Source organism: Marmota flaviventris, chromosome 5 (genome assembly GCF_047511675.1).
Source record: "Marmota flaviventris isolate mMarFla1 chromosome 5, mMarFla1.hap1, whole genome shotgun sequence".
Lineage (NCBI taxonomy): Eukaryota > Metazoa > Chordata > Mammalia > Rodentia > Sciuridae > Marmota > Marmota flaviventris.
In genome coordinates this window covers 23,519,379-23,591,467 of record NC_092502.1, presented here as the reverse complement: position 1 = coordinate 23,591,467, position 72,089 = coordinate 23,519,379, and the positions used below count along the sequence as shown (strand labels likewise).

At 40.4% G+C, this 72,089-nt stretch overlaps 1 protein-coding gene across 2 annotated transcripts; it reads right to left on the bottom strand.

Moving 5' to 3' along the window:
- Positions 1-22,520: 22,520 nt before the first annotated feature.
- Timd4 (T cell immunoglobulin and mucin domain containing 4) lies at positions 22,521-56,961 on the bottom strand. Of its 2 annotated transcripts, XM_027938742.2 has the most exons (9): positions 56,885-56,961; positions 51,272-51,613; positions 47,768-48,025; positions 46,280-46,363; positions 45,660-45,755; positions 27,101-27,141; positions 25,485-25,569; positions 23,991-24,030; positions 22,521-23,078 (listed from the first exon to the last, which is right to left on the bottom strand). In XM_027938742.2, exons 1-9 carry the CDS (start codon positions 56,940-56,942, stop codon positions 22,991-22,993), a joined length of 1,092 nt encoding a protein of 363 aa, XP_027794543.2. In that variant the 5' UTR covers positions 56,943-56,961; the 3' UTR covers positions 22,521-22,990. The 2 variants fall into 2 exon arrangements, with proteins under 2 accessions (XP_027794543.2, XP_071467919.1); XM_071611818.1 differs by lacking the exon at positions 47,768-48,025.
- Positions 56,962-72,089: the final 15,128 nt, after the last annotated feature.

Here is a 72,089-nt window from a genome sequence, read left to right as displayed (position 1 = left end):
CATCTTCTTTGGAATCTGTCAGCCAGCTAAGTTGTCCACAATCCATATCGGCTGTAAGTCCAGCTGACAGTGCTTAACAGACTCCCAGGGGGAAAAGTCTCCTTAAACAGCAAATATCCTGGCTGGGGATGTAACTCAGTGGTCGAGTGTTTCCCTATCATGTACCAAAACCCTGGTTTTAATCCTCAGCAATGCAAAATGAAAACAAAACAACCATCTCACCCATATTTAATATTTAAATATAAATTATAATACTTGACATATTATCTTTTAGTCTCTGTTTAAATAGCCCCTTTATCAGGAAAACTAAGACCTCCATAGCACTCCATCCCATTCCACCTGATCTCTGGAAAGTTCCCTCAGTTTTTAGGATCACAGATGTGCCTTCTGGATACTTCCCCCCATTGGGAATTGGTTCTTTTTCACAAAATCCCAGAGCACCCCTCTTCTTCAGAGTAGTATCCAGGTTATTATTTCTTAATTAGGTATCATTATTCTCTCCGATATTGCTAAAAAGGATCTCTTTAGTGGGTTCCCTTTTTAAAAGCAGCATCTTGACTTGAAATAAGTATTCCATGCCAGGAGGAGAACAGGACTCAATCCTAGGTATTTTGCTGGTTGTCTTCTTCAAAAAGGAACCATAGATAGATAGATAGATAGATAGATAGATAGATAGATAGATAGAACCACATGGCAGGATGGTTTATTGAGATATTAACTCGTGTTTTGTTCTTCCTGTTTGTCTCACTATGCCCCCAAAGCCAGGGAGTGGAATCTGCATGGTCCCATTCCTTTGGAGATCTGTGCTGCAAAGTCAAAGGCACAAGTTATTCTCAGATCAGCGGTGTCTTAGCTTTTGTTTTCTAGAATCTTCTACTTCCTAGAAAATGTAGGGTGGGGTTAGGGTGATAGAAAGAGCAGAGAGAAGGGAGTGCCTCTGAAGCAAGAGTAAAAAGAGGATATGCCCCAAAATGGGAAAGAGATGGAGCTGATTCACAAGCTACCGGAGAACTTGGCCAATATGACACTTAAGAGATGTGACCAGTTCTTGGAGCAAAGAACAGCTTACTGGAACACCAGAGAGGTGGATTCCAGGTACTGGGTATAGTACCTGGATAAATACAACTGAGACATTTGTCTTCAATGAAATGCTCCCCACCTCAGGCCCAAGAGTAGAAGTTTCACTGGTGGATTGGTAATGGAGGAGTCTTTCCCCCATTATCTGGCCACCAGATATGTCTCCAAAACTTGGATATGCCCCCTGAGGAGGTGGGAGAGGACCTCTAAAACTGATTAAAAATTATTTTCTTACAGCCTCCTGGTTCGTAGGTTTAGAGCCTGATTTAGAAAAAAAAAGAAAAAGAAATACTTCCATTTTTTACACTTGCATTTATTATATAAAATTTACTTCCATTATAACTGTGTGAAACATTGTGAAAGGACTCAAAAGAAATATTTCTTACATCAGTGAAAGTGCTGTCTAATCTGGAGCCAATACTTTGATGTAATGAAAGGAATTGTAGCCCCATATAAAGCAATGGGACCCCGGTCGTGTCATTTTATCTTTCTGTCTTACTTCTCTCCTCTGATAAGTGGAGATAATAATGCCATGATTTCATAAAATTATGAGTAGAATTCCAGATTTTCATGCAGATGACCATATTAAAGTTTTAATAACCATAGGGTTTACAGAGTTGGTTTCAAATATGGGTTAAAAGTTAGGGCTCCAGGTGAAAGCACATTTTTAAACTCTGGCTTTCGGAAACCTAGTTACCATTCCAAAATTTCAGGATCTTCATTCACAAAAGGGGAGAATAAGAGTAGCTAGCTTTTTAGGTTTCTGTGAGAATTGGTTAATATAATTGATAAGACCTTCTTAGCAAAGCACTTGGTATATGCTAAGTGATAATTAATATTATACATTGAGGAAATTGAGGGAAAACATTTTGCAAAATTAAACACATCACAGAAATGTAAGGCATCATCATTATTAAGTACTTGGTATTTCAGTTGATTTGAAAAGAAATTTTCCTATTTTTAAGAATAAATTAAACATCTGGACCTAAAACATATGTAATTATACAACAAAAGGAGAGGAGACATTTAAATCCACAGATGGGGAATATTACTTATTTTAGCCTAAAAATAACCCAATGCTGTGATATAACTCAGATGGTGTTTCTATAAATATTCATGGAATGATTAGCTGATGGAGAGTTAAAGTACAGTACTCACAATTTCTTTTATGCATATATGTGTGGATGTGAATTTCTTTAAAGTTAGTTTTCCATCATTTTCCAGGCAGATGATACAAAGGTCTAATCAATAATTCATTCTGGCAAAGAAACTCATTAATCACTCAAGGATATGACGCAAATCCTGTCAGGAAGCCTTATTTAGGCAAATAAGACAACTTAATTTAGTACAAAGTGTATAGCAGAGCTTTGTGTACATGTGACTAAACATTATGGGTTTCTCCATCCTAGGCCTGGACTTGTATTACCTTCTACATCTCCTGTCCAGGAGGGATGGCCAGTCCTGTGTTCTTGGAATCTCTGAAGCTACTGAGTCCAGATGGCTCCAAAGAGAAACACGGCAAAGAAGAGCTTTTGGGGGAGTCAAGTATGTAGAGCTGGCTGTCCTCAAAGCCAGCCTTTCAGAAAATCTGGCTATCCCCTCCCCACCTATTCTGAAGCCTGGTCAATTTCTTCTAGGTGAATACTGCTGGGAATGGGGAATTCATTTCCCAAAGTGAATTCATTCATTTTGGTTACACTATTTTCCATTTCAAACAGCAAACCATCCAATCCAAAGTGGTTTAAGGAAAATGGGAATTGATTTCCTCATATCCATGGAGCATGAACCAAGTAAGATCATAATTTTAGTCTTGCCATGAGCATGACTCATCCAGTGTCACCAGGGTCTGACTTTTGTTCCCAGGTCTGAGCTCCATTTCCTGTCACATGGGCTCCCCTTGTGGTGGCACAAAGCAACTGCAACCTCCGGTTCTCTCCTTTGAGACTGACAGGAGAAGATCAGCATACTAGATAATTCAAACAAAAGTCCCAGGATTTTCTTCGTGGTTCTGATTTGCCCACCTGGAGCCCTGATGACCATTGCAGGGGTGAAGTGGGATTATTCAGCGCTCTGATAAGCCAGGCTCAGCTCTGATACCCTAGTTGGATAGGAATGAAAGTCAGCTCCAAGGGAACTATGAAGAATGAAAGAGCAGAAGGGAGGTATCAAGGAAATCAGTATGCATGGAAAGGAGAATAAATGAATGCTAGGCGAACAAACACCTAATTCCACTACAATATTTTCCACTCTAAGTTATTCTAGTAATTTGCATTTCTTTGGTTAGATGGAAACTCATTTCTGGAAAATTCCATTCCCAGACCTTGATGTGCCTTCTAGAATCACATTGAAAGCAACTACTACCTCTTCCCAATGACAGTCCTTCCACTCTTTGTATATAGATATCAATTCTCCCCTTTTCTACTTCCCAACAGGATAAATGGATCACACCCCAGGCAGTAGATCTTATGAATTAGAAATACATCATCACACACTACTAGGTAGACACCAGATTCTTATTGAGAAAACTAAATGCTGTCAGCTATCCATATATGTTGGTTCTGCATCAGCAGAGTCAAACAACAGCAGGTCAAAAATCTTAAAAACAAACTCTTGTGTTTGGCTGGGCATGGTGGTGCATGCTTGTGATCCCAGAGGCTTGGGAGGCTGAGGCAGGAGGATCGAGAGTTCAAAGCAACTTAGCAAGTTGCTAAACAACTCAGTGAGACCCTAAATAAAATACAAAAAAGGACTGGGGATAGGGGTCAGGGGTTAAACACTCCTGAGTTCAATTCCTAGTATCCCCCTCTAAAAAAAAAATTGTGTCTGTACTGAACATGCACAGACTTCCCAACCCTTGCTATTATTCTCTAGACAAAACAGTATTTCACAGCATTTACATTGTATTCAGTATTTTAAATAATGTAAAGATGATTTAAAGTGGCTGGGAGGATGTACATAGGTTATGTATATAAACTACACCATCTTATACAAAGGACTGGAGCATCCTCAAGTGTTCCTGGAATAAATTCCCCACTGATAATGTAAGATGAATATATAACTTTACATTTTGTTCTGCTTATCTTTGTTTCAAAGAAAATTGTTTTATTAATACATTTGATAAGAATTAGCATTGGCAAAGCTATTTAGGAAATAGACATTTTTAATCAGTTCTGGCAATGCTGCTTAGGAAATTTGGGCCATCCATCCTAACATTAGACACACAAAAAAACTGAACAATACATTTTTTTAAAATATCAAAGAACCATATAACTAATTTAAAAGTACCAATTCTAAAACTAAAGAATATGCTATAGGCCAGAGAGGTAAGTCTTAAACTCAAAGTTACTTTTTATCTTGAAAGTACTTTCGGACCTGGAAAGAATATCTGCGAAATTGAGCTGTGGTTTGCGTTGCCTCATGGAGTTAGAGGAAAGGAGATAAAGCCAAGGACTCATTAAAGTTAGAGGCTTTGATAAACTACTATCCAGTGTGAGAACAAAAAGGGCTATGCCTTCAGGGTAAGGGTGAACCCATGGTAACACTCTTCTCACATTGGTTTATAATCTGGCTGCAAGACATCTAAGTGATTCATGGAACTGCAAGTCTTGAACTTAAATTAAGGTGTGGCACAAAAAAAGTTTCTTAGCAAAAATAAATGCATTTCCACTCTTAGGTGTACCCCACCCCCAAGCTGGAAAAAGATCACATAATGCTTGGCCTCCAACTATTAATAAAAATAATTTTTCAAGTTACGTAGGCTCCATACAAGAAGATAAAACCAGGTACATGAGATATTAAGACATTTGGGTGGGTTGAGGTTATGGCTGAGTGGTACAGTGCTTGCCTAGCATATTTGAGGCACTGGGTTCGATTCTCAGCACCATGTATAAATAAATAAAATAAAGATATTTTGTCCATCTACAACTTATATATATAATATATATTATATTATATATATATATAATAATATATATATTATATATAATATAATATATATTATATATATAAGTTGTAGATGGACAAAATACCTATATATATATATTTTTAAATATATATATATATTTTTTTTAAATATATATATATATATATATATATATATATTTTTTTTTTTTTTTTTTAAGACACATGGGTAAGAACCAACTAGACTAAGGACAATAAATAGATCCAAACAGCCCTCAAATACTGGAATTATCAGACAAGCACATACTTTTTTGTTATTGTTTTTAAAGTATTTTCAAAGAAATAAATCTAAGCTTGAGTTAAAAGTTCATTTGATGAGAGAAAGAATAAATAGACTCTTTGACAGATGGTTCTAGGACAATTAGATTTCCACATGAAAAATAAAATAAAATAATGAAGCTATATCCATACCTCATACTTTACAGAACAATAAGCTAAAAAGGAACCAATAACTTAAATGTAGAATTAAGCCAAAACACTTTTAGAAGAAAACATAGGGGTAAATCTTCATAATCTTGGATTTAGTGATGGGTTTTTTGATGTGACACAAAAAACAATCAATATGAAAACAACTAAAATTAAAGACTTCTGTGCATCCAAGCACATTATCAAAAACATGAAAACACAACCTAGAGAGGGAAAAAATGTTTGCAAATCACCTATCTGACAAGGCATTAATATCTAGAATATACAAAGAGCTCCTGTAATTCAATAACAAGAAGATAAACAACCCAATTTAAGAATGTTTCAGTCAAATAAATTAAACAGAAACTTCTCAAAAAAATACAAATAGCTAAAAAAAATATGAAAAATATGTTCAATGTCATTAGCAATTAGGGAAATGCAAATCAAAACTGCACTGAGATTTCACCTCATACCAGTTAGAATGAAAGTCGTCAAGAATACAAATAATAAGTGCTAGGGAAAATGTGGAGAAAAAAGGTACACTTTTACACCGTGGGTGGGATTGTAAATTAGTACAACCACTATGGAAATCAACATGGAGGTTTTTCAAAAGACTAGGCATGAAACCACTGTATGACTCAGTCATATAACACTCCTCAGTATTGATTCTGAAGAACTAAAAGCATCATACTACAGTGATACATGTATACCCATGTTTATAGCAACACAATTCACAATGGCAAACTGTGGAACCAGCCTAGGTGCCCACCGATGGTTGAATGGATAAAGAAAATGTGGTATACATTTTATACCACAAAACTATACACAGTGAAGTTTTATTCAGCTATAAAGAAAAATGAAATTATGTAATTTGCAGGAAAATGGATGGAACTTGAGACCATTATGTTAAGCAAAATAAGTCAAACTTAGAAGGTCAAGGGTTGTATTTTTTCTTTCATATGCAGAAGTCAAAGAAGGAACAGGAAAAGAAGGGTGGGGGGCAGATCTCATGAAAATCAAAGGGAGAAATTGCACTGATATTGGCCGAATTATATTGTTATATTAATTATATTGTTATATTGTTATATTATATGCATGTATGAATATGTAATAACATTACAAATAACAAATCCCATCATTATGTACAGCTATAATGCACCAATTTTTTAAAATGCAAAAAAAAAATTGGGCCAGGGAATTGAATATATATTGCTCCAGAGGATATACATAAGTGGCCAATAAGCCAGCAAGATGCTCCACAACATTATGAAAAACAAAACCATGATATACCACTTCACACTTATTAGAATGGCTGTAATTATTTTTTAAAAGGAAAATAAGTGTTGGTATGTGAACAAATCAGAATACTCACACCTTAATGGTGGGATTGTAAAGTGGTTCAGCCACTATGGAAAACAGCATGTTGATTCCTCAGAAAGCCAAACATAAACTTCCCATTGGACTTAGCAGCTCTGCTCTTAAGTATGTAACCCTCCCCACAAAATTGAAAGCAGGGACTTAAACGGATATGTATATGTCAATGATCATTGCAGCATTACTCACAATAGCCAAAAGGTGGAGACAATCAAAGTATCTACTAACAGATGAATGGACAAAGTGCTGTACATACACACAATGGAATAGTATTTAGAAACATTATTATTTTTTAATATTTTTATTAGTTGTTGCTGGATCTTTATCTTATTTATTTATATATGGTGCAGAGAATCAAACCCAGTGCCTCATACATGCTCGGCAAACACTCTGCCACTGAGCCACAACACCAGCCCTATTTAGAAATATTATTAAAAAGAAATGAAATCTATACACTGATGAACCTTGAATACATGCTATCTGAAATAAATCCTGAACAAAAAGACAACTGTTGTATGATTCTGCTTATGTGAAATATCTAGAATAGGACAATTTGTAAGGACAGAAAGCAGAGTTGGTGTTTGTCAGGAGCTGTGAAGGAAGATAGGCGGGGACTAGGGAAATATTCCTTAATGGATACCGAGTTTCTGCTTGATGAGGTAAAAAGGTTTTGGAAATAATGATGAGTGTACAACATCGTGAGTGTGATTCATGTCACTGAATTGTACATTAAAATGGCAAATGTTATGAGAAAAAAAGGTTTTTAAAAGTGAGGCTTAAATATTTTGGCAGGGAACTGGTAACTATACACTGACTAGCAGATTTGGAAAAGAAAATACAAATTCAAGAGCTGATTAGAAAATTAGAAATTAATACTCTAACAAATTATAAAAAATATTTGATCTGGCTTAAAACTGAATTTTGAACCTAAAGATACATCAGAAGACACTATCCATAATGCTGCTGAGAGAGAGAGACAAGGCAGACAATGCAGAAGAGAGGCTAAAAAACAGGAGATCATGAGAAACTGGTTGCTTTAAAATTAGAGAACAGAAAGGAGAGAGAGAATGAGCCTAGGGAACATTCTGAAGAGCTAATAGCTGATAATTTTCCACAACGGATGAAAGGCATACATCTATAGATGAAAGAAGTCAAACGCAAACCTGAATAGGATAAATAAAATGAAATCCAGGCCTGAACACATTCCTAGTGAAACTGCAGAAAACCAAACCCAGGGCGAAAAAAACTCTTCAAACAGCCTGAGATAAAAAGACAGATTAACTTCAAAAGAACAATTGTTACACTGATGGTTGACTTCTCTCCAGAGATAATGGAAGCCAGAAGAGGGTGCTAAATTGTCTTCAATATGCTGAAAGAAAGTAACTGCCAACCAAGGATGCTAAACCCAGGGAAAATATCCTCTCTAGAAGGAAAGCCAAATAAAGTCTCCAAAAGATGTAAAAAAAAAAAAAAAAAATCTCTAGAGCTGACTGAAAATAGACCTGCACTAAGGAAATGCTAAAAACTGTATTTTAGGCAAAAGAAGAATAATACCAGATGGAAAGTCAGATATTCAGAAAGAAATAAAGAGCACAAAAAGTGGCAAAACTAAGTAAACAGTGATTGTCTAAAATAACAATAATATTATGTTAGATTAATTAATTTGCATATAGTTGGAATGCATAGCAATATATCAAGGGAAGATAAAATGGAATTATAACGTTTCTTGTTTTTTTTATTTATACCAGGGACTGAACCCAAGGGCTCTTCTACCACTGAGCCACATTCCCAGCCCTTTCTCTTTAAATCTTTTTTTTTTGAGACAGGGTCTCCCTAAGTTGCTTAGGGCCTTACTAAATTGCTGAGGCTGACTTTGAACTTGCAGTCCTCCTGCCTTAGCCTCCTGAGATGCTGGGATTACAGGCAGGCACCACCATGCCTGGCTAGAGTGTTTAAGGTCTTGGATAGTCTAAGAGAAGAATAATAGTATTGATCAACATTAGACTATGATGTGGTAAAGATAGTTATGCCTTGTATGGAAAACTCTCAAAGAGCAGAAAGATGTTATACCATTTTCAACTGAATAGAGAAAAACTTAGAAACAGAATTTTTAAAAGTCTAAAAGGAAGTCAAAAAGAACAGAACAAAAATAGGCAGCACAAAATGTCACAAAATAAGATCACAGAGTTCAACCTAAATTACGTCAGTAATTCACTTAAGTATAAATAAATTGTTCCAATTAAAAGGTAAAGATCATCAGTCTGGAGAAGAAAACGAATTATTGTTCACACACACGAAAGAAACAACAACAGGTAATGGGGGGGAGGGAAGGGGAGGGAGAAGGGGAATAGCAAGGATGGTGGAAGGAGATGGTCATCATTATACAAAATACATGTATGAAGATGTGAATGTGGTGTCAACATACCTTATATACAAACAGAGATATGACAAATTGTGGTATAAAGGTGTATTAAGAATTGTATGCAAAAAAAAATAAGAGAGCTCATGTATAATGGTATAATTTGGCGTGAACATACTTTATATAAAGAGTTACGAAAAATTATGCTGTGAATGGACATTTATGAATGTAATGCACTTCACTATTGTCATGTATGTAAGAAATAAAAAAACAATAATAGAACTCTTGATAGATTCAGTTTTGTGATTAAAATAAATTTAAACTAACAAATAAATAAATATGACAAACATTTTTGTAAAAAAAAATTGTATGTTGTAAAATTCTAGTGAAGCTAATCATTTTTAATCATAATTTTACTGTTTCGGTTACTTTTCAGTTATTATAGTTGAAATAAAATAGCTACTGGTGCTTTAAAAAAAGAAAGAAACAAACAAACAACAATAACAAAAACAGGCATTTCAGAATTTTGGAGTATAATTAATTGAAGTACACACTGGGAAAATACTTTGGATCAGAATATTGCACTAACCAATCTACCATGATTTACCCAAACATATGCTTCGAGTCAGCCTTCATTAGAGGAATATATCACCCAGTTGTGCTTCTTTTAATGTATAAAAATATACATATAAGAATTTCCATTGCAGTGTTGTTGGTAATAGCAAAGGAATGGTCTCAGCCTAACTAACAATAGGCTCAGTCTTAATAATCTATATAATGATAGGTTATTCAACAATAAAAAATGAATTAAGTAGATTTGGATGTGTTGGCCGTGAAAGATCTTCAAAATAAACAATAAAGTAGGAAAAAAATAAGGTGCAAAGCAATTTGTACAGTGTAATCCCTTTTGAATAATAGAAAAATTAATACATGCATTTTGCTTGTTTATGAATTAAACATTTACAAAAGAATAAATAGATACATAATCCAAACAGTCAAAGGTAGCTTTCCTTGGGAAAGAGAATTGCAGATGTCTGGAGGAAGGGAAAGACCTTAAATATTGAAACTGTGTGCACCTTTTGTATAATAAAAACAACTAACAAAAATGATTTAAGTAGCTGATGATGCAGCTATCTGGTGTGGGCTGATGGTCCCATGCAGTGATTCTGTGCTGGAGTTTCTGGAACAGAAGGCTAGACAACTTCTCCACAATGGCAGCTGTCCCCTGGAACTGCTGTCCTTCCCACGTTAGGTGTGATGTGTCAATATAAATTGCACCTAGTTTGATTCTGTCATTATCTAATAACTGGTAGTAATGTTGAATGAAGCTGGATCCAATTTGTTCCCAAACTGGCCTGTTTCCCATTCTGGAGCGTCACCCAACCGTCACTGAGACCTGAGGGGCTGGCACAATGGCAGCAGTGGCAGCAGAGGAGCAGGCTACCTCATCTAAACAAGTTTTGCAATTGAAAACTACCTCCTGTATGGCTGAAGCATTCCCTTGGCCTACCCACTTTCCCTTTTTGCCCATCACACACACACACACACACACACACACACACACACACACACACAGATTCGCCTTCTCATTCACAAAAGTTCTCTTCCTCCAGGCAATGACAGAAGCCTCTTGGACAGCATTCACATTCACACAGTATGTCAAAAATGTAAGTCAGGGAAACTTTAATCAACCACAACTGCATGAAATTTTGCAATTTAAAAATTACTCTGGTCTTAGAAAATTGTGATGCCTGTTTTTTTTTTCCCCCAAGGGGGTCAGACCCCCACCTTCTTTTCAAGTAATACCATTTTTAAGAGCTTCATTGCGTTATAAGTTGTATACTGTTAATTTACCTGTTTAAAGTGTAGAGTTTAATGGTTTTCAGTATATTTATAAAGTTATGCAACCATCACTACAATGTAATTTTAGAACATTTTCAAGACCCCCCCAAAGAAACCTATTAGTATACTCCTCACTTCCTGAACTCCCAACCCTACATAACCACTAATCTTTGTGTCCCCCTAGATCTGCCTATGCTAGACCTTTCATATAAATGAAATCATACACTGTGGTCTTTTGTTTCTGGTTTCTTCACTTAGCATAATGTTTTGAGGTCCATTCATATCATATTATGAATAAGAGCCTCATGTCTTTTTTTGTTGCTGAATAGAATTCTCTTGTACGGATATACCACATTTGTTTATAGGTTAATGGATGTTTGGGTCATTTCTGCTTTGGGGCTATTGTAAATAATGCTACTAGGAGCATTCAAGCACAAGCCTTTATGTGATCATATATCTTCAATTTTCTTAAATATATACCCAGGAGTTGGACTCCTGAGTCAAATAGTAACTATGTCTAACATTTTATAAACCACCAAACTATTACCCAAAGCAGCTGTGTCATTTTACATTCTCACCAACAAGGTTTGAGTGTTCCAATTGCTCCACATCCTTTTTCCTTTTTGATAGCAGCCACCTAGTGGGTGTGAAGTGGTTATACCCTTGTCATTTCCTTTATTCTACATGCCATTTTCTGCTGTTTAGGTCTCCATGAAAGTGTAAGCTTAAATAATTGCATGATATCTAATTCAACATGCCACAAATCCTCAAATAACCAAAATCCAGATGGAAACTGGAATATTTTTTTTCTATTCCTTTCCTCATCATTTAGTTGAGGTAGAAAATTCCAAAGTGAGCCGAGATATAGGAGATGACTTTAAAATAAAAATAAAAAGTAAGTTCCAGCATATACCTTAAGAGCAATGAGCATTCTGCACATGGTCTACATCCCATACATCTGGTGTTTTCAATCAAGACTCAAGTTCAAAATGATGCATTTACTGTCTTCCAAGATCCTTCATGACATCGGAAGCCCAGTGGGATGTCTGGTTCCAGCAGGATAAAGGAAAGACAAGAGAGAATGATCCTATAGTTTGGATGTGGAAAGTCACCCAAGGCCCATGTGTCAAAAGCTATTTCCCCAGCTTGGCTCCGTTGGGAGTTGGTAGCAGCTTTAAGAGGTAGGCCTAGTGGGAGGTCCTAAGTCCCTGAGGAATACTCTTCAAGAGAGCGTGAAGCCCTGATCTCTTCCTCTTTTGCATCTGACCATGAGGTGAACAGGCCTTCTCTACCACACACTTCCACCATGATGCCCTGTGCCATCACAAGTCCAAAGCTACGTTACCAATGGGTCATGGACCAAAACCTCCAAAACCGCGCACCAAAAAAACAAAACAAAAAAAAACTTTCCTCTTTACAAGCTGATTATCTCAATCATTGGTTACAGTAACAGCTGACTGATGAAGACAGCAAAGTAACAACCCCATAAAAAGAAGACCCACTTCTCCTATGCTAGGTGTACAGAGGTCATGAGAGCTTCAGTGTCACTTTGAGAGAATTTAGGACGTATTGCAGAAGATAGCCAGATTCAACTGCAGTCACTTAGGAACATTCAAAAAGTTTAGCTGCGGCTGGGCGCAGTGATGCATGCCTGTATTCTGAGTGGCTTGAGAGGCTGAGGCAGGAGGATCACAAGTTCAAAGGCAGCCTCAGCAAAAGCGAGGCTCTAAGCAACTCAGTGAGACCCTGTCTCTAAATAAAATACAAAATAGGGCTGGGGATGTGACTCAGTGGTCGAGTGCCCCTGAGTTCAATCTCTGGTATCCAAAAAAAAAGATGTTTAACTCTGAACCAGGAGCAGAATCCAAGAGTAAGAGCCAGGGATGGAGGGGGCAGTGTCCTGGGAAGGTAAAGCCTGCTGAGAATTCAGGAAACAGTGGCAAGACGGAAATGGTTAGGAATACGAATGGTTAATATGAGTGCTCTGTGTTTTCATACTCTGATCTTCTGATCTCTGTTTCAGCACTCTTCCCCTGAGCAAGGTATAAATATATGGGCTGCAGGAGACCTTCCTGTTTCACCAAATCAGCATCTTGTGGGTTCAGGCTCAGTATGAATTTTAACATGTTCCCAGATGATTCTTAGGCTCCCTAAAGTATGAGAACCACAGAGAAGGACATAAACGCTCAGCTCCTAAGATGAATCAGAGCCACCTCCCCACCCCACCCCCGCCTCCCCGTTTGGACTTTCCAGTTCTCCAAGTGCATTGGGTGCCTCCTCACTAGGAAATCATGCAAAATCAATAAACATGCATGTATATCTCCAAACCTGTTGGGCCTGGAGAGTGGCCAGCAGCAGTCCCTGCTCATCACAGAGCACCTACTCTGTACCACCTGGCTAACTGCTTTACCCACATTAGTCCATTTCATGTTCACTGATGAGGAGGATGCCATCCTTACTCCCAGTATACAGATCATAAAATTGAGACTAAGCTAACACAAGCAACTTTTCCCAGTCCACCCAGCTGGACAATGTTTAGGCTGGTTCATCTCCAAGACCTGTGCTCTGTCCATCAGCTGACATGTAACAAAATTTTTCAACAATAATTGTAGAGAGGATGGTGGAGTTTGCCGCATTAGTTGATGGACAGTCTTGGGTTAATGAAGAAACTTGATTCACCAGGGCAAACCCAGGGCATTAGGGTCAAGAACAATCTTGCTGTCTTTCCTGATCGTCTTATCCCCGGCCCAGAAGGTGCTGTGGGCTCCTGTAATCTCCTCCGGGCCTTTTTCATCTCAGTGAAGAAGGGTCTGAGATCGAGTCTGGGAAGAGATTAAAAACCAAAGCTCAGAGGAACCGATTATAATGATGCAGAGGCATCCTGAGTCAGGAGGGAAAAAAAATGATAGGATTTTGATGATGGAGCTGCTGAAGGGAGATAAGACACCAGCTCCGTCTCCAGGGGGAGGAGAGGAGCAAGGGAGAAATGGAACAAAGGAACCGTGATAAACAGGGTGGCAGAGAGATAAGGGCAGGATGAGGACAAGGCCAGAGAGGAGGGCAGCGAGCCCAGGGCTGACTGAAGGAGCCTGGGGCCCAAGCCGTTTCCTTTTTCTTTCCTTCTTTTCCTTCCTCCTCCTCCTCCTCCTCCCCCTCCTCCTGCTCTCCCCTCTGCTTCATTCTTCTTTTTAAGGTTCTCATGGTACACTTTAAAAAGATGGAGAAGGGCAAATCTGTAGTACAGCTTAAATATTCAATCCTGATCATTCAAATGCTTTACCTGAATATATAAATTAATTTGGAGATAAGTCTAAATGGCCCCCGTCTACATTTATACCCTTTGCTGCTGCTGGCCCATCTCCAGACTGGTCATATTCCTGCAGTCTAAGGATGAAGAAGAGCAAATCATCTTTTTACAGCAGACGGAGGAAACCTAAACCTCACAGGTGAGTAGTCCTTTCTACCTGCCCCATTTAGAGATCACTGGGGTGGTGTTATACACCTGGAGAGGTCAGAGCACCAGGTAAATTTCCATGCTTTGAAATTGCATATCCATGTGGCTTGGATGTGAGGGTCCCCCTGACACACCAAATTTTTTGTATTAGGCAATGCAGAATTGTTCAGAAGTGAAATTATTAGATTATGAAAGAAAACCTCATTGTTAGATTGATCCACTTGATGGATTAATAATTTGAAGGGACTACTAGGTGGTCACTAAGATGGGTATGGCTGGAGGAAGTAGGTTACTAGGGGCACAGGTGGGTCTATATCTGTCCATGGTCTGTCTCTCTCTCCACACCCACTTCCAGTTGCTATGACCTGAGCAGATCTTCTTGGTCAGGCCCTTCTGCCATGATGTTCTGCCTCACCCAGAGCAATGGAGTAAGCAGACCTTGAATTGAATCCTCTGGAATCATGAGCCCAAATAAGTTTTTCCTCATCTTAGCTGTTCTCTGGGTGGGGCATTTTGGTCATAGTGATGGAAAGCTGATTAACACGCTCAACTGATTAACGAAAGCTGATTAACAAATCTCAACTTTGGACCAGCCAATTTCTCTCTCTCAGCTTCCATTTCCTCATCAGTCAAACAGGAATAAAACTAGCAACCACTTCAGGGGGATGCTGTTACCATTAAATAGAATAATGCATTGAAAATGCTAAGGGAAATATCTGGCCTACTCCAAGTACGCACATAATATTAGTGATGCTCATTAGTCCTGTTATGAGATCTGAGCAAAAAGCTAGGTACCTGAGCATCCTATAATGATGATATTGATCTATTGGATTAAGGAGGACTCAGGACACTTGGTTCTCATTAATAATGGTGGGAACCTGAACATGGCTTTGCTTTTCTGTGCTTCCATTTATTCCCCCCTATAAAATAAAAATTTGCCCTTCCTCAAACACAGAGCACTCTGCATTTGAAATGTTTAGAAAATATGAAGGGGTGTAGAAATAAAAGGTAGGATTATTTTCAATTCTGCAGTATTGCACTTTGCTAAAGCCAACTACTCTCTGTCAAGCTTGTAACATTTCACTGTAGCTACAAATTCTTACCATAATTTGCCTTCCCTCCTAGGTCTGGAAATATCAGCTCTATTCCTCTGTTGAATTGTGATACTTTCATCAAAGGTACAGTTCCGGAGTTTCAAGGTGTGTACACAGAACAACGAGACATTTTTTCCTGTTCCTCTTTTGGTTTCAGGTACATCAGAAATGCTCCGACCATTTGGAATCATAAAATGCACAATAAAGATAAAAATGGCTTTGTAAACTGCCTGGGAACAGGGTGTGGGTTGTCATATCCATTACTAGCCTCCAGCACCCTGCGAGACCCTTTGGCATCTAGGAGAAACTAGCAAGCCTTTGTTGGATGAGTGAATATGGCAGAAATTGAGGTTGTGTGCCCAACAGCCTCCCATTTCCCCAAGCTAACTGATCCTAATATTTGTTTGAGTGATGATGTGTCCGGCCTGGCGGATGAACTGTGATTGGTGTAAATTAGCCCTGGCAATCTCAATCCCTTTGCCCGAGGCTGGGTCTGTGACCGGGTTCTGGACAATGAAACAGATGAAAAAATACTTAATAACTTTTATGAGCAATTTCTCTTTTTGGTAAAAAGTCATATTAGAGGAAAAGTCCCACTTATCACTTCCTTTTCTTCTGCAAGAAATGTTTTAGTGTGGAAGCATATCAGACTGTAGCAGCCCATCTTGGAATCCTGAGGGAAGAACCAAGAAAGTGGCAAAAACCTTACTAATAATTCATTCTGGAAGCTGCCGAACCAGCCCCGAAACAGCTCCAAGTCAGACTTCCAATAATATGAAATAGAGTCTTTAGTGATTAAGTCATTATTTTTAGTTTCTCTTACTTACAGCTGAATACAATTTTAATGAGGCAATGAATGCCTATCTGATTTCTGGCAGGGGTCTCCCACTGTATTCAGGTACAAGAGGACTGTCAGTTGCCTCTTTATCATGTTCCTTAGCCCTGGCAATCTCAATCCCTTTGCCCAAGGCTGTGTGTGTGACCGGGTTCTGGACAATGAAACAGATGAAAAAATACTTATTAACTTTTATGAGCAATTTCTCTTTTTGGTATGTTCTGTAACCAAGATTTCCACTTAACCAATCCCCTGTGTCTCTCTTATAATCATGGTGCATCACTTCATTATCCCTGTGCTGTCCTCTAAACAGATGGATACCACCATCCTAACCCTCAGACATTCCTTCCCTGTTTATCTTTTCTGTTTTCTCATTATCACATCCAAAGACCAAACATTACATCTTGGCTTTTAGTTACTTTGATGAGCCTCTTTCATAATAATTGGTCATTATCTTGGCTTCTCAGATTTTTTTCACCGATTTTATTGATCATTTCTTTGAGCGAAATCAGGTGAGAGCCCTAAAACCACATAAGCTTGTAACTTTAAGCCAAGCTCTATCCTGATTAATTAGCAGCATTGCTTTCTGGCACAGAGCTATCCTGCCCTTAGAACAGTGGTTTGTGAACACTGCTGCTTACAGTCATCTGAGATGCTTTACAAACTCCTAATGCCCAGGTTTCTCCCAAGCCAATCACATCAGGACCTCAGAGGAAAGCCAGGAATAGGTATGTTTTTAGGCGCTGGGTGATTCCAACATGACACCAGGTTTGAAAATCAATGCTTTAGACCAGAACTTCTAAAAATGAAATATGCATGTGAGTCACTTGCAGATCTTACAAGTTATATTGTAGATTTTCCCATCCAGGGGGTTTAGACTAAGGTCTGGGATTCTGATTTCTAGTAAACTCCTAGATGAAAATACCACTGATTTGAGCCCCATATTTTGAATGCCAACGGTCTAGAATCTAGATCTGGTAGTATTCTATTTTAACACCAGAGCTGAGCAAGCTAAATTCTACTTGGGATCAACTCAGAGTCACAGGAAAATTGGTTACTACCCCAATGTCATGTGCAGGGCCTGTCAGTAAAAGAACTGGGAAAGTGGTTGCCTTTGATCTCTAGCTATGGACTTAGATTGATCAACCATCACAGTTTGCCTGGGAGTAGGGGTGAGGGATTGTGTTTTCAACATGTGGAACTTTGTGTTTTAAAAGTGGCAAAGTCCCAGGCAAACTAGGACAAATGTGTCATGGTAGTCGGGAGCAAGGGAGCAGCCAAGCTCCCCTCTTCTGCATTCCATTTCCTCTTTTGGGGGAGCAGCAATGCACTACAGGTCAGCAGTAAGCTGGGAAAGATGGCTTGGCAGTTGTGGTTGTGGAATGCTGAGATTCCATGAGAAACTCATGGATCAGCAGCTGTCACTCTCAGGAGGGCAATAACCAGGCAGATGCAGTTGAACTTTGAAAAATCCAAGTATCAAGTTGATGACAGCCACTGAGGTAAGCCTGGAGAACACAGAGTAGGTCCCTATTGGAGCTCTGGTTTGCTGTGTGGCCTGAAGCCTGGCCTCAGTTTCTTCATCTGAAAAATAGGGGTTGAATTGAAGGATGCATGAAGATCTTTCCTGTTCCCCACCCCTGCTGCTCCATGTGCAACCTGGGTCATGCACATGACTGCAGGACACCATCTTTTCAGGTCAGGCACAGTGAAGCCACCTTCTGTTCTGTGAGCAGCCATTTAGGCACCGCCCCCCCCCCCCACTTTTTCAAAATAGCAGTAGCATTAATCTTATTCCTGAACACTTCCCCCCACTGTCCTTCGATGCTCAGACACTGAGAACTCACAGTACCTCTTTTTTTTTCTTAAGACTGTAACATGTTTACAAATCTAAATGAAACTCTATTTCTAGAGTCAGACTTGTGGTTTCCAGTGGCTTCCTCCTTCTGCTCCTGCCTCCATCCAGGGAGCCCACTTCTCAACTTTCTGTTTTCTTTAGAGAGACAAAGAGTCTCCCCAGCCGCCCATTGCTGAATTCCTGTTAACCTTTCATTAAGCCTGCTGACAGCTGGCTTCAGCTCTTCATGAGTTAGTTCAACACATTTCCATTCAATGTGTCCCTCTTGGCATCATTAAAGTTTCTGCCAGGTTCTCCACTCGCTGTTTCCTCTGCAAATGCAAATCAGATTCTGAGTCAATAATATGGGAAAAAGGGAAGACGGAGCCACAAAGAGGCTGGGATTGGAGAACCATTGAACCATTGATATTACACTCAGGTTGCCACGGATCTGAGCAAACTAAATCTACTTGGGTTCACTGCAGGTCAATGCTGCAGTGCCTTATGCAAGATGTCATAAATTACAGCCCTCTCTGAGAAGTTCAGGGTAATGGTCCAGAATGCAAGGTCCTTCAGGCCTGTTCCAATTCCAGAAATTGGACCTTGTGACCTTAGGCAAGCTCCTTCACCTGTCTGTGCTTCTGTTTTCTCAGCTCCAAAGCAGGAGGAATATATCTGCTTCATTGGACCTTCTTCTGGGATCCAGTGAGATAATGGCTTTGAAAAACTTAATAGAATACCCAGAATACAGAAAATGCTCATTAAAATTTGTGTATTACCTGTTTCGTTTAGCCTAGAAAGGCCAAGGTCAAGGCTGAAGAGTTAGGCTGCTTTGAATCTGCAAGGTTTGCTTCTGGACTTACCATAACCATCAGCTATAAGAGCCACACGCTGCCTCAAAGTCCTGCCTCGTGGAAACTGGGAAACAGTGTGATTCCATTGTAAGGCACTTCCCACTTGTGTTTGGTCTCCTTTAGACTTTAAGCTCCTTGTGGGAGGCAATTGTCCCTCCTGGATTCCCCCTCCCCAGCACACAATAGATACTAGGAACTTGTTTGGACACAGCTACCAATTCATCCCAAGTACATGAAGAGAACAAGAGGAGCAACTACACCAACAGCTTCCTCTGATCAAGGAATCTAAGCATGACATATTTTTAAATTGATTTTAAAAACCCACCTCTTTTTAAAAATTTGTTCTAATTAGAAAAACAAAAAATCCACCTCTTACACCTACTCCCAAACTGATTACCTTTATAACCCACAGCCATGTATTATTTGCCCAGGACATTGTTTTAACTAACTTGGAATTTTCGTGCCCTTAACTGGACACACAAACACTCCAATTGCCATAGGCCACAAGACCTCCCCTTGCCTTATTCAACTGTTATCAGCTACCTGGCCTGTGACCAGTTTGTCACTGTATCTCAAGGCATACCCTAAGCCTGCTTATTCTTTTATTTTTAATTCTAATTTGTCGTATATGACAGCAGAATGCATTACAATTCATATTGCACATATAGAGCACATTTTTTCATATCTCTGGTTGTATACAAAGTATTAGACATCATTTGTGTCTTCATAGATATACTTAGGGTAATGATGAGCATGGGAGGATTAGACGAACTCTAGATAGGGCAAAGGGGTGGCAGGCGAAGGAAGGGGTCAGGGGGTAAAAAAGGTGGTGGAATGAGATGGACATTATTACCCTAAGCCTGCTTATTCTATCTAGGGCTGAGGGCTGCAGATGGAAAGGGCTGGAAGCCAGGAGACAGGGATCTCAGATCTGCATTGAGGAAGGCAGTTGTGTGCGTACGTAGTGTGCAGAACAGATAGCAAAAGGAGTTTGGTGGTGGTGACAGTGAGAAAGCTACTGCAAGGGTCCAAGCAGCAGTAAAGTGACAGTTTCAGTGAGGGGAAGCAGCAGGACTTCCACCTGCTGATGCTGGACACTCCAAACCCTTTGTCAGGCTGGGCTCATGGTAGAGGCAGAATTTTTCCTTGAAATCTCAATCCACCTGTTAGGGATGATTATGGTATAAGAGTTTGCAAACTCCAAGATTCATCAGAATCACCAGGAGGGCTTGTTAAAACCCAGACCTCTGGGATCCACTCCCAGAGCCTCTGATTCAGTTGCTAGAGGGGAGGGTAAGAATTTGTATTTCTAACAAGTTCTGATGATGCTAAGGGTGCTGGTTTGAGTGCCTGGTGGTTTGAGAATCACCAGGCTAGAGCAGCAGTTCTTAGCCCTAGTTATATAGTAGAACTGCTTTGGGACATTAAAAAAAAAAAAAAAAAGATGCCTAGGTCACACCACAGACTAAAATAATGTTTTAAAGGGTAAGAGTCAGGAATTGGCATTAAAAAAGAAAGAGGAGTGGGGAGGGGGAGGGAGAGGGGGAGAGGGAGGGGGAGGAAAAGGGAGAGAGGAAGGGGAGGGGGAGAGGGAGGGGAGAGGAGGGGGAGGGAGAGGAGGGAGGAGGAGGAGGAGAAACCTCCCCAGTAGATTATAAAGTTCCACTAAGACTGAAAACTACTAGGCCAGTAGTTCAATATTAGTTAATAGTTCAATACTACAATTGCACATAGAAAAATTTCTTATTTTGAACCAGGAGTTTCAGAAAAATATTTGGGAAATGATTGAAGATGGCTTCTTGCAAAGAAGAAAAATAGTCGTTGAGCTTAAGCATTGTGTTTCTGAGGTATCTGCTATCTTCTTCTTCTAATCAGACCCAAGTTGGTAATGACACTGATGGTTATTCAGGAAGATGGATGGGGGCAGGAGCTAAATTAGGGTGGGCATATTGTTGGCTTACATAATATTGCAACCTGGCTACCTTGATCAAGTCATCTAAATCCCTCTCAATTTTCTAGATGGGGAAATTGAGATCCTGAACCCGACTTTAGACCCAACCCCACTCTATTTCTAAATAAATGTTTGAGTTCAGCACACCAGTCAGTGATCATTAGAATCTCAAGCTAATGTCAAAACTAATGGAGACAACAGAACCGAAGGAACCACGGATCCTCTGCTAGTTGCTTCTATTCCTTAGGTCACATCCGCCATTTTTTAAAATACCCAACCAAATGGGCCAGGCTGCTCTGGGCCCATTGTTCTTCTAATGTATATGTGAGAGGGGGATTTTTTTTTTTTTTTCAGTACCAGAGATTGAACTCAGGGTTACTTAACCACTGAGCCATGTCCCGGCACTTTTTTATATTTTATTTAGAGACTAGGTTGCTAGGGCCTCACTAACTTGCTGAGGCTGGCTCTGAACTTGGATCCTCCTGCCTCAGCCTCCTGAGCCACTGGGATCACAGGCATGTGCCACCGTGCCCGGCAAGCAAGGGATTTTTATTAATTGCTGAATGGATCAGTGTCCTATGAACTAAGAGGACAAGGAACCTATAGGCTGCACAGCTCAAATCATAAGACTGATATTTTTTTTCTTTCCTTAAGGTCATGTCAGTAGAGTAGAAATCCCAAAGATGTGACCTGGAGGGTGGTGTGCTCCTGCCATCAGCTGTTACCCCACCCATGCTGGGAAGCACGTCTGAACGCGCTCAGATCAGGTTTCCTGTCCCCACTGGCTAGCCAAGAGTTTCTCTGGTACACACTTTTACATCTATTCATTCAGCGACTGTTGAGTTTGATCTCTCTCCTAGGGTTTCTCATGCTGGTATCATTAAAGTTTTAAAATGAGTGTGTTCTTATTGAGGAGAAAATCGCCATGAATTTACTGAGAGCTATGTACTTGGATGGCCCTGCTGTCACCCTGGTGTCCAGGCACCGTCCCTGTCATTCACCATGCTTGGCTCTGAGGGACTCTGGCTGATTCCCACATTAAATTTCCCAATCAAGAGTTAAGAGGTAACACTACAGTCACCTTTAAAGATACTAGAATATGAAAAGAAAATTTTAAAAAAGTGCAGAAAACTGGGGAGTTTGTGGATTGAATCAAAATGATGGTGTGATTCAACATCTTTCCTGCATTATTAATAAGGCACGGATCCCAGGCTGCTCAGACGACACCTCAGTGGGGCCCGAAACTCAGAAAGCTGAGCAGAAAAAGGAGAGATACAACATGTAGAACACAAAACCAACGACAGTGGTGAAGGGGCCAGAAATCTCGTTCCAGAAGCAAGGCAGGATAGAGACGTGAAGTTCTCCTGCCACCCTCTGGAGAGGTTCCAGGTAGGAGAGATTGGACACGTTCTCTATCAGTGCAAGGAATTCATCAGGGACCCAGAAGCAGATGCCATCGGAGACAGATTTTGTTTCAATTTTTTTTTTTAGAGAGAGAGAGAGAGAATTTTAATATTTATTTTTTAGTTTTCGGCAGACACAACTCTTTGTTGTATGTGGTGCTGAGGATCGAACCTGGGCCGCACGCATGCCAGGTGAGCGAGCTACCGCTTGAGCCACATCCCCAGCCCCTCAAATATTTCTTAATCTCAGAGCAGCCCTCAGGTTGGCCGGACTCCTGCCATGGCGTGGTGATGAGGTTACCTGGGTATCATATGGAAGATCACTGATCAGTGACACTGCAGAGATGGTTAAAGCACGAGGCAGAGAAGATGTGGTCTCCCAAAGACCTCTTACGTGTGAAATTAAAACTAAACCGGATCCATAACATCAACACAATAGTCAAAACATTTAAAAAAAAAAAAAAAACGAAATTTATAACACCACAAGACTTAAATGGAAATTTCAAGCGTCAGGGCCTTGTTCAATCCTAAGAAAAAGTAGCAAGTTAGAGAGTGAAAAGCCCATCTTCATCGTCCTGTCCACAGTGCATGTCATTGAGGGCATTTTTGCTTTCTCTAATTTGTTTGTCTAATCTGTGAAGAGAAGAAAATATGGTAAGGGAAAACAACACCAAGAGCAGGGAAACACACACACACACACACACACACACACACACTACAGATGCTGCTAAATTACCCTGCAACTGACCAAGACCATTAGAGGAAATTGCGCTTGGAGTCCCTCCTGTCCAAGCTTCTAGGTTTACAGATGGGAAAACCGAGACTGCAGGACATGAAGGGTGTTTGCCTAACTGTTACAAGAAAATTGAAACTTTCTTAGCAAAATAAAATATACGATCACGGTCTGTGCATTTATTTACCAAAAGGATCATCAAGTATGATGTTGGAAAGTCACATTGGGGAGCCTCTGTTTCCCAGCTTGTTGATGCTTATTAGTTAATAAACACTGAGTTCTCAATGCAATGAGTTAATGAAAGCAAGACCTTCATCAGCAACGTACACCAAACCTTTTCCTTTATTTCCCAAAAAAGCTATAGAACAAGTCAGATATATAAAATTCATTGGGCAGAGGAATGAATTCCCAAGAATAATATTCTGAGTGTTTTTTTTTTTCATTGTCCATCCTCCCAACTCTCCTCTCAACGAATTCCAATTTAACAAGATATTTTTAAAATCAATCACCCAGGGTTGAACAAAGTTCAAGCAGAGTAAAAGTGACACATCGCCTTCTTTCTTTTGCATGCTATACTTCTATTAATGCCACCTGCCTTTGTATTTCCATTTTTTTTAACATATATAGTATTAGCTGAGACAGAGGTTAATGTGAGCTAAATCCCCACAACCTTTCCACCTCTAAAGCCACATCTCTCCAGCGCTGTGTTTAATCAGAACACAAGCATGAGTCATTAAACCGCTGGGTAATATCTAATCATTTGTAACAGCTTGTATAATCATCACAACAATCAGTCATGCAAGATGAATTACCTCTTGTGTTTCTGCAAACAACTGGTTTTCGTGACTTTCCCTGAAAAGACAAGGGGGCAATGTGAGGAGGGGGGCTGTGCTAGAAGGAGTGGGATGTTGGAGAAAGCCCAGTGCTCCCTTCCAGAGAGCCCAAAGGAAGGCCTCCCAGACGGATGGCCAGGAAGCCACCTTTCCCCAGGTGGAGGCTTGCTATTTCCTGGGCCTAAGGAGGAGCCCTGAGTCACTCAGCTTTTCCCATGTGAGGGCAACCCCAGGGAGCGGCTTCATTGATGAGTCATCCGCGGGCCCAGAAGTAAAGTATTCATTTAGGTTTTTAAACACTTCTGTATGAGATCTACCGAGACTCTCCCCAAAACTGTAACTATGACTTTGTGTGACAGCTAATATGGCTGATGGGCTTCCATGAAGTTCTAAGTTTCCTTTTGTGGTGTTCACCTGGGACAGGTGTTGAAATACACAAATTTCACTATTGCCCAAACCAGCTGAGATGGCTGCTAGTCTCATCTGGTGACCGGCTGCCCTGAAACAATAATTTCTCTCCATTTTATAAGGGTATCAGTGTCTGTACTTTTTCAAGAAAACCAAAAACTCTTGTTTCTTGGCTTTTTGCAGTGTTTCAGTGTCTTTGTCTTTCTTTGGTGGGGTGGGGTCTGTGTTCAAGGTCATGGACCAGCTTGAAGATTTATTACAAAAAATGGACCCTGTTCCCTGAAAAATGCAGATTCTGGCATATGAACACTTTTGCAAATGATTTCCAGGTATTTGCATCTCCCCGTGAAGGACATTTGTAGCCCCTAGGTTAAGAAAGCCTGCTTTTAGGGAACTCAGCAGCCCAAGATCATTTATGGTTTTCTTCCTGGGGCCATCCTAGCTAAGGGTTTCTTCAGCCCTAAGACAGCAACAATAGTACCTACCACTTAAGGGAGTAAGGTAGATGGAACCACTAGCGTGTCAAGAGTCCTGGGTCAGCCAGGCACGGTGGTAAACACCTGTCATCCCAGCAGCTTGGGAGGCTGAGGCGGGAGGATCTCGAGTTCAAAGCCAGCCTCCGCAACAAGGAGGTGCTAAGCAACTCAGTGAGACCTTGTCTCTAAATAAAATACAAAATAGGGCTGGGGGTGTGGCTCAGTGATCGAGTGCCACTGAGATCAATCCCCAGTACCCCCGCCCCCCCCCCAAAAAAAAAAGAGTCCTGGGTCAGGAAGCACACAGAGTAAGTGTCCAATCAGTGAAGGTGCATATATTTATTTTTTTTTAATTTATTTATTTTTTTAGTAATGTAAACTCTACCAGGAGGACAGTCCACAAAGCCATTGGCACCTTATGGAGATGGGTTTACCTGTAACCTCCCTGGCTGGGATGGGGACTGTGATAAGAGATGAGCCTGTTTGAGGATGGAAGATAGGGACAGGATGCAGAAAGTGTCCACGGTGGGGTCCTGCTAGAGTCACCCTGCTCTGAAGGGCTCCTCCTCGCCCGTCCTGCCCAGCTTACCTCGCAGGAGAAACGTAGCCACCAACACCAACAGCACGAACCCCAGGCAGGAGGCGACCATCACCACCAGGTTGGTCTCGTGGTTCTGGGGAGACACAGGCAAAGCGGTGGATTGGCCCACTCATTCAGAATGCCCACACCAGAGGTCACATCCGCCCCCATAATGCCTTCCAATCTCCAGCTATTTGACCGCTTTCCACCCCGAACTACCCAATGTGTCTCGATGTCCAAATAAAGTCAGTCTTACAAGTTAGGTTTCTTAATTTTTTTTTTTTTTTTTTTTTTTTTTGCGTGTGAAAACCTGAAAGATTTTACTTATATCTCTGAATTTTCCTAAGTCTTGGACATGAGGCATAAGGGGCCGTGCGGCTCAGGGGTCGGAGGATGAAAAGTAGCCACGCTGGGTGCCGTGTCAAATCTCTTTCCCAGCCACTGCCTAACCCTGTGGGCCCCCCCGGGAGCCCGTGCAGTTCTTATCATGGCTGACTTGGGCTTCTAGAGAAATCAGGATTTCAGAGAAAATGAAGCTCAATTTCAAATTTTCTACTGCAGTGGTTCTCAAAGTGGAGTCAGGGAGCCCATGAGATCAGAATGATTCTTGGGGACATTATTTGCCATTTTCACTGTCTTTCTGTCATGAGTTTCCCAGAGGTCATGCGACCGGCAATGACATCATTCAAGGCTCTCCCTCACACAGGATGTGGAAAAGCAGGTGTGAGGCTCCCTCCAGTCTCCCATTAGGTTCGGAATTGTAAAAATGTAAAAATAATGCTATTTTTTCACTATTTTTTTTACTTGGTAACAATATTGCTAGTTATCATAAAACACATACTTTTTTCTTCTTTCTTTTCCTGTTTTTTTTTTTTTTTTTTTTTTGGTAGTACTGGGGATTTAACCCAGGAGCACTCTACTAATGAGCTATGTTCCCAACCCTTTTTTTAACTTTGAGACAGGGTCTCACTAATTAGCAGAGGCTGGCCTTGATCCTGTGGTCCTTCTGCCTCAGCCTCCCAAGTCACGGGGATTTCAGACGTGGGCCACGATGCCTGGCAAACATACACTATTTATCACCCACTGACCAGCCACACTCTCTATTTCCTTCCTCCCTTCCTGTCCCATTCTCCAACACACAGAATGCCCTAGGCTATGGGGACAGTGACGATAAAGACAGCAGATTGTCTCTGAGGAGACGTCCCTTTCCTTCACAGACATCTGTTCTGCCCGGACTTTTCACACAGAGTGACTTCAGTCATTTTTATAATAATAAAAATAAATGAAGGGAACCCTCAGAAATGAAGAGGAACGCTGGTGGCAGGTGTAGACTCTGTGGTATGTCAATAATCCCGGGCCACACAGAAGGAGCTCGTAATGATTTTGTGTGTTTTTATATATTGTTTTTGTTTCTCTTTCAGAACATCTGCACTTGTAGAAGAGGCAATCAATATTATGTCTGCCCCGAGTACAAGTCTACAAATTATCTGAGTATTCTGTAATAGTTGCAATGCATTTTTCCCCCCTGAGCAATTTTCTGCTCTCCCTAGTTCATCTATGCAAACCTCTACTGTGGGTTTTTAAAATCTAAGTCAGATACTTCACATACTTCACAGGTCTTTTACCTCTTTTGATTTACTTTGCGTGGGACTTGTCATCTCGGATGCTGGGAAGGAAAGCAGAGAGAAATGGTTATATGTTTCCTATGGGAGAATAAAAAAACTACCTCCTGAAATAGTTCTTTCAAGGCCGTCTGGAATTTCAGCTGATCTGTTTAATGCTTTGATACCATCTTTCCTTTTTTCTATAATTGACTTAGGCATATCTGTTTGGACATGGTTCTAATTGGAAATTCATCTGCTCTCCAACATCATCCCCGAGGAACATCCCCATTGCAGAGGTAGGAATGAGACTCTCGGCTCTTAAGTTTTCGATAGACCCCCGCAGTGCCTTCAGGATCTTTTCCAGCATGAAAATCTGTCAGTCTTTCAGTTAACCCGTATTTATGGGGCATGTATCACAGGCTGCACACGGTACTGGCCACACCTTACACCTCATAGGTACAACTCACTGCAGAAAACTAAATTTAATAAAAATGGAGCCAGGCCCCAGATCGCAACATTCTGGAGAACAACGAACCACATATACAACAATGGTCCCGTGAGATAACAGAGTCAAAACATCTCCATAATCTAGTGATGTCCTAGGTGTCATAATGTCACAATGCAATGTGTTACATACCTGCAGTGACACTGGTGTGAACAAACCTTCCACACTGCCAGTCATATGAAAGGGTAGACATTTAATTATGTACGGTATATGATACCTGCCAACCCGTGCCTGTTATTGGCTTGTGTATTTGCTATAATAGAGCTTTATTGTTATTTTAGAGTGTATTCCTTCTGCTTAAAAAAAAAAAAAGTCTACTATAAAACAGCATGCATGCCCTGTGACCCTCGCAGCCTTGTGACAGCTCGTGTTCCCCATGTCTCTCCACTGCGTGATTTTCTCCTGTGCTCGACTTGATGTTTTTCCTTTGTGATAAGTCAGAAGCAATAGGCTGTGCCACACACATCAGGGCCACATAGCCTAGGCTGTACCCTGCAGTTTTATGTAGGCTACACTCAACAAAATCCCCTAATGATGCATTTCTCAGAAGGGTCTTCATCATCATGTGACACAAGGCTGTTATATAAGTAGTTGAGAAGATTATCAATTGCAACTGTGAAATTCTGTGAAGAAACTGCATTGGCTATCGGGGTGTGTCTAGGATGGCAGGCTTGTTCTGAAGGGCCAAGAAAGCGTTCATGTGAAGGTCAGGCTTCTCCTGAAATGTGGAGTTAATTACTCATAACTAACGGCTGAGTGACAAGGGAACTTTACTGAGAACCTACCCAGTGCCAAGAACCATTCCAGGCACTAGGAATACTGAGGTGTATAAGGCACAGCCCCTGCGACCATCAAGAAATCACAGCACATTGGAGAAGAGGGGTCAAAAGATTATTTCAGCCTCCCAGACCAAGGTGGTAATGTGGCACATGGCTCAACGTGGCATTCAGTGAAGGTCTTGTTTGGATGGGGCTCCACGAGTCCCTTCTGCCTGTTCAATGCTGGGACCCTAATGCTGCCTGTCACATACTTTGGTGCTCACTAGATGCTTATCGAATGAATAATCCTTAAGCATAGTTAAGGCTGTGTAAGAATTAACCAGGCAGGGAATAGTGACCCAGGCACTCCCTGGTCGCAATGGTGACAGGGAAGTTACAGAAGCAAGAAGCAACATGGTGCCCTGTCTGTTGGTGAGCTGTTGTGGGCAATACCAGGGGCCAGAGTGGCAGCGGAGAAGAAGGGTGGGCAGAAACAGTCCAGGAGGGTACTGCTGGGAAGTCTCCCTGAGTCTAAGGTAGGGAGAAACCACAGAAATGTTTTGGTAGGATAGGATCCAAGGCAGGGATAAGGGACCAACCCAGCCAAGAATTTTTTTCCAGGTTTGAAGTTCAGAGCTCGTAGAAATGAAGGGCAACAGACAGATATCAGAACTGTTCAGTAGGGAGATGACAGGATATGGAGACCGAATGTGGGGTAAGAAAAAGGTTAGAGTCTTCATTTACTCCCAATTCCTACTTGAGTCACGAAGGTACTACATTAAAGGTCAGCCAAGACGGGGAACAGGGACAAGAAAGCAGAAGTGCAAGTCTAGGAGAGAGAGGGGTGGAGATCAGGGAGGCCAAGGAGCTTAAGGTACCCCTGGGACACACACACACACAAGCACTACCTGCCTAACAAGCAATTGATGTGTTTGAATGAAATTTTGGAAGAGTGCATTTGGAGATACTGATCTGGGAGTCATCAGTATCTAAGGAGCTGTTAAAATCCTCAGAGTGAATAAGAAATCTAAGAGCAGCCTGTCCAGAGAGAAGAGCAGGAAATGTGGGAATCATCAGCATTAAAATGTGGGCAGAGGAGGTGGAGGAGGGAAAAACCAACAAACAGAGAAAACAGTCAGAGAGATCAGAAAGAGATGTGTTGGACAGCAGAGCAGGGGGAAAGAGCTCCAGGAGGACACAAAATCACATCTACAATAAAACCATGAAACAGAAGCCGAATGTAAAAACCACAGAGAGAGAGAGAGAGAGAGAGAGAGAGAGAGAGACCCTGGATAGAGTAGACTCTAGGCTAATAGTTGCTGAGATGGATCATTAAATCCACCACCCCGTTCCAAGCTTACTTGCAGTTAAGGCTAAAGAAGAAATGTGCTGGCTTGTGTAGGGCTCATAATTGGTACCAGAGAGCTTATTTGTTGTTCAGGGAAAGCGACTTGTCGAATGCCTAGGAGCATCAAAACCCAAGGAGGAAATTTAGCGTGTTTTCATATCCTACAACTAAGTTATTGTTGTTTTTCTCTCTGCTATTATCCCCTGGAGCTGGAAATTGCAGGTAAGAATTCAAAACTCCTACTCCTGTTCTGTCAAAAGCCGTTGCATTGTAATCACTTGTGATGGATAAACCAGAAATTGAAACCATCAAAGAGAAAAGCCAGCCTGGGTCAGTTTTATCAAATCTAATCTGTGTTTTAAATTGCAATTGCCTAATGGGAGAGACATTTTGCAAACACTAACACTGCTGCAGGATACCAAAGAGCACATTTTTTTCCACTTCTTCTTTGGAGCAGGCTAAAAAGCCTAGAAGGAAAGCTCGCCAGGGGCTACAGCATTGTATGCAGAACAGCAAGAGAAATCCCAGTCAGTGAGAAAAGGAGCCATGCTGGTGGGCAGGGATGGGGACTAAGCAAATTGAGACCCTGTCTTCCCTGATGGCTGTGTCTCCTCATCCTCAGATTCTCCAAGCTCTGGGCTCTCATACAGAACAATCAGACAAAGACAGAAAACTCCGGGAAGTTTCTAGAAAGCAGTTCTGAGCGGGGCATTATAGTGGGTTGAACAATATCCCCAAACCATGTCCACCTAGAACCTCAGACTGTGACCTTCTTGGGGAATAGCCTTTGCCCTCCTACCTCTCTCGCTATTGCAAAATCACCACAAAGTGAACCACAGACCTAAATGTAAGATCTGAAATTGTGAAACTACCGGAAGAAAATAGAGGAAATGCTTCAGGATATTGGAATAGGCAAAGATTTTTTTTTTTTATAGGGCCCTCAAATCACAGGCAACAAAAGCAAAACTTGAAAATCAGAATCACAGCAAACTAAAATGCTTCTGAACAGCACAGGAGAAGATCTACAGCTAGGAGACAACCTTGAGAATGGAGAAAAGATTTGTCAACTGTTCAGTTGACAAGGGATTAATATTCAGAATAAATGTGGAACTTGAACTCAAGCATCTCAATGGCAAAAAAAAAAAAAAAAACTGATTTAAAAACGAGCAAGTCATCTAAAGAGACATTTCTTCAAGAAGATATTCATATGATCATCAGGTATAAGAAAAATGCTTATCACTAATCATCAAGGAAACACAGACCAAAACCACAAAGCCAAAATCACCTTACTCTAGCTAGGCTATAATTGGAGAGACAAAAAAAAAAATGTTGGTGGATAAGGATTTGGATAAAGGATAACAACAGTACAACCATTATGGAAAACAGTATGGGGTTTCCTCAAAAAACTAAGTATAGTATGGCAATATGTAAATCAATGGATGTGTAACTGATGTGATTCTGCAATCTGTATATGGGGTAAAAATGGGAGTTCATAACCCACTTGAATCAAAGTGTGAAATATGATATATCAAGAAATATGTAATGTTTTGAACAACCAACAATAAAAACTTAAAAAAAAAACTAAGTATAGAACAACCATATGATCCAGAAATCTCACTGTTGAGTGTATATTCAAAGGAAATGAAATCAGTATTTCAAAGAGATGGTTGCACTCCCATGTTTAATGCAGCACCTTTCATAATATCCAAGATATGGAATCAACAAGTTATCGACAAACAGATGAACAGATAAAGAAAATGGGATATGTATACAATATATAAAGGAATATTACATAGTCATAAAAAAGAATGAAATCCTGTCATTTGCAGCAACGTAGAACTGGATGACAATATATTAAGTGAAATGAGTCAACCACAGCAAGAAAACACTGCATGTTGTCACTCCTATATGGAAGTTCAATATGTTGATCTTGGAGAAGTTGAGCATAGAATAGTGGTTACCAGTGACACTGGGAAAGCTCAGGGGGAAGGGAGAATGAAAAGTTGGTTAATGGTTACAGAGGAAAGTGGGTAGAACAGATAACTTCTGATGTTCTCCAGTAGAATAGGGTAACTGTGGTTGATAACAAGTAATTGTATATTTCATAATAGCCATTAGGATTTTTGATGTTCCAAATAAATGTTTGAGGTGATGAACATACCAGTTACCCTGATCTGACCAGCACACACTGTATCCATGTATTGAAATATCACAAGGTACCCCACAGATAGGTAGCATTATTAGGTGTTATTTAAAAATTTTGAAAATCTTTTAAAGAAAAACTTTTTCTGAGCTTATACATTCACCAAAACCTCTGATTAATATTAGATTTCCCTTTAGGGCAAGCATTTATTTAAATGAAAAACACTAAAATAGGGATTTCTTGGTAGTTAGAATTCTTGCTATAAACTAGTGAAGTGGTCTCTTGATTTCTTGGTAGGCAAGGGTACTTGACAAAATGGAATTCCTGTAACAACCCGGATTTTAGAGGACTTCCAAGTCCTGCCATGTAACCTCTCTTATTTTGGCATCCAGGGACCCTCTCCACCATCAGTAAGTGCTTATCCCATGCTTGCTAGCTGGGTGACCATGGCCAGGACACTTCCCCTCTCTGAGCTATACAGCCTTCATCTGAAAATGCTGACATTTTACCATCTGATCTCCTATGTCTTTTTCACCTTTATAATTCTGGAGGTCTTATTACAAAGAAATCTGAATGACCTGAGGAAGTTATCTTTGCATACTAATCTTTTAAAAGGATGTAGTATTATAGTTAGCATAAGGAATGAATGTGTGGATACTTAAAAGTATATACAGAAACACACGCATACCTCTTGCTCCCCAAAGAAAACTAAAAAAGAAACACTAAAACAAATACATCTGACTTTGAATGGTAAGATTATAGACAATTAAAAATCTGTTATCAGGGATTATGGCTCAGAGGGAGAGCACTTGCCTCGAATGTGTGAGGCACTGGGTTCGATCCTCAGCCCCACATAAAAAATAAAATAAAGATATTATGTCCACCTATAACTAAAAAAAAATTTAAATCTGTTCTCATTAGTATATCTGCATAACTTCTAAATATTCTCAAATAGTTAGAAAAATTTAGCAGTAAAACACTCTTCATATCATGTGTGAATCATTGGGAATTCTCCAAGATGTCTGAGTCAAGAACAAACTCGGAGGCTGTGTTATTTCTCTGAAGCAGCACCGCGGTGACCTTCTAAGTGAAACTTTGAAGAGAGCTGTTTGAAACCCAGCAGCCCACAGCCAATCAAGGGTTGGAGAGGTGCTAATAGAAAAGTACATGCCCCTGGATCTAACAGCACCAATAAAGAATGATGCCCAATAGAAGTTGATTGATTGATGTTGTTTTTATAGATAAAAAATTTTAAATGAGTATCTATAAAAACTGATAAAATCTGAGTAGGGTTAATAACTAGTCAATTGAACTGTGCCCATGTCAGGTTCCTGGTTCGGACAATGTATATACGACATTACCACTGGGGGATGCTGCAGAAATGCCTAGGGCATCTCTCCGGGCTGTTTTTGCAATTACTTGTGAATCTAACATTATTTGAAAATAAAAAGTTTTTAAGGAAGGTGGACATGATCAAAGCAGGATATACTCATGTAGGGAAACGTTGCAGTCAAACCCATTAGTTTTTACAATTAATACATGGTAATAAAAATGACAAAAGTTTTTTTTTAATTGTTTTAAGAAATATTCCATATCATTTAGTCTAATCCATGCAGGATATAGTAGCTTTGCAGAAAAGATTTGTTGAATAAAATTTAAAGTGAGTTTAAAAGAACTCAGAATGTGGACTGGGGCTGTAGCTCAGTGGCACAGGGCTTGCCTAGCATGTGTGAGGCACTGGATTCGATCCTCACCACCACACAAACATAAACAAATGAAATGAAGGCTGACTGTCCATCTACATCTACCAAAAAAATTTTTTAAAAGAGAACATAGGATAATTTTGTAAAAGAAAGAGAAGGAGGAATAGAAAGAGGAAAGAAAAAATTTGTAAAAAATAATAAAACATATTATTATGTTTTATTATTGTTGCGTGATTATCTCTTGCTCATAGAGAGGAGAACACATATGAACTTTCATTTGATGATGTTTTAACCTTTTTGTTTTTTCACAAGAGAATGTATTTATTCTGTAACCTGCAAAGTCAATAAATTTTAAGCAAGAAAACTGTGGCACTAAGAACCGCACTTTGACCATCTAAGGACATAAAACCTAATAGGGTAGGAAGCTGCATTCAGAAGCTGTTCTGCAAGAGCCCTGGGAAAAAGCTGAGCGTCCACCCATCCTTTCCAAGGAACCCTCCTGAGTCTGCATGATGTAGATCAAGGGTTTGCAAAATATGACGTGAGGGTCAAGGCCAGTTCATGGAGGGTTTCTGTACAGTCCACAAACCAAGGATTGTTTCCATATTTTTAAAGAGTTGAGGGGAAAGCAAAGAGAAGAATTACTATTCAAAATTCAGATTCCTGTACCCCTAAGTTCTATGGACACACGGTGGCACCCATTTATTTCCATATTGGCTATGACTGCTTCTGCACTCTGGTGTCAGAGCTGAGTGGCTGCAACCCAGATGAGACTGTGGCCCACAGGCCTCAATGTACCTTTTGGCCCTGTACAGAAAAAGTTTGTTGGTCCCTGGCATGGTGAGCCTACTGGTGCATAAACAACCCAGTGGAGTCAGGAAATTAAATGCATCCTATCTGAACACAGTTTTAATATGAAGAGCCTTCCAATGAGACCCTCAGGTGATGACAGACTTCTCCTTCCACATGATTCTGCCTCAGGTGGGAGAACCCACAATCTCACTCAGCAAAGACCATGTGCTCTGTGCCATTCTGAGCTGGCATCGACATTTTACATTCAAAAGTCCTTTAAGAATCCACTTTAAATATCATCCCTGCTCCCATTCCATTAGTAATAATTTGCTTTAAATTACTAGACTCCTGCCAGAATCAGTTTATTGAACACTGGGTGCCTGGCACAGTGGCAAGCCCTTTATGTAAATCATCACATTTGTTGCTTACAAAAACCATTTTATAGACATGCAAACTAAAGTTGAAAGAAATTACCTCCTTTACTTCCTATTTATTTATTTTGTTGAATCACTTGCCCAAGATAACTCAGACGATAAAGGGACAATAATAGGAAATTTGAACCCAAATCTGAATGACTCAAAACAAGACTTGATTACAGCCACTCTGGGAGAAAAGAAAGAGTGCATTAAAATCCAGTTTGAAAACAGAAACTCTCCAATGAGAGAAATTCTAGCCAGAAATCAATGAGAAATAACTGCACTTCGTCTTCTCAGTGGGCACATTTTAACACTCTTGATAGACCCCGCGACTCATGTGGATACACTTCCCAAACAAAATTAGTTCTGAAATAAGTCAATTCAACCATACAATCTTAACGCAATCCTAGGATTCTGAAAGTGACAACTGCAGGCCTTCTGAGAAGTTTCTTTTCTTTCGTGAGGAACCCCTGGCCTATGCTGCCCTCTCTGGATCACTGGAGGTATGGTTTTAAGAAATCCAGAGAAAGCAAAGAGATCCCCAAAAAATGGCAATTTGAATATTTTAGAATTGGGAGGAATTCAAAATTACCTCCTTGGCTTCCTATCTATCAATCTATGTATCTATCTATTTATTTACTTATTTAGTCAAGGGAGAAATTGAAATCGAGAAAGAGAAGTTTATTTGCTCAAGTCTTCACAGTAGTGAGTTCCAAGGAACGTGACAAGAACCTGTGTTTGCTGACTTCTACACACTATTCTTATTTGCTGACCTTGCCGGTCAGCACTAACAGACATGGGACTTCAGAACTCCCCTGAAAAAAGTGGAAACACCCGTTTACTGAACTCACATATATATTTTTTTCAAATCTGGAAGCCTCTATAAGGAATGAGCCAAAAGAACACAATACATATACACTTTAATTAATAAACCAAAGGGAAGAACATTCAGGAGTCGGGGGTTCCTTAGCTACCAGAGCAAAAGTGGGTGTGGGCCTCTTTTTTTGTTGAAAGGGAACAGAGAGAAAATTGTGTTGATACCTGAAGAGGATCATAGAGAGGAAGGAATGCTGAGATGCTGTCACATTTCACACAAGAGAGGTAAACAGGAGAGAAACAGAAACTATAGAACAAGAGACACCGAGGTTGGAAAACTGCTTCCACCCTCCATGCTCCTGAGATAGCCCAGCAGCAAAATCTCATCACCAGAGGGCCCGGCTCAGGCTCCTCTCTTGGGTACCAATCTAAGGGTGTCAGCAAAGCAAAGATAAGACCCCTCCATTCTCACCTGTTCCCTCTGACACCCCTCTGAGGGCAATATCTGGCATTCTGTTATAACCAGACCAGCTGATCAGTAACTCCAGACTCAGGGCTAAGTGTTCTACCAAGCAGCCTTGGAATTATTGATAGTACCAACAACAATAATGCAGCTAAGAATTGACTACAAGCCAAACAACAGCTCAAGGTATTTTCCATGTTTGACATCAGTTAATCCTCAGAAAATGCCGTGCAGTGGGCATGGTTATTGTCCTTGTCTTACAGTGGGAAACTTTTGCAGCCCTGAAAGGTTAGGCAACTTGCTAAGGTCACGTGGCTAGGAAGGGACAGAGCAAATCTCAGAGCCAAGATTATCTACCTGCAGAGCTCAAGCCCTTATCCTCTGGGTTTGATGGACTTTGTAAATTGTGGGAAGAGCCCACAGAAACCTTGCTCTGCAAAGATTTGTTCTGGAAACTGAATACAATAATAAGCAATCCATTTAGAATGAAACCCCAGTCAGCTGCCATCTATATGGGTACAGTTTTAGGGAAGGAGATCCTAATGCACATTGACATCAATGATTATTATGAGCACAACGGAAGCATCAGAAGGACATGAAGCATATGTTGTTTCCACTGAGCTTCAAAATGATTCTATGAGTTAAGTAAACTTGGAAAGAATGATTGAAAGAGGAAGAAACTGAAGTTCTGAGAGGTCCCAGGCCATGCCCAAGGTTGCACAGCTAATGATGATTGCTAGTAAATGACACAGCAATGACATCTGATTACAGATTCCACTTCTTTCCTTCTTTCCGAGCATGCAGGGCTCAACACACCTACCACCCGCATGTGGCATGCTCTTGCCAAGGGCATTTTTGTCTTTATTAATAGATTTATTCCCAGTGAGGAGAACAGAGGTCTTATCACTGAGGACCCATGGACCCTGCACCCCTGTGAAATCAGAACTTTCTCTAAGAGCCTGGAAGCCCCTCCCTGGATCAAAAATAGGGGGACATTTGTCCCTGCAGAGAGGTCACATTCCAGCATTGGTCCGGCTCTGTGTTCTGTTTCAATGCCTCAAACTTAACTTCTTTTCCCCTCTGTGTTTGACTTGCCAGACAACTCCTGAAGCTTGACAACTGTCTTTGATCTTATTTGGCTGACCTTTCTGAAGGTGAGCTGCTAGATGCTAGAATTACATGGATTCAATTCCAACTTTATTAATAAAAAATACCATTTGTGCGGCGGATAGGATATAATGGGACTGTGAGAAGAATCGTGAGCATCCACTGTCTGTCCTTCTGCTTTATCCCCCGGAATGTCAGCCTACCAACCGATTCAAGTCTGTGAGCAGCACCGGGAATAAGAGATAAAACAGATCTGCTAATGCCTCTCGGAAGACGTGGACTTTGAAATCAACAGCATCCAATTTCTCGCTTCTAACGATGGCATTCGTGAGCAAACCTGAGCTCTACCTTGTTCTCTGCTCCCCTCTGTTCCTTATGCTGAGCTTGGACTGAGAAATGACAATTCCTCTTATAACTTCTTTATGCCCTTGATCAACTAAAGACCAAGAAAAGTATCTAGTTCCAACAGGGCTCCCTTTTATCTAATGAAACAATGCAGAATGGGGGAAACAGCTCTCATTTGGGAACCAGGAGAGTCTCACCCAAGGGGCTGGTCCCTCCTTCTCTTTGAGCTTTTCAAATACATTGGTGCCTCAGTTTCCTCCTCTGTAAAATAAGCAGACTGTACTGTACTTCCTTCTCAGAACTGCAGCTGGGATGGCTTAGAAAGAATCTCAGAGGAAATTTCTACACATACAGTTGCTTGGCCAATCTCATGGGGTTCTTATGTGGCAAGTCCTGGCTTCAGCAGAGTGATCTATATTTTCACAAAGCTCCCGTGACCCCGCCCAAGGCCTGGTCTGATATTTATAGATTGCATGGACTCTAAGCGCTAGCTCCTCAGCCTCCTCCTCTTAACTCTAACTTCTCTTGCACTTCTTCTTTGAGGCCCCCCTGCCACAGTGCACAGCATTGAGGATTTCCTTGCAGACAGCTACACCCTCCCTAACCCTTGACAGCTTCCTCTGACCCTGTGCCCTCTGGATCCCATCTTGTTTTTGATATCTACCTCCTTACTGGCTTTTCTTATCCCACCACTTTCTCCCTAGTGTTCCTTCAACAGGGCAGGAGGAGAGGGGACCCTCCTCTGCACCTCTTCATCTCTCCCTTCACCTCCCAATATCTTTAGGTGACCCTGCAGGAGCTTCCCTCATCCCCCCTTTGCTGATGACACAATGAAGTGTTTAAGGGGCCAGGTTCAAGAGCCCAAGAGACCCATAGCTCAAACTCTGGTACGTTCCTTAGTCTCTCCAAATGTTTCTTCTTCTTGGACAGAATACTAGACTCTTCCTCACAGGTCTAGACAATGCTTCAGAAGGACACCCTGTATCCAGAGCACTGAGCCCAGCCCTGGAACATAATAAGCACTCAATTAAGTGTAATTAGCAATAATTATATCTTTGAACCATCCCTCCTGAGGTCACACACAAGAAATCAGGGCAGACTGGCAAGTTCTTAGCATTTACTCTGTGCATCATCACAGTAAGTATTTTGATAAGGTAAGTGCCAATGATGAAAGGCACCCCCCTCCACCCTGGCATCAGGAGTCAGCCCAGACCCACACTTCTAACTGCCCACTAGCCATTTCTCAGAGGCATGTCAATCAATCGGAAGATCTTCCCCACAAAGTCCGCTCTTCCTCTGCACTTCCCTTACCAGTTAACCCATCCCACCAGCCCAATCTCCCAAGTGGCTTCCTTCTTTCTTTTGTGACCAAGTCCTCTGACTCCTGAGTCCTAAGTGATTGGCGCGTCCTTCTCTACCATTGCTGCCACCAGCATTCGGGTCCAGACATTCCTCTCTTACTTGAAATACTCTAGGAGCCCACTGGGTAGCCTGCCTGCCTCCAGGCTTGCTCCTCTAACACATCTGCTACACTCCTGCCAGAGCATTTGTCCCCAAGACAGAGCTGGAAATGGCATTCCCTACTCAGAAGTCATGAATGGTTCCTCTGAAGGAATCTAGAATGAATGAAATCTAAATTCTTCAATCCGCCATTCAAGTCCCTAAGAATCTAGCCAGAGCTTCCTGTCTCCGTTAGCTCAAACTGGACTTGAAACCATCTCCAGAGAGTTCACGCTCTTGTCAATCTTCCCTGTGTTTGCTCAAGCTGGTCTCCCTGCCCTTAGGTGACCCTGCAGGAGCTTCCGTCATCCCCCATCAATGAAATGATCTCCTCTTGGAAGAACCAATGCAAAGAACATTGAGTAAAACCATCCCTGACCTTGGCTCTCTTTTCCAAGACAGCATCCATCTCTCACTTCTTCCGGCCCCAGTGAACTTTTCACGTCTCTGTCTCAAAACATGAAGCCCCATGACAACTTGCTCCCCACACACCTGTCTCCACCAGTAAAATGTTGGGCCCTTTCCCACCCCTTCCCACGGTCCAGAAGCTCCTGGTTTTTATGTCCTGTGCCACATACAGAGTAGCAAGTAAAGATCATGTTACCCTTTTCCATGTGTCTAAACCAAACGCCAGACTACAAGAGAAAGATAAGAAAGTTCCATCTCCAGCGACGGTTTTCCTCTGACAATCCTTTGACTCCATGGAGAGGCCAGCTTGCTTTGGACAGTGAAGCTTGTGCTAGCTTTCAAAGAACACACAGTAATAGGAAAAAATGTTCCCCAAAGCATCCTTACCCCACTCTGCAATCATGCCTGTCCCTGGAACTAAAAATGACAAATAAATAAACAACCACAAGAAGCTACTGCCAAAAATCACAAGCAAAGAAAAAGAAAAATGTTACATTATCAGAGCTACACTATTGCTTCCAATTTTACTAGATTTACACTAAAGTTCTCATGTGCATTTGGGTGCATTAATGTTTTTTTTTTTTTAAGAGCTTAATGGTTATTAAACAGAGTAGCTGGGTTCATCCTGACAAACTCATACATGCATGGAAATAGATTTAAGTTCATGACCCCGCCTTTCCCTTCCCCTTTTCCCTTCCTCCTCCCGCTTCTCCTTCCTCTACTCTACTAGACTTTCTTTCATTCATCTATTAATTAGTGTTTAATTGGTTCTTTATGTAATCTTATCCTTCCTTCACCTTTTCCCTTCCTGTACTCTTAGCTTCTGCATATGAGAAAAAAAAACAACATTTGACCTTTGAGTTTCTGAGTATGGCTAATTTCACTTAGAATGATATTCTCCATTTCCATCCATTTACCAGAAAATGCCATAAATTCATTCTTTCTAATGAACTCCATGGTGTCTGTGTGTGTGTGTGTGTGTGTGTGTATCACAATTTCTTAATCCATTCATCTTTCGATGGGCATCTGGACTGACTCCATAATTTAGTTATTGTGAATTGTGCTGCTGTAAACGTTGATGTGGGGACTGGGGTAGTGGCTCAGTGGTAGAGCGCTTGCCTAGCATGTATGAGGCACTGGGTTTGATTCTCAGCACTGCATATAAATAAACAACAACAAAAAAAGGTCCATTGATAACTTAAAAAATATTTAAAAAACAAAACATTGATATGGCTGTGTCACTGTAGTTTGCCTCTTTTATATCTTTGGGGAAAGTACCCAGGAGTGAGATAGCTGGGTCATATGGGGGTTCCATCCCTAGTTTTTTAAGGAATCTCCAAACTGCTTTCCAGAGTGACTGTACTAATGTACATCCCACCAACAATGTACAAGTGTTCCTTTCTCCCCACAACCTCACCAGCACTGTTGTTTGTATTCTTGTTCCTTGCCGCTCTGACTAGAGCAAGATGGAATCTTGTTGTAGATTTGACTTGCATTTTTCAGGTGCATTAAATTTGAATTAGTCTACCATTTTGACTTCATGTTGGTGATTGGTATAATGATCCATTGAGAAGCTGAGAAAAAAAGTGAATCCTAATACTTTAGGAGTGAATATAAAATTTCCTTGTCTCAAGGGAGCTCTGTTGAGAGATAACGCCTGCCAGTCCTGGGACAAAGGCTGTTCATGCACAAGATCAGGAGAGCTGGCTCTGGTGGCAGATCTCTTCCCAACTCATTGAAAGGCCTCTCTCAAATCACTGGTCTTCTTGGTGCCTCAGTTTCCCCAGTATTCCACACAACACTTCCCCCTATACCCACCTCTCACTCTAGGAGTTCATAGACTCATGATCAGTATCCCTGAATCCTGGCTATGAGTCCCAGCTTTGCTTCTGTCTAGCTGTGTGATCTTGGATAAGTCACTGCATCTCTGAGCTCCATTTCTATGCAGTTAGAGAGTGGAGGTGAGGATGTCAGTCCTGGGTAGAGTTTCTCTTGATGCAGACCAAAGACTTTATAACTGGAGGGGAGGTCATTAAACTAGAAGATGTGGACACAGAGTGGCCTTATAACATGAAAAACATGAATCTGGAAGCCCTTGAATGGCAAGCTAGATCACGGCTCCTTTCCAGATAGAACTTGATTTTTCAAGTCTAAATTACAAAGTGGAACCTCTATAGATTGAACAAAACTGAGCATAGATTAAGAAAGACAAAACAATGAAGGGAGAGTAAAGACGTCTACCCGCAGCAATAAAGCCAGTAATGGCCAGTTCCGCAGAGCATCCTAAAAAGGAGTCAGTGGAAAACGTTCAGAATCTCACATTTACTCTTTTCATAGAGAATTACTACTATACGATTTTTAAAGATTTTATAACTTCCTCAAGTTCATAATTTTGTCACTCAGGGGCTATTTCCCCAGTGTAATTAGTAATTTAAAAAATAATAAAAACGACAAAGTGTCTATGAATGTATCAGGAATAGCAAGTCAGTGGACATCGGATACTAACGTCCTCTTATTATCCTTCTGGATTAACCTAACAAGGAAGGTGTGTGAGGGGGACTAGCAGCAGAAATGTAAAGAAAGGACACAGGAATCCTTCATGATGACAGTCATTTACCAGCTAATGGTTATACACACATGCATTTCCTCACCTAACCATCTCTTAAAAGTCCTTTATTACTATCCTCATTGTACAGTTTGAGGAAACTGAGATTTCAGAAAGGACAGAGCAAGAAGGGGAACAAACAAAAATCACCACAAAAGGGCGATGTACTCATGAGCATTCGGGTCCTCTTAAACCCCAGCCAAGGCCACCCAGAGACCAGGAGGAGGACTTGAAAGAAAGGACTGGAGATATTGAAGCCATTAAAGTGAGCCTGAGATACAATCAGCAGGGGACTTAATCCCAGTCCACTCTATTTCCTCTGGCTTTGGAGTCCATAAATAATGGTGATCGAGGCTTTGGGGAACAATTTGGGACAACTGCACGTACTTCTGCTTCCCAGAAATAAATGAAATGAATCCTCTTAGAGGGTTAAGAGTTTGCATGCTCCTGCTAGACTTCTAAGAGGGAGAAAACAATCTTCGTAAGATCTTCATCAGAGTTTTCATTTGTGGGTGTTTGTGTTTGTAACTGAATTATGGTTTCTAACCATTCGGGAAACTGCAGAAATTTTGGAGAATCCCATGAAAGTTCTGAGCTTTTCCACAGAAAACAGTGTACACACAAACACATAAAAGTCTACATATAATTTCAGGGGATTTATGCTCCCCATCTCCACCCAAAGTTTATCCACAGACAATCCTCATTTAAGGACATAGTTTAAAATTGGACATAGTGGGCTGGGGTTGTGGCTCAGTGGTAAAGTGCTTGCCTAGCATGTGTGAGACACTGGGATAGGTCCTCAGCACAACATTAAAAAAATAAAGTTATTTTTAAAAATGGACATAGTTTAAAATCCCTGAATCTGGGGTGTGACTGACTCTCTCTCTCTCTCTCTCTCTCTCTGGCTATGTGATCTGCGGCAAGTGGCTCCACATCTCTGAGCTCCATTTCTAAGTATCCATACAGTGGAGGGAAGAATTGCTACTCTGAGGAATGCTAAGGATTTAAACTAGCCCTCAACCATAGAAGCCTTACTATCCGAAAACAAATTGTGAAGAAATGGGGAGGGAATTAGAGACAATTAGCCAGGATGAGGACCCAGAGACGTGCAGTCCCTCTAAATTGGGTTAAAGCATTTTCGCTAAAACAAAGAAGAACCCTTATTCTATAAGAAGCTCCAAAGGGGAGATCAGAAGGAAGCAGCATAGGATTGTCAGAGTAGCCTTAGAGTCGGAAAGACATGGGTTAAATAGAGGCTTGCCATCAACTAGACAAGTTATTCATCTCCGTGGACTCTAAAACAGAGGGGATAACTCTACCTACCTCATGGAATTCATGAAAAATAAGAGATAATACAAATAAAATGTACAGTGGGGGAAAAGGGCCTCAAAAAGCATCGGCTTCTTTAATAAATTATCTTATCTTCTCCATTTCTTTACCTGTAAAATGAGGATCATAGCTGTACCTGCTGGATGATCACTGTGAGGTTTAAGTAAGAACATGGACATAAAAACTTTTCAATCATCACCTAATATACAGTGAAGTCCTCAATAGGTGGTGACTGCAGTTATACTGTGTTTCATTGTAATAAAAAATGGGAAGAATAGGGTAATAAATGAAAAAAACATGACCTTTTATTTCAGACTGGAAGCCCAGGTAAGTCAAGTCATATTTAAGAACATGTAATCAGCTGGGTGTGGTGGCGCATGCATGTAATCCCAGAGGTCTGGGAGGCTGAGGCAGGAGGATCTTGAGTTCAAAGCCAGCCTCAGCAAAAGCCAGATGCTAAGCAACTCAGTGAGACCCCGTCTCTAAATAAAACACAAAATATTGCTGGGGATGTGGCTCAGTGGTTGAGTGCCCCTGAGTTCAATCCCTAGTACTCTCCCCCCCGCCCAAAAAAAAAGCAATCAGAGCTAGACTTCCTGGTTCTAGTACCTGAAAACTATTAATATTGGGAAATTTAGATAAAACAGCTTTCTGTGCATCTGCTAAGAGCTATTAAATGAAGCAGCCCCTACATTTCAACCTGGACCCAGCCCATGCATGTGCTCAGTAAATTCCAGTTTCTTCCATCGACATTCAGTGTGATGAGTCTGACTGGCCTTATGGCAAGATCCTCTTAAGCTTCAACCTATGGATATTGCAGCAAGGGCTCTCTCTGTAATAGGATTTGGTCCAGGAGGAGTGAAATTAATGTTATTAGAGATAGTATAGAAAATAAGAAAAGAGATTCTATGTTATTCCCTCATAATTCTGTGTAAAATAGTCTAATGTTTAAAATGGAATAGAGAATAGTAGTTTGGGGACACTATCCTGACCCTCCACTACCTTTCTAGTTGCTTCCTTCTCCTTTGCAAAAAGTAGTTCCCCAACTTCACTCCAACCCCTGAACAAAGAAGGTTTGGATCTTGTCTCCCAGTTTCCCTCTAGCTATCAACTTCCATTCCAGATCTTCACACTGTATGAGTTGATGCAAGCCAAAGCTTCTCAACATCAGATCACACTCGCATTGCATCTTAATTTATAATCTCATTGCAAAACTTCCCCCTGCTTCCACGCACTCCTGTCTACCCCTTCTGAGCCCTATGAGTGTTGTTACATTGCCTCATTTGAGTTAAGGGATGACTGTTTTCTGATTGACATACATATAAAAAGATGCTCAAACTCCCTGTTAATCAAAACAGGAAAAGAACAAGATGACATGTTCTGAGAAGATTGAAAAAAAATAAAATGGTCATATCAAGCATAGGGAGGATATGGGAAAGCAGATATTCTGAGGGTGGGAAAATAAATCAGCACAGCCTTTCTCAAGGACAATTTTGTAATAGCTGTTAAATTGAAAAGGGCACATTTTTTTTTCAATCTAGCATTTTTACTGCTTCATCACCAAACCTACCTAGAGAAATGCTTGCATAATTGCTGAAGGAAGCATGCATATTCAAGGATGTTCACAGCAGCATCATTTATAATAGAAAAACTTTGGAGCAACTGAAATACCATTCAGTAGGCAATAGATATTATGAGTACCCATGGTATGACCTATTTTAGTGCAATTCAACATAATGATACTGGTCTCTACATGAACTGAAAAAATAAGTGGTCCAATATACATCATTAAGTAAATAATGATATTTACTCAAATATCATATGCATCATATAACATGCAGTACCTTATTGTATATGATATGATGGCTTAAAACACACACACACATCACACATAAGGGAATGAAAAAAAGATCTGGAATGACCATCTTCAATTAATAGTGATTATCTTGGGGGGTGAAGAGGCTGGGATTGAGGACAATGAATCAAGGAGAATTTCATTTCTGTCTTTATGTGCGTTAGTATAATGTTTGTGTGATTTAAAATAAATAAGTAATGGTTTGACAAATGAGCTATGATTTTCCTACCACTATTCCTGGCTTCAAGTCTGAAGTTGCTAAAGAAGATGGTGGAGTTCAACAGAGGGGCTTTGGAAATGAGCAGGGGAGGGCAGAAGCCACCCCACCCCCAGGCTTGTGACAGGTTTCACTTTGATCCCAGTTCACAGGAGGATGTGGAATAGGCCCCAATGGATCAGAATCAGCAGAATCCTAAGACATGCAGTCATGTGGCAGATTGTCCCCATAGCCAAAGACAAACCAATCACAAGCACACTGCTCCCTCACCTGGTTGAAGAGGAGTCACTGAATCGCCAGTTTCCCCTGAGTCACTCTCTCTCCGTGTCCCCTGGGATGTAGTCCTAAGAACCCGAGTTTCAGACCCTTTGGAAGAACAAAGGGAGAAGACTAAACAAACATCCCACTGAGTTTCAACAAAGAAAACTAAAGTCCTTGGAATTAGGATGAGAAAGAAGAGTACCACATGCTAGAGAGGCCACCTGCTACCTTTAGGGAACCACAAAGGCTGCTCTCAAGCCAGCTTGTCCCAGGTGGACTTCAGGGCACAAATGCCTCAAGGCCTCAAGGTTATCTGTAGTCTTCTGTTTCAACACAGTTTTGTTTTTTTGTTTGTTTGTTTGTTTGTTTGTTTTTTAGTACCAGGGATTAACCACTGATCCACATTCCCAGGCCTTTTTATTTTTTGTTCTGCAACAGGGTCTCACTAAGTTGCTTATGACCTCACAAAGTTGCTGAGACTGGCCTCGAACTTGCGATCCTCCTGCCTCAACCTTCAGAGTTGCTGGGATTACAGGCCTAGGCCACCATGCCCCGCCTCCGCATCACCTTTACTCAGTGTTTCTCCCTTATCCAAGAGGTGAGGAAAGATACAGTGAGGGTCCGCTCACCTTTGGCCGTAGACGAGGCAGTGTCTGCAGAGGTTGCCTTGATGCTTCTCCAAGACGCGCTGGAACCACGAAAAGTTGCTGATTCTGGGAGAGAAAAAAGTTTGATAAAAGGCAGTTAAAAAATAACAGTGTGAACGGTACTTGTGGTAGGTGGTAGTATTCAGAGATGGGGAGGGGCCAGGGAAGTGCCTGGAGAGGGAATTGGGGAGAGGTGGGAGGGGTCTGGGAGGGCCCTGGTGGGGCAAGGGAGGGGCCTGGGAGGGGGGTTAGGAGGGGTCAAGACATACAAGCCCTCCCTTTTTTTTTTTTTAAACAATCAGCTTTTTGTGGTTTCTCTATATGTCCAGCTTTCCTGAAAGATGGAAGGTAATCTTGAGACTCAAGGAAAAGAAACTAAGATGTTTTAAGATGATTATTTTAAAGCTTAAAGGAATTTGAAAAAAAATGCAAAATGGATTAATAACTTAGAGTTTATGGATTTCGATGACGACTCAGAGAATCATAGAATCAGCCAATTCAATATTGGAAAGCCACTGGAATTATCTGAGCCTGACTGAGCCTGCTAAATGCTGCCTCGTGGTTGTTTTCCGGTTCACTTACCTCAGAATCAGGGTTGAAATGTGGAGGAAGCTTAAACAAACCCCACCAAGCAATGGAGCTAGTCACTTTGAGAGATACAAAGGAGCAGAGTCAAGAAAAATTCAGGGGAAATATAGAGAAACCAGGATAGAACTAGTTGACCTATTTTAAAAACATTTCCTCAACCAATCTCTAAAGACCAGGCAGAGACTTCACCCCAAAAGGAGAGCGCTGGAGTCTGACCCCAAATAACCTTTCCTGGTTCTTTAGGAAGCAAGACTCCTGGGAGGTCAAAGGGAGAACCCAGGAAGCTGACTTGTCAAAAAACACAAAGGAAAAGAAACAGAAAAGGGGGAAAAATGAAACAATAAAGGAACAGTTTAGTGAAATAATATCCACACACACAAGTGCTCTGTGCTTGATGGCTGCCTCTCGCCCCCCCATTCATATTCATGTTGACATGACAACCCTCAGTACTGCAGAATATGACTGCATTTTGAGTTAAGCCCTTGAAGTGGTAATTAAGGCCAAAGGAGATCATATGGATGGAACCTAATCCAATACGACTGGTCTCACAGAAGGACAGACAGAGGAAAGACCATGTGAGGACTCAGGGAAAAGACAAGCATCTACAAACCAAAGAGGACTGAGGGGAAACCAACCCTGCTGACACCTGAGCCTTGGACTCCGAGATCACAGAGCTGTGAGTAAATGTGTTCTCCTGTTTAAGACACTGGCACGTGGTATCCGTGATGACAGGCCTTGAACACGAATACAAACACGTGCATGCATACCCCCACAAAGACCCAAGAGAAGGTTCTTGGGCTGCCCCAGTGAGAACCTTATTCTAAGGAAATCAGGGCACCTCTCACCAGCGGAAGGGAAGAGGGGCCCAGTTCTGCAATCTACCTGTGGTGAGGACAGGCCCTTCCGTAGAAGGCCCGGTGGTCAGAAGACTCGTGGCCACCTCCGGGAGGGAGGTCATTGTTGTCAGGGGGCATGTGGTGGACGTTGTGAAGCCCGAGGTGGCCTTTGTCTGAAGCAGTGTTCTCGTTGTGAGGTCAGGGGTCGTCGTCACGGCTGTTGTTGGAAGCACCACTGTGGTTGTCGTCATGTGAGGGGTGGTGGTTGGGGGCAAGGTGGTCATTTTCCTGGTGGTTGTTGGGGCTGTAACCAATACAAGACGTGTCTGGCACCAAGCAGAGATGGAGGAAAGGAAATGACACAAATGTATCGGGGGCCTGTCCATTTCTCTCCACTTCTATCGCCCTCACCAGGTCTACGGGCCTGGGCCACTAATGTTGGGTTTCTCCATTCCTTTCCCTTCCAATCTATTCTTTACATACTGGCTACAGTCATCTTTCTAAGTGACAGATCTAATCATGCCTGTCCCTGCTTAGAACGTAGGTAGGGTCCTATGTGACCAAAAACTTAGCCCCATGCTTTGGTCTGCCCAGGCTCCAATCGCATGGCTCCAGCCTCCTCTTCTCACTTTTTCCAGCCATCGGGCCTTTCTTCAGATCTTTGAACACATCACTGACTTTCGAGCCATAGGAACTTTTGTGTGTGCTGAATCCTGTTCTTTCCTTGTTACTATCTATGCACTAGGCTGACTCCTCCTTCAAAGGAGGGCTCAGGGGAGGCTGAGGCAGGAGGATCATGAGTTCAAAGCCAGCCTCAGTAACTTAGCAATGTCCTAAGCAACTCAGTGAGACCCTGTCTCCAACTAAAATACAAAACAGGGCAGGGGATGTGGCTCAGTGGTCAAGTGCCCCTGAGTTCAATCCCCGGTACCCCATCCCAAATAAAAGGAGGGCTCAACTAAAAGGTCCCTTCTGTGGAGATGACATCCAGATTCTGCAATAACTACTCTAGGACTGTCTGTATTGTGTTCTCCTACTTCACCTCCACAGCATTTGTGGCATTTCAGAAATGCTATAAATTTAATTACTTGGTTATTATTGTTTGTTTGATTATTATTGTTCAAGATCTACTTCTACTAGACTGTAAGCATCAGGAGGAAATCCCAGCATTTGTCTTGTTCTCCTTTGTGAATCTGATACCCCTCACAGTGCCTGGAACATCATAGGTACTCCAAAAGCATTTCATGAATGCATGAATGAACTAATGCACCCAAAATGCACCCAAAGTGTGCAACTTTTGATGAGAATGTAGTTTACTTCAGATATCAAAGATTGGTTCATGCCAACATTATGCATTCCATACACATCTAAATTTGAGTTCATTATCTATAGTTTATTCTATGCATCTCATCTTCTCTAGAATATGTCAAATTTCCCTAGACTTTAATGAAGCAAAAAGACACTATTTGTTCCAAATGAACTTGGAAGTGACCCTGGAGAGTATGAAAGTCAATTACTATTTTATAAAATAATAGCTAGTTATACCAGACAAGACAAGAGAAGACTTGGGTCAGAGTCATTTAACTTCAACAAAATTCATTTTCTTCTGCAAAATTAGAATACCCTCAATCTCATAAAAGAAAAATATATCGATATGTATGAAAGTTTTCTAATTTAAAGCATTCTTTTTAGTTGTTCTCAAATTTTAGAGTGTTTCATAGTCAATGGAGAGATTCAAGAATATAGATATCCACAGTGTGAAGGTTCCTTAAAAGACCAGGCATGGAACCACCATATGATTCAGCCATACCACTCCTCTGTATCTATCCTAAAGAATTATAGCCATCATACTATAGTGATCCATGCATACTCATGTTTATAGCAGCACAATTCACAATGGCCAAACTGTGGAACCAGCCTAAGTATCTATCAACGGATGTCTGGATAAAGAAAACGTAGCATATATACACAGTAGAATTTTATTCAGCCATAAAGATGAATGAAATTATGTTATTTGCAAGAAAATGAATGGAACTTGAGACCATTATGTTAAGTCAAATGAGTCAAAGAAGGTCGAGAGTCATATATTTTCTCTCAAATGTGGAGGCTAGAGAGGAAAAAGGGGGGCAGTATGTGCAGGGAGGTCTCATTAAAATAAAAGGAAGATCAGTAGACGAAAAGGACCAGTGAGTGGGAAAAGGGGAAAGAAGGGGAAAGTGCTGGGGAGTGGTACTGGCCAAACTGCATTGTTATATTGTGTGCATGTAGGAATACGTAACAACAAATCCCATCATTGTGTATAGCTATAATGTACCAGTTAAAAATGTGGGGGAAAAATAAGATAGATATCCAGATCCTGCCTTCCAAGGCACAGATCTGTTAGGAATAGAGCCCAAGAATCTTCCAGTTGATGTGGATGCAGGCATAATACACACCTCACTTTGAGAATCTACATGGTGGGCAAGCACTGAAGTGGGTTATTGATAGCATAATTTAACCAGAGGCTCTAAACAGCCTGTTCTACACAGCTCAGATCTTTAGGAGTCCCCTGCTTTCCAAATTTTATCAGAAGCCACTGATGGCAACAGAAAAAATATATGCCTAAAAACTACTCTGTCTACAGATCCCCAGCCCTTTTCCCTCTTTCCAAAGTCACAAACCATTTGCTAATAGGCTAAAGCTTACTCGTGAACACATTTTATTTAGTTCACATGGTATGTATTTAATTATTATTTGGAAAAATTATGGAAAAAAATATGCAAAAATCAATACAGTCCATATAAAAATTGGGAGATCTGAAAACACTGTGCCCAAATTTCTGTTAGCAGACAACCCCCTAAATAAGCAGCAGCTGCCCTCTTCAGTTTGACCCTGCAATTAATTCTTTCTCTTCTGTCTCCCCACCTTCAACCTCATTCATTTCTGAGGCTGTCTTGTCAAACTTGGTTTGAGTTTCCTTTCCTGCTTCATATCATGGCTTAGCACATCAAGTCTAATCTTTCCAATTATCATCTAGACAAATGCGGCCTCTTCACTACCACCAGTGAATCTATCACCCATGGTTATGTCTTAGATATGAAATGTCCCCAAAAGCTCATGTGTAGGATGCAAGAATGTTCAGAGGTGAAATTATTAGATTATGAGAGTTGCGACAATCTGTGGATTTCTCCATTGATTTGGATTAACTAGATGGTAATGGTGGTCAGGTAGGGTATGGATGGAGGAACTAGGTCACTGAGGGTGTTCCTTTAGGGTTGGTGTTTTGTCCCTGCTGAGCTGAGCACTCTCCCCTCTACCCTTTCCTGGTGCCATGTCCTGACTGCTTCCCTCCACCAGGCCTTTCTGCCATGATGTTCTGCTAACCTCAGGCCCAGAACAACGAGTTAGCTGAGCATGGACTGAACCTCTGAAACCATGAACCCAAAGTAATTTTTCCTCCTCTAAGTTGTTCTTGTGGATATATTGGTCACAGTTATACCAATCTCACCATACACCCATTAGTCACTGAATTTCCCCTTCCCCAGAAACAAGCCCGTCTGCATGTGCTCACCTCTACTCAGCACCAAGCGAATGTGCTTCTTCACGTCATTGAACCAGCCTGGCACCTCTATGCGGCAGCAGTACACCCCGCTGTCCTCTTCATTGGTGTTGGAGATGGTCAAGGAAACATGACCTCTCTGGATGTTCCCCAGAAGCCTATATTTTTCAGACGCACTAGAGAGCACTCTAGATCCGTCCGTGTGGAGAAGCGCCTGGCTGCATTTGGAATTGGGACAGTGGCCTTTGCCCCAGCACATGCTGTTTCTGTCCTGAGACCAGGACAAATATAAACAGGGCAAAGTCACTGACTGACCCAAAAACGATGTCACGGTATCCTCTGATGCAGTTGGTACTGCAAGAGAAAAATAAAAACATTAAGCTGCACATGACTCAAATCTCTCAGACATGCAACATAGCTTTCCTGCAAATAGATGCTTCCAGGAAGATGCAAAGAATTATAGTCTGTGTTTTTGTTTATTGTTTTGTTTTGTTTTTGCAGTTCTGGGGATTCAACACAGGGTACTCTACCACTGCCAGCCATTTTTATTTTTATTTTTTATTTCGAGAGAGGGTCTTGCTAAATCACTAAGGTTGGCCTTGAACTTGCCATCTTCCTGTCTCAACCTTGAAAGCAGCTGTAATTATAGGCCTGCACTAGTGTGCCCAGCAGGTTTCTTTAGCATAAAATTTTGATGTGCCCTTCAGCACCCGGGAGCTCCTAACTCCACACACTTTCACCCTCGGTAGAGATGGTCGACCACCTGAGTCTATAAACTAATCTTGGCAGTGAGAGCTTTCTACTGATTTAAACACTCTGATCTTGACTACCATTCAATAAACCAATAAATTCTCAAATCAAAGCTCAGACCCTGTAATCCAATTCCACTATCTTATGCAAACTAATCCAAAACCTCAATAAGCCAATATCATGTACTACTGATTCAAATGCCTCAAATGGGTCTCCCAACCCAGAGTGCACCATGACCGGAAAATGAGCTGTTAAACTATATTCCATTATCCTTCTCGCCTCTCAGTATTGGAAATGGAAATTGATTCTCTAGACTATTTCTTTAATGTTACAGAATATGAAGTTAAGAGGAATTCATAGATGTTTACTCATTCATTTTTAATAGATAAATAATAAGAGTGTTCATTTAGGGAGTATATATGATGTTTTGATCTATGTATATACAGTAGAAAGTTTCAGTCAAGCTAATTAACATGTTCATCACTTCACCAATGTATCTTTTTTTTGTGGTGAGAACATTAAGTCCTTCAGCAAGTTTGAAATATACATTATTATTTTTAACTGGGAAAACCATGCAGTGCAATAGATCACTAAAACTTATTGTCCCAGTCTAACTAAATTTTAGACCTTTTAATCAATATCTCTCCTTTCCCCATCTTCCCTTCTATTCTATTGCTAGATTTCACCTGTAAGTGAGATCATACAGTATTTGGCTTCTTGTGCCAAGCTTATCTCACTTAGTGCTTCTTAAATATTAGAGCTAGAAAGGGCCACAGAATTATCTAAAAGGGCAGCTGTCTGCTGGGAAGTGATATTGGCCAAATTATATTGTTATATTGTGTGCATGTAGGAATATGTAACAACAAATCCCATCATTATGTACAATAAACGCACCAATAAAATGTGAAAAGAAAATAAAATGGCAGCTGTGACATATAAAAATTCTGGAGGTTTGCATTTACCATGGAAGCTATGTGAGATGGAATGGTACACTGTTTCTAAAATGGAACATCAGTATTTCCTAACCTTGGTTCTCATGGGCATGACCTGGGGACCTTGTTAAAAATACATAAATTAATTGCTGAAATCAGAGTCAGCCTCCCCGAGGCCAAGGCCTATGGATGGGTACATTAATGAGGTTCTGCGGGTTGTTCTGCTGCAGTTGGCTGTTCAGCCAGTGTTTGAGAACCACCAGGCAAGTTCTTCTATGATTACCTCCATCTCTGGGAATCCATGAAACATTTTCACTACTGCACATGTCAAACCCATTGGTTCAACGGACCATGATCAATTTTTCTAAAACCCACACCCTTGCTAGATGCTATTGAAGTGATAGCTCAAGAGGATATATCTCTCAAAACCTTAAAATAACATCCTGTACCTTTTCCAGTATCTGGATTTCTGCTAATTATTTTCTCCAAGGTACCCTCCCATGGGACTCTCTATTCACTAACTCAAGGAGCTGATTGGCTGAGTTGTGTAACATGGTAAGTAGAGTCATGTTCCTCCTGTCTCAGGAACATCCAGGTCTTCCTCCTTAGGAGATGGTGATCCTGAAGCCCAAGAGTTCCCCCAGGTGGTAAGTAAAACTATGTGCTTCCTGAACTTTCCACAGTTGGCTCTTAACAATGGAAGCGCATTCCAAGTTTGGACCAGCTTTCAATCTTCCTTGATTCAGTCTCTTCACTTTTCCACAGTGGAAAGGCTTTGCAGTTTATGTAGATGTACTGGGAAGTCCATTTATCCCCATAAAACCAGGAAAAAACTAAGAAGTACATTGTCCTCACTCCCCACAGTGTTAGCAATGTAGAACACACACACCTGAACTGAATAACCACTGAATTATGAATTTGTTCCTATGACTATTTGGTAAATGAATTTAAAAATACGCTGGGCACCCTGGTGCACACCTGTAATCCCAGCAGCTTGGGAGGCTGAGGCAGGAGGATCATCACAAATTCAAAGCCAACCTCAGCAACTTAGTGAGGTACTTAGCAACTCAGGGAGACCCTGTCGCTAAATAAAATATAAAAAAGGGAAAGGAATGTGGCTCAGTGGTTAAGCACCCCTGGGTTCAATCCTCAGTACTGAATATATATATTCTACTGGCGATTCTTTTATTTTTCTAAACATTATGATATTAAAGGAGGCATCCTATTACATAATAGCAAAAGACCCAATAGAAAAACTGGCAAAGATGGGAGAAAATTGGAGCAACCAATTAATTTTACCCATTATACTGGCAAAAATTTAGAACATATAAAATCAACTCTTGGCCAGCGTATGAGTAAACAGGGCTCCCAGACACTACTGGGGGAATGAAGGGAAGGACTCAGCCTTCTACAGCAAACTGGAATAAAATGAGGGTGTGAACTGGCAGAGCTATACTGTGGGGCACACTGGTAGTTTCTATTAATATTCAATACACACAAGTCCTAGCTATGCTGGACAGTTTCATATTTGTTATGCACCCTCGAGAAACATGTATGCATAAGGATGCTTATTGGCAAATCAGTTTTTTTTTTTTTGTTTTTTGTTTTTTTTGCAGTCTGTGAATGCGATGGACAGTGTCTGTGTGTGGAATGGCTGAATGGCAGCATTCTTAGATTGCAGGAAGTCTAAGTAGATTAATAGTGTTAGAAAGTCCTATATGAATTGCATGAAAATTTCAAGCTATTTTAATGTATGGAAAGGGCCAATTTCAAAAGAAGACATAAAATATAAAACATTTTCAATAAATAAATGGAACAGTTTGCATTTCTTATGGGCTGAGATATAGAGAAGTCTGTGGTGGGACAGACCAAACTCATGACATCAATTACCTCCACAGTGACAGGGAAAGGACTGGAACCAGGCGTACTGATCAGAAGGGATTTTGGCTCTACAATATTTTTAGTTTTCCAGTAAGAGAGTTTCTATATTACTCATCTGATTAAAAATCAATATTTGAAAAAAGGAAGCATTCTGTGAGGTGTGGTAGAAAACACCCTTCAGCGTCACGCTGTAACCTCATCTGCCACTTACGGCTTTTGCCTTCTTGCAGAAAACCCACAGTGATCATCATCATAAGACAAAGAGGAGGGGCTGGGGCTGGGGCTCAGTGGTAGAGCACTCACCTAGCACGTGCGAGGCACTGGGTTCGAGCCTCAGCTCCACATAAGAATAAATAAGTAAAATAAAGGTACTGTGTCCAATTACAACTAAAAAAAAAAAAAAAAAAAAGACAAAGAGGAGGTACTCACCTTAGGAAGATGTCTAAGGTTCACATGACATGAAGTATCAAATGTCATGTGAAAATAATTAAGTACAAGTAGAAGTAACCAAGCACCTTGGGATTTGGAAACGGGACAAGAATTTTTCCTTCAGCTGTAAAAGTATCCTGATAAGGAAATACTGGAATCGAATCAGTTTCCCCTCTGTGGAATTACTAGGGTGGGTATAACCAAGGTTCTGGGGCCAGCTAGGTTTCTTCTTCAGTTGATGTCCCTCTTCCAATCCAGGGCTTGGTTTCACCATTTACAGAGTGCAGGGTTTCATTAGGTACCCCTTAGGTGCACATCCAGTTTTGATCCTTGGTAATTCTGTGGAGTCACTCTCCTCTAAGTTGACCATTTTAGAAAAGGCATGTTTTTTAAAAAATACGATTTACCAGGTGCTGTTTCCTTCAAGCAAGATGGGAGAAGCCCATTCTTGACCTTTCTGAAGCAGGACATGTGGACATCACTCCAGCAAATTTCAACATAACAAAACTCTCCAAACTTCAAGCTACCAGGGCAATATAAAGACAAGTAAAAAATAGTGATAGTCAGACGATCATTTTCTTACATTAAAAAAGGGAGTGCTCACACACCAAACCCAATATGACATGTCAAAGTGACAGAGACTTCATTAGACTATTCTTTGACAGTCTATTATGCATCAACCATGGAACCAGGTTCTGGGATACAAGAAATAAATCAACCTGTCCTGCCCTCTCTGAGCCTACAAAGCGTCTGCACCAGAGGCCGTGAAGAGAGCAGTTACTTTGGGTGACAAGTTCTCTGATGCAGGAACTCCTGCAGTTGGAGGAGAACTCAGCAGAAGCACCTAGACCAGAACTCAGGCTACAGGGTGGACAGGAAAAGGCTGACTAGTGGAGACCAGAGGTTGCTTGGAGTTGCTTAGAGAGGAAAGAAAGAGACAGAAAGAATAGCACAATGTGGTCTTGAGGGAGAGAGGGAACACAGCGAGAGAACACTGTAGGAGAGAACACCTTTGTTCCTTGGAACAAAGGTGTTCTCTCCTACAGGACGTATTTAAAATTCATACTCGAATAAACACAGACTTTCAAAACAGCAGGGCCATTTGATATTGTCTAATCCTGGAATCAGATAGTCAGAGGTCTCACTTGGGTCCCTCACTTCAGACATGGAAGAGGCAGAGCAATTCAGTGTCAATGCTAGTGACTGGGAAGCAACCTTAGCTCAGGCAAGTGTCTGCAGAAAACCCCAGGGTGCAAAGGGTGTGTCACTGGCCAAAGCTAAGTGGTGCATTACATCATTCAAAACCTGGAAACAATGTGCAGGAAAGAAACCTCACCTTGAAGCCCTGTCCCCAGCAAATCAAAACAAAACAAAAAGCAAACAACACTCCCATAATAAAGAGAATAATAAGAATTATAGCAAGGGTTCTTATCAGAACAAATTGCTCTGACTCTGACTGTGATACATAGCTCCTGCAGGTGACAGTTCTTATCCCCATTCACCTCTGTCTTCTCTTAAATTGTCATTTTCAACATAAGCACAAGTTACCCTAACCCGAAAGCTCCCAAATCAATCTCATGGTGAACACCTGGGTAACACGAGCCCTTATAGGGGAAGGTTCCAGAACACTTACCCAGATAAATCCACCCGAACTGCATCACCAGCCAGAGAAGGAGAGGCCCTTGGGACATTTTGACAGGAGTCTGTCTGTCTGTCTTTCTGTTCAAGACCCATTTCTTATACCACGCTTACTGCTGACAGGGTGGGACATTTCAGTTTCAGTTCTCTCTTTGTCTCATTATCTTCCCTTTCCCCCATCCTGAATAGCCTCCCTCAATTTGGGATCTGCGATAAAATGTGCTGAGCACTTTTGTCCTGGTGATAAGTGTGTGTGCACAATTGTCTGGAGTGATGGTAGGGGTGTACATGTGCCTCTGTCCACGCTTGTCAGGGAATCTCCTATGTGTGCATGAACCTCCATGTGTTTGCTCACCTGCTATGTGCATGTGTAATTTGTGAATGGCCATGGTCACCCCGACTCCTGTAGTTTTTGTGACAAAGTGTAATTTACTATTCCCATTAGCAATTGTTTTCCTGTGGGTTCCCCAGTGTAGCCAAGGATAAGTTAGATGGATTTGGCCCCACTTCTATTCTGGGTTCTCCTTCACCCTCTACCCTGGTCACCTTGCCCTGATAATGCAGAAGGAAAAGCAGGGCTGCAACCAATCATCAAAAACACCATTACAATTTACTGGAAAAGAGAAGAGGTTCCCAACCTAGGTGCCCTTCAACAGAAGAATAGATAAAGAAAATGTGGTACATCTATACAATGGAATATTAGTCATAAAGAAGAATGAAATTATGGAATTTGCTGGTAAATAGATAGAACTGGAGATTATCATGATAAGTGAAATAAGCCAGTCCCAAAAGACCAAACAAAGGTTGAATGTTCTCTGATATGTGGATACTAACACACAACAAGGTAAAGGGAGAGAAGAACAGAAGTTCACTGGATTACACAAAGGGAAATGAAGGGAAGGGAGCAGGCATGGGAATAAGAAAGACAATAGAATAAATCTGACATAACTTTCCTATGTCCATATGTGAATATACGACCAGTAGAACTCCACATCATGTTCAACCACAAGAATGGGATCCTAATTAGAATAAGTTATAATCCATGTATATTAATATGCCAAAATACCTTCTACTATCATGTTTATCTAAAAAGAACAAATATAATAATTAAAAATAAATTTAAAAAAAAAGAAAGAAAAGAGAGCCAGGTATGGCACACACCTGTAATCCCAGCAGCTCAGGAGGCTGAGGCAGGAGGATCAGGAGATCAAAGCCAGCCTCAGCAAAATTGAGGCCCTGAGCAACTCAGTGAGACCCTGTCTCTAAATAAAATACAAAATAGGGCTGGGGATGTTGCTTAGTGGTCAAGTGCCCCTGAGTTCAATCCCTGGTACAAAAAAAAAAGAAAGAAAGAAAGAAAAGAAAAGAAAAAGAAAAAGAAAGAAAGAAAAGAGGTTCAATAGAGGAGCATACTGTTGTACAACAGACAGAGATCTAGGCCCACACCACCACTTGTTAAAGAAGCCACTTAATAGGGCAAAGCACAAAAGACAACCCATGAACCAGACTACAGGGGTTGACACAGGTGATTTTGTGACTTCTTTGGATTTTATAGATGAAGCAGTACAATCATATCTCTAAGAACAAGGTAGATGAAGAATCAATTCAATGCTTAGCAACCAGACGTTCTATAAATCAGGATTTTTTTCATCGCTAGTGCTTATTGAGGACTTAATTATATGCTAGGTATTCAGTTCAGTCATACAGTATATTATTTAATATTCCCAACCTTAGAAAATAAATATCATTTTCCTGTTTAACAGGCAAAGGAAATGAGGCTTAAGAGTTTTTAAAAACATTACTCATTACCCACAGCTAAAAAGTTGTAGAAATAGGACTCAAACTCAGACTTCCTGATCTCAAAGTCCACACTTTTAATCTCTAATCACATTCCCTTTTGACCTGTGGCCCTAGGGTAGTGCTTCCATAAGACCAAGCCTATCCTATCTAGCACTAGAGAGGAAATTTAAAGATGCACCAATGTTCTAGATTTTTTTAAAAGCCTCATTTAATTATGTCAAGCTAAATGAGCTGCAAACATTCAATATTGCCTACATAGAGAAAATATAAACATCAATTCTTACCACTGATAGCGTGTGGACTGTGGGATCCTTTCCCACCCTATCCCCAGGAAACTGGAAGAGTTAATCTCTGGATAAACTGAATTGGCCTATAAAACATTTACAGATGTTGATATTCAGGTGTTCCCCAACAATGACACCCAATGCCCCCTCAATACAGCCAGCAGGGCCTGACCTCTGCCATGGATACAGAACGTGTACTAGCTTTCAGTGTGTCACTCCTAGATGTGAACAGACACATGAAGCTCAGCCAAGTTCTTGTACAACTTGAACAAGAAACAAAGACAATGAGGAGAGCAGGGGGGAAATTTAAAAAATATTTTTAGAAGGTGGTATCCCCCCCAAAAAATATTTTACATCAATGAAGAACAGATAAAGTATAAAAAGGAAAAAAAATCAGACATTGAGAAAGCCCTGTTGGAAATTAAGAATATGTCTCTATGCTAATATTTCATGAAAAGTTTTAAGATAGAGATAATATTTGAAATATAAAGTGAAGGAACTTTGCTATAAAGTATAATAACCTAAAATGCCATATGACTAAGGTTGTTCTAGTACATTTTCAAAAACGGAAAACAGAAGGAAAGGAATTATTAAAGCAATATTTAAAAAGAAAAAAAAAGATTCCCAAACTCGCATTATATAAGAGATCTGAGTCTTCAGATTGGGAGGACAACTAAATGCTAATCCATGAATGAAAAGATGTCCAAAAAAATGATTACTGCACTACCATGCAATGTGAGAACATTAGACATGAGTATAGACATTATAAAAGTTCAGAGAGAACATAAAAACATATTGCATTGAAAGGATCTGGAAACAGATGGTGTTGATCTTCTAAAGAACAAAGCTAGAGAAGAATGCAGGAGAAGTGTTTTCAAAATTCTGAAGGGAAAACGATTTTCAATTTTATTGAAAAATGGAATCTTATTTCCTACAACTTATTACTCAAACGTAAAAATATAATAAAGACCTTTTTTGGACATAGATTAATACAAAATTTACCTCTTGTGCCCATTTCTTAGGGAGTTTTGGGAGATAAATCTGTAGCAAAACCCTAGAATTAACCAGGAAACAAAATCACAGGATCTAGAAAATAGGATATCGATTCAAGGGATGGAAAATTCCAGAAAGACAGCTGCAGGGCAGATCTAGAGAACATCTGTTTCAGTTCTCTGTCACTGAATCACAAACCACCCCAAAACTGAATGTCTAAACAATTTACTTTTCACCTCCCTGGGTTGACTGTGCTCAGCTGGGCAGTTCTCATTCAAGTTCGATGGCTGGAGTTGGAGTCATCTCAAGACTAACTGGGCTGTTTGACTGTTCCTCGCAGGTCTAGTGAACTGAGAATAACTACAAGAGCTAGGGGCTGAACTAGCACCTTTCACTATCCACATGGTCTTTTTACTTGGCATCCTAAGCTTCCTTACAGTATGACAGTATGGATTTTTTTACATAGTATCTGGCTTTCTCAAAAATCAGCATTCCAACAGGCTCAGGAATAATCAGCAAAGATTTCCTTCCTACGACCTAGCCTCAGATGTTGTTCAGTATACTTTTCATGATAATCTACTAGTCAAAGATCAAATTAGAAGGCATCACAGATTCAAGGTGGAAGGAGACAAATGTTCTGAGCAACAGGAAGGGTGGTTCAGTGGGGTTTGTTGGGGAAGCATCTTTGGAGTCATATGAGAAATCTCTTGAACTATCTGTGATCTTTCTGTAAATCTGAAGCTGTTATCAAGTAAGTTTATTTAATAAGTGTTTATTGCACATATGCCTTTATTTTAGATATAGAAATGCTAATAATAATTTGGTATCCAGAGGGATCTATGGACAGACTTTCAGGAATTTACAAATAACCAAAATTGGATGCTTGGTTTATATTAAATGTGTTACTAAAGGGACAGTCCATTGCATTCCTGGGTATTTTGTGTCTTTGCCACCTTCTCTGCATGTGGAGACAGGCCTCTGGAGAATCAAATCAACACAGCGTTGATTTCATTCATGACCATAATGATTGGCAGGTGACCCAAAGAAACTCAAGATTACATAGCTGGAGATGTGTACTGGGTCTTTGAAAGATAGGGACCCTCTTTATTTCTAACTGATCTTTGAGGTGTGAGAATGTGACCTGAAGCTGGTGTTAGCCACTATACCACCAATACCAATGAGTGAACCCTGCCTGATGAAGAAACCAATCAAGAAGAAGGCCAGTGGAGAAACAGAGAAAGGTTCACCCAAGCCCATGACACGGTGTGGGCTTCTGAAACAGGGCTCATCCGTGACCAGCATTCTCTTCTGGGCTTAAGCCAATTTGTGTCAGGTTTTCAGTCATTTGGAATTTTAAACCTAGAAAGACTTTTGCATGGTGGTAACTTGGGTGGATGATTTTAAAGTTCTTCTAATCTTAAGAGGTAGCCCTATTATCTGGCCCAATCACCCGCTTCACCAAATGCCTGATTTACCTCAACTTTTCAATCTTTCAGCAAGGGCTTTTTAAAGTATTATGCTCCAGGCATGTGAGAAAGTCATTAGGCTCTGCGAATAAAAACCAATAAACCATAGATACTATTTTTTAAGGACTTGATATTTTTAAGCAGAAGAATTTTCAATCCCCATTTTCCTAGATAAAGCATCTGGAGACCAGAAAGGATTAAAAAAAAAAAGGCTGTTACATAATGGCATGAAAATAGAATGCAGGTCTTTATCATGGAGTGAGCCTGGTAGCAGCTAGTACTCCCTTTCTGATAAATAGCATTACATGAAATCCCATGCATTCATTTTTATTCATTCATTTCTTCATCAGCTATAGCAATGGTAGGCAAACTGTATCCCATGAACCAAATTCAGCCCAACACCCATTTTTGTAAATAAAGTTTTATTGCAACAGAGCCATGTCCATTTTTAACACAATGTCTGTGAAGGCTTTCCAGCAATGATGGCAGAGTTGAGTAATTTTAACAGATATCATATGTGCCACAAAACCAAAAATAATTACTCTCTGGTTCTAACAGAAAAAGTCTGCAAACCCTCAAAGGCAAGGAAGAAGGGCAAATGCAGAGAGATGGGGGCTGGAACGGCAAGCAGATCACCAAGAGCCTGGTAAACCTCAGGAAGGAATACGGGCACTGTCCTCAGGACAAAAGCAGCCCACCTTTTGTGGGGGATTATTGAGCCTGAGAGAGTAAATATAGGACTGATACATTCCAACAGTTGGGACTATTTTTATTAAAATGGTGTCCAGAACTAACAAGTTGGTAAAATCTCTATATCTCCTCCAGCTTGGGCAGGGTGTGATTGTATATTCTCCTGAGGAAAAGACATTACTTATTCCTGGAAAAGGGACCGTATTGTATGTTATTTCTGTGGTGGGAGGAGAGTTGCCTCTTCTGCTTATTATCAACCAAGGATGCTGTTGTAGTCAGCTGATTCATCACTTAGACCAAAAGACCTGACAAGGATAACAGGAGAGGAAAGTTCATTTGGTGCTCCTGGTTCCAGTCCTTACTTAGATGACTTAGTCCATTGCTCTTAGCCCAAGATGAGGCATAAAATCATGGCAAAGGGCATCAAGAAGGAAAATAGCTCAGGACGTGGCAACCAGGAAGGAGAGAGAGAGCTCAGCTCACCAGGGACAAAATACAAGCCCCAAAGGAGTACCGCCATGACCTACCTCCTCCAGCCACACCATACCTGCCTGCAGTTATTACCCAGTTAATCTACATCAGTGGATTAATAAACTGATATAGACTTGGTTAAATCTCTTATAACCCAATCATTTCCCTCTAAACTTTCTTGCGTCATCCTACACATGAGCTATTAGGGGACACCACCTCATATCTCAATCTTTACACGGGTCTACGCAGCAAGCTACTTTTCACTCTATGACTTCTACATAGGCTTCTTTATTTCCTATGATTTCCTGTGGGGTGGGAGATCAGACAGCCTGGGTTCCAGCTACAAGAACAAGCTACATGGTGTGAGCAACTCACTCAACCTTCTTGTGCTCTACTTTCCCCTCCATGGGGATAGTAATGCCAGTATCTTGGATGAACACTAAATGAGACGGTCCATGAAGAGCATTTAGCAGATTACCCAGCCAATAATGAACACCCAACACATGTTAGTTATTACTCTAGTGGTTGTTATCCAGGTAGTGTTAGAGATGCCCAGAGGACCAAATGGCCCATCATAGTGCAACTTTCTTGTCATGGACCACTCAACATCCCCTCCTGGTTCTGTATACAGATCCACCCTGTCATATAAGTAGGGTGAGCATACCTAGGCATAACTGATCATTGTAACCTCCTTCCTTGTGGGGATTGGTACAAGGAAAAGGAAGTATACCTGTTCACTCGGAGAAGCTGATTCCTTCAGCAGCATGGATTTTTATGAGTCTTGAAAAATAAAAGCTGCTATAGGATCATTAATTTAAGCATGCATCCAAAGCCTGATACATGGGATCAAACCTCTGCTTCTATACTTTCTTCCAAGGTTGTCTATTCCAACTCAGCTGTTAGGGAAATGGGAAGGGAATTCATATTCAGTGAACTGTGGCTATGTGCTAAGCACAGTTCTAGTCTTATTCATATGTAATCCCACCCACCCCCCAAAAAAAAACATGTAAAGGATCATCTGTACTAAATATACAGGGAAAGGGATTGGAAGACATTATGTTTTTCATGATTCAAAATATAGTTAATAGTGCTTACTGTATTAATAAGAGTTTATTTAAGGACAGGGACAGAGGTTTATTTGTATTGTCCTTTGGAGGAGGTGATTCATGACCCAGGTACACATGATCTGGAGCTGGCCCTTCATTAGGAAACTCAAGGCATCATTTGCTCTGTACCTCTCTGGGGTATCTCTTTGGGTCTCTCTGAAACGCTTCCCTGATTGGCATGTCAACTTTCTCATGGTCTATGTTATATATTCCAGCCCCAAATCCTCCCAGTGACCACAGCTCTGATAGCTGTCTGAGCTCATTGACCTAGTCTATTGACTCGAAATTCCATATTTCTCCAAGAGAACTTGAGTCCTTCTGCTTCTAATTTTCTATGGAAGTCCTCAGGTTGGGGTTCCAGGTCATTCTGTGCTTGGCTATCCTCAGATCAGCCATACTCATCAGGGGAAAACCCCACTGTGCAGGGTCTGACCAGTCCATTTGAAACCTTAACAGTGGGGATTGGGAATGGGGTATGGTCTCTCAAAAGTGGCAGGGATTGACAGGCAGTGACTAACAACCTTAATACAATCCCAAATTGGAAGACTTTTATGAATCTGTTACCAAAACAGTCAATTAAGTCATTTTGGAGTCTATTTACCCAGAAACAACAGAAAATACAGTTCATAGGAGCCTGACTATATAAGGGGTTTGTTTTTTTCTCTCATACAAGAAGCCCAGGAATTAGAAAATATCAAGGACTCGGATTCTTCTCCTTCTGCTCCTCCCTGTTGGTGTATCCTTGCATGGTCACAGGAGGGCTGGTCTATTTCTGGTCATCAAGTTCATATTTGGAAAGAGGAAAGGTTAGGCAGAGAGGCTTTGATATGATTAGTCCTTGATTTTTTTTTAATCTTTATCTAAGAAACCTTTTTCTCAGATGACTTTATCCATAGCCTATCCTCAAATCTATCCTGTGAGGTGGCTGTGCCTGGTTCAGACCAATCAGGGCCACCCTCTAAGCCTGGGGTAGGAATATAGGATTCCTCAGATCAAGGAATGGAACATGCTGGTTTCCTAAAAACTACTAGGGTCCTATTAGATGAAGTAAAGGCTGTTGGTTCTGCAATGAGCAGTATTTTCATTAACAGAGCACAAGAGACCATGTTGCATACATCCTATGCAGCTGGCCCAATGCTAAGCTTCCAATAATGACAAAGTCTTGTTGAATGAATGAATGAATGAATGAATGAACGAATATTTTGACTTACTAAATGGAGAAAATTATATAAACCAGAAAGAAGACAAGGGTGGCTATTAGGAGATGTAAATACTTTAGAAATCTCTGTGAGGTCCTATCTGAACTTTGAATCTCTGCATTCATAAAATTGGACTGGATGATCCTTTCACCACAGAGTTCATCTGGGAATCCAAGGAAACTAATTATGGGTAAGTTCTTTGACATTATAAAGTATTAGGGAAACGTTCTGATTTATAAGCAAAGGAAACAAAGATTGGAGGAAGTCGAGATGAGTCACTTGGTTTTAGAAATCACTCTTCCAAAGGGAGGAGCCACAAGTCAAAAAGGAGAAATGGAACCTGGGTGTATACATGCTCTCGTTAGTTCAAGAAGTCTTAGTTTTTTGTTTTTTTTTCCTTAATATTCTAAATGTGAAAGAGTTTCCATTTGAAGAAACTCATAAAGTGTTGAAATCTTAAAAAATCAACTTCCAATTCTCCTGGTAAGGCCAGACTGGGTTAAGAAATTGAATTTGGGTATGGACCAAGGAGTGGGATAGCTGGGTCAAATGGTGGTTCCATTCCCAGTTTTCCAAGCAATCTCCATACTGCTTTCCATATTGGCTGCACCAATTTGCAGTCCCACCAGCAGTGTATGAGTGTACATGTTCCCCCACATCCTCACCAACACTTATTGTTGTTTGTCTTCATAGTAGCTGACATTCTAACTGGAGTGAGATGAAATCTTTGATTTGCATTTCTCTAATTGCTAGCGATAATAAACATTTTTTTCATATATTTATTGATTGATTGTATATCATCTTCTGAGAAGTGTCTGTTCAGTTCCTTGACCCATTTATTGATTGGGTTATTTGGTTTTTTGGTGATTAGCTTTTTGAGTTCTTTAAATACCCTAGAGATTAGTGCTCTATCTGATGTGTGAGGGGTAAAGATTTGCTCCCAAGATGTAGGCTCTCTATTCACCTCATAGATTGTTTCTTTTGCTGAGAAGAAACTTTTTAGTATGAGTCCATCCTATTTATTGATTCTTGATTTTAATTCTTGCACCAAAGGAGTCTTATTAAGGAAGTTGGGGCCTAATCCCACATGATGGAAATTAGGGCCTATTTTTAAACAGCATACTACATACTTAAAAACATACTTTAAAACATACTATATACTTACAAACATACTACCTCCTTAAAAACAGCATACTACAGGGACATAGCCACATCAATGTTTATAGCAGCGCAATTCACAATAGCCAAAAACTGTAGAACCAACCTAGATGCCCTTCAATAGATGAATGGATAAAAAAATGTGGCATATATACACAATAGAATGTTATTCAGCAATAAAAGAGAATAAAATCATGGCATTTGCAGGTAAACATATGTTGTTGGAGAAGATAACGCTAAATGAAGTTAGCCAATCCCCCCCCCAAAAAAATGCCTAATGTTTTCTCTGATATAAGGAGGCTGATTCATAGTGGGATAGGGAGGGGGAGTGTGAGAGGAATAGAAGAACTCTGGATAGGACAGAGGGGTTGGAGGGGAAGGGAGGGGGCATGGGGTTATGGGGTTAGAAATGATGTTGGAATGTGATGGACATCATTACCCTAAGTACATGTATGAAGACACAAATGGTGTGAATATACTTTGTATACCTCCAGAGATATGAAAAATTGTGCTCTATTTGTGTAATAAGAATTGTAATGTATTCTTCTGTCATATATAAATAAAAAATAATAATAAAAAGAATGTGATGTATGATAAATGTAGCATCATGATCGGTGTGTGAAATAAAAGTATTAATGAATGGGGAAAAAAGAAATTGAAAGTGGGAGAATAGATATAAGAATGAAAAAAATATAACATTCAGTTCTCCTGGGGAGGTCCTAGCTGGCATAAATCCAGTGAAATCACTACTTCCAGGTTACATGATAGTGTGAAAACTCAGATGAATGTAACTAGTTCCCTATGGTCATTGAGTTTAATTTGATTTCATATAGCTTAGTGCTAATGTTATGGCTTAAATATGTGGCATCTTCCAAAAAACTCACGTTAGTTAAATCAGGATTGTTCAGAGGTGAAGTGATTAGATTCTAGACTGAGCCAATTGGTGGATTAATCTATTTGGTGGATTAATAATTTGAATGGATCACTGGGAGGTAACTATAGGCAGGTGGGGCCAGGCTGGAGGAAGTAGGTCACTTGGATGTGCCCTTGGGGATTTTATATTTTATCTTTGGATCGTCCCTGTTTCTCCCTATTCCTGGCTGCCATAGCTCAGCCACTTTCCTTCACCATGCCCTTCCACCAGGATATTCTGTTTTACCTCAGGCCCAGAGCATGGAGTTGGTGAACCATGGACTGAATCTCTGAAACCTTGAGCTTCAAGTAAGCATTTCCTCCTCTAAGTTGTTCTTGTCAGGTATTTTAGTCACAGCAACAGAAAGCTGACTACCAAAGACAGTCATTTTTTACAACATAAAAGTTATCTTTGAAGCACTTGAGGGAAATTAGGTCTGTCTCCATGATATTAGAGCTGACCACATGATTTGATTTGGCTACTACATGTGAACAGAAGTGCCATCAGTTACTCACAGATGGAAGCCTATAATTGTGTATAATTCTTTATTTTCCCTTTCCCTAGAAGAACAATTAGCTCCAATCTGGGTGGGAAAGACATCAGTTAGAACCATATCTCCCACCCCCATGACCCCAATAGAAGAAAACAAAACAAAATTTTGTTGTCTGAATCCACTAAATTGTGTGCGCTTAACTGCAGCAAAACTTAACATATCCTGACTAATAACCATCTCAGTTATGTGGAAACAGCAATAAGGAGTTAAGAATATTTTCGGAGTGAGACAGTCTAAGATTAGACATTCTGTCCTTATTAGACATTCAATACCTATTTCTATACCTCTCTCAGTATGGAGCTCTAGTTCTCAGATATGTCTGCACCTTAAAAATCACAAAAAGAACTTCAAGACATTGTGATTTTATCAGTCTGTTGTAGGGCCTAGGTATTACACTATTTAAAGCTCACATGTACATCTACCCACTTGTCTAGAATGTCTTTTTTTTTTTTTTTTTTCTTTGCAGGGAGGTACCGGGGATTGAACTCAGGCATTCCACCACTGAGCCACATCCCCAGACCTATTTTGAATTTTATTTAGACACAGGGTCTCACTGAGTTGCTTACCACTTGCTTTTGCAGAAAGCTGGCTTTTAACTCAAGATCCTCCTGTCTCAGCCTCCCGAGCTGCTGGGATTTCAGGTGTGAGTTATCGCCTAGAATCTCCTAGGCATTTGTCCTTCAACATTAGACTGAATGTTCTCCAAATAACTTCCTGGATCCAAAGTTCCCCCTTGAGCTCCAGAAGCAACTTGAGCATAACTTTATCCTTATAATTAGAACATCACATTAAGATTATCTATTTCTAACAATAAATGAATTATATTGTATATTTCAAAACAGGCAGAAGAAAGGATTTTGAAATTTTTTTACCACAAAAAATGATAAATGTTTCCAGATATGCTTACCCTGATTTGAACATTGCACATGGGTACATGTTAAAACATCACATGGCACCATAATAATATGTACAATTTTAAAAATTTTAAGTGATACATAAAAAGACAAAAATTCTACATATTAATGGGGTATAGTGTGATGTTTTCATGTATGTACATTGCTTAATTGGGTAAAACATGTCTGCCACTTTGAACATTTATTACTTCTTTATGATGAAAATATTCAAAAGCATTTATATAAATATAAATGCTACACATTTAGATAAGACACATTTGTTATCTGTAGTCACCCAACTGTACAATATTACATTAGATTTTCTTATTTCCCTCTAATTGCAATTTAGTATCCATTTCTGAGACTTTCTCCCTCCTTCCAGCCTCTTGTAACAGCCTTTCTAGGACAATTTCCAGGATCCAGGAAGTTATTTGGAGAATATTCAGTCTGATGTTGAAGGATAAATGAACTCAGTAAGATTAGGAGATTCCAACTTTTTTACCTCCTACATATGAGGGAGATGATACAGTACTTTTCTTTTTGTGCCTAACTTCACTTAACATAATGATCTCCAGTTTGATTTGGGTTGTTGCAATGACAGGATTTCATTCTTTTGTATGGCTGAATTCAGGCATCTTTTGATTATAATAAGGTATTTTGAAATTATAGTAACTTAACATGATTGTAAAAATAAGAAAAAAAAAGAAACACGGAAAATATACTAATAAAAATCCTAGGCTTGCACTACATTCCTTCCCACATGTTAAATTTTTCAATATCCTATTTTATATCTTTCCACATTGCCAGTGTAGTCATTATTATTACTTTTAATAGTTTTTAGTCTTCATTCTAAAGCTATCAATGGTTTATGTATCATGTTTACAAGATTAGAGCATTCTGAATTTGCCTGCACACTCTTAGCAGTGAGCTTTACACTTTCCAATGTTCTCTTCTTACTGATTGTTTCTTTATTTCAGTTTGAAGAACTCCCTTCAGTGTTTCCTCTTTTTTTTTACAGTTTTAAAAGAAGTTTTGTTTTAAAATACTTGATACATATTATGCTCTCTAATAATATGTACAATTTTATGTGTAAATTAAAAAAAAAACCCATAGCACACAGCAAATGTAGCAGTGTGGGAACAATAGAGTAGTTCCAATATAATCATAAAAAGCGTGATCCATTTCCATATCTATTTTCTCACCACAGTGTGACCTCCTGAACACAGGGACTATCCGAGGATCATTCTGTAGTCCATCGAGGTTTATACCCATAAATACTTACTGGTCTAAACAGGGAGAAGAGATCAAATTAAAATTAAGAAATCTTAATTAAGAAACCTCTACCTGTGAGAAAGCAGTTTTAAGTAAAGAGTGAAACAAATGATGTTATTCTAGATTCAGAAGTGGGTGAGAAATTTGGTTTGGTAAACAATTTGAAGACCTGGTCTTGAGATGAGAAAGGGAAGGCAGATGAGGATGGTCATAGAATGTTTGGGGTTATTTTTAGAATAGGAAAACAGGTTTTGTACCATTAGGAATGATATCATTCAAAAGGGGAAATGTGTTTCAGCCGAGAAGTATAACTTTTGTTAGTCAACCATTTAGGAATGAGAGAAAGCGGGGAAAAGAAATGTCAAAAGTGGTTGTTTCTAGGCATTTGGGTTTGGGTGACGTGTGGCTTTCACCCCAGCGGGTGCGCGGTAATGATTTGTTGAATGAATATATTTTCTTGTGTGAGGAAATGTGTGTGTTTTCACAGGTACAGACTTGAGTTCATCATTCGGTTTAAGGCACAGCATCAGGATGGGTCTGTTAAGCTTCCTCGTATTTTTCTCTGATATCTTAATGTCTACACCAGTTTTTCTTTAATGTATTGAATATATGTCATTGAATAAGTAAGAATCCATGAAAGACACATAGTATTGCTTGTACACTATGTTTTAAATTTGCAAAATATTTTATTATAGATCTCATTCTTCCTTGTTCACTGCACCCGATGACCTTAAGATCTGTTACCATATGTATATTTTCCTTACAGCTTTTAACTGCTGCATAATATACCACTGTGGGCATATGGCCTATTATATTCACCCATTTCATTAATGATGACTAGCTAGGTTGCCTCCAACTCCCCACTAAGAGAAATGGTTAAAGTAGCCTTTCATTGAACAACCTCATACATTTCCCTACACGGGCCTAAGGAAGACCTTATTAGGAACAGGAGTCCAAAAAGGGAATTATTCGATCATAGGCAAGTTGCACACTTACTGTCACTGAGTACTGCCAAATCTCTCTCCAAAACTAATTGACCAGTTTTACTCCTGCCATTTATGCATGAGAGCTCTGTATACCCACCCACATTCTTACTAACAGTATTTCCTTATCTCATAATTCTTGCCAAAAGGAAGGAGGTGATGTGCCACTTTCTGCTCGTTCTCTTTGGATTTCTTTGATCACCTGTCAGTTTCATCATGTCTTCACATACTTGGTAACTGATTCCCCTTCAGTGAATTAACTTCTCACTTCTCTGTCCATTTTCTATGAGTCCTCCCTCCTCCTCCTTCTCCTCCTCCTTCCTCCTCCTTTCTCTTTCTCTTTCTCTCTGCATGTCTTCTCTGAACATAAAAGTAATTTCTTATGATGCATCATTTATTTCTATCCCAACTCTGTCCACTGGATACTTCATTGAGCTAAAATTCTGACATTAAAATCCATCAAGGACTGAGGATGTAGATCAGTGGCAGAGCACTTCTCTAGCACACATGAGGCCCTGAGTTCAATCCCCAGCACTTCCAAAATAAATAAATAAATAAATAAAATAAAAGGAAAGAAAAACTAAGTAGAACAAAGAAAGAAAGAAAAAGAAAATTCATCAAGATTTATCCTATGGGCCAGGTGTGGTAGCACACGCCTGTAATCTCAGCAACTTGGGTGGCTAAGATAGGAGGATTATGAGTTCAAAGCCAGCCTCAGCAACTAGTGAGATCCTAAACAACTTAGCAAGACCCTGCCTCTAAATAAAAAAAATTAAAAGGTCTGGGTATGTGGCTCAGTGGTTAAGAGCCCCTGGGTTCAATCCCTGCTACCAAAAGAAAAGAATTATTCTATGGCTTTTGCTTTGGGGCTCTTGTTTAAAGGTTCTTTCCATTCAAAATTGCCACAATAAAGAAAGATGGTGGAATGCAATGGACATCATTACCCTAGGTACATGCTTGACTGTACAAATGGCACATCTCTACATTGTGTTCAACCAGAGAATTGAAATGTTGCACTCAATTTGTGTACAATAAATTGAAATGCATTCTGCTGTCATGTACAACTAAGTAGAACAAATAAAAATAATAATATTAAAAAAGAAAGAAAAAATTGCCATAATATTTGCCCATTTTTTTCCTGTAAATATTCTAGTTTTCCTTTCACAGTTGGTCTTTATTTCCTCTGAAGCTCACTTTTATATATGGTATGGAGTTAGGGAATCCAACTCATTTTTTTTTCCTATCATAATCTTTCCCACTAGTATCTGCTGAATATACCTCCTTTCTTCATTCATAGGTAACGCCCTCTCTCCCTCATGTAGGTATTAAATGGGTAGGTAATTGTATGTAAAGGTGTATGTTCTATGCTCTTTGTTGGAATGGGTTTTTTGTTCTTGTGCCAGTATCACATTATTCATT

Coding starts and splice junctions, on each gene's coding strand:
- Timd4 (XM_027938742.2), bottom strand. CDS start 56,942: ATGTCCCAAGGGCCTCTCCTTCTCTGGCTGGTGATGCAGTTCGGGTGG. Junction 48,026..51,271: donor TCGCTTGGTGCTGAGTAGAG/GTGAGCACATGC, acceptor TATTGGTTACAG/CCCCAACAACCACCAGGAAA. Junction 46,364..47,767: donor AGGGCCTGTCCTCACCACAG/GTAGATTGCAGA, acceptor TTTCTCTCCCAG/AATCAGCAACTTTTCGTGGT.